The 72,089-nt window shown below is 36.6% G+C and overlaps 1 protein-coding gene across 2 annotated transcripts; it reads left to right on the top strand.

Moving 5' to 3' along the window:
* Nucleotides 1-537: 537 nt before the first annotated feature.
* On the top strand, nt 538-30,648 carry LOC141433152 (synaptic vesicle glycoprotein 2B-like). 2 transcript variants are annotated; one of them, XM_074095046.1, is made up of 10 exons: nt 538-583; nt 22,216-22,340; nt 22,544-22,706; nt 23,174-23,295; nt 23,893-24,140; nt 24,355-24,506; nt 25,161-25,287; nt 25,474-25,757; nt 29,693-29,820; nt 30,539-30,648. In XM_074095046.1, exons 1-10 carry the CDS (start codon nt 549-551, stop codon nt 30,628-30,630), a joined length of 1,476 nt encoding a protein of 491 aa, XP_073951147.1. In that variant the 5' UTR covers nt 538-548; the 3' UTR covers nt 30,631-30,648. The 2 variants fall into 2 exon arrangements, with proteins under 2 accessions (XP_073951147.1, XP_073951146.1); XM_074095045.1 differs by lacking the exon at nt 538-583 and adding an exon at nt 20,067-20,358 and having other exon boundaries at nt 22,179-22,340.
* Nucleotides 30,649-72,089: the final 41,441 nt, after the last annotated feature.

Here is a 72,089-nt window from a genome sequence, read left to right on the forward strand (position 1 = left end):
GATTACACAACAGCTAAAAAAAAATTGATTGCAGAAAAGGAGAACGAATTAAATGGATGAGTAAATGTCAAAATCCTGCTTTTATTTGGTACACGACATGTTGTAGCTGTGTGTGTGATTATTCACTTCAACTGTGGTGCACTTACTTATTAAAGCTGAATCTCGAGATATATTCATACTTTATTTTCATTCCGATAATTAATACTTTACTTATAGATACGAGTATGTCCAGAGACTTGAAATTTTGCACGTGATTTTTCTATACATTACAAATGTATATTTCGAGAATTTTGATGGAAGTTAAGTGAGATTTCAAATCAACAGCTTCAGTCAGATCTAACTGTTTTCACGAGCGAAACCACCGGTAAAAGCTAGTAGGTACGGGTAATATCTTCAAAATTAAATCTGGCTACACTCAATAACTCAGACGCAAAAAAAATTACAGAGTCGATTCAGTTTAGTCTCATGTTTATTTAATGTATCCCCCTGTTAACATTTACCTATCTACTCCGCACGGCGCTTGGAGGTGGACTTATGTTAAATTTTTAATGCAAGAAACGCGACTCCGAGGCCACAGTAATGGGTGAGTAAATATCACAGTGCTCCTTATGAATGAATAATACATATCGAGCGCTAGAATGCTGCAAATATAACCCTTGGGAATTTCACCGTCTCTGCATCTTTGCTTGTATTTTTGGCGAATTGAAAATACTTTATGAGATGACCACCGCTCGGTTCATAAATAAATTGAAATCTATTGTGGCTCGCCGAGATCGAGTTTTAGTGATTTCGTCTCTCTCAGCTAAATAAAATCCATTCTGGATATGATGGCCTAGAAGTAGGCAATTGCTGGCTGAGTATGAGTATTAAACGGACGAGCTTGCGAGTCCGTTTAACTAATACGAAGCCAGCAATTGCTATTCCAGCCGAGACAAATATAAATCTTTTCTCAAAAATGGTGAATAATTCTGAAATAGAATAAACGTTTTCTCAAAATATATTGTAAAATTTAATTTTATTCCAATATTTTTCTTATGCTTTCCCGCCTTTTTTCATTAAAAATAAACTGCAGGTGTATTTTTCCACCGAAAACACCACAAGCTATTTCAGACCCAATAGAAAAAGTCCGGAGTTCCATCAAAATATCTGATACCGGCCATTAGACTTGGCTGTATACGACTTGTGCCAACATTTCCATGGCCTTTTTAACTTTAAAAAAAAATGTGACTGATTGTAGGCGCGCTAATTCATTATTGTCGAGCTAGCGCGTTTTTTGGCATACCTAGTAAGGCTAGGCGTGTTTAAACAAAACAGCACGCTGTCACCTTCAGGCTATTTCGTGCAGTCAAATTCAAAGGCAGTAACTGAATTTTGTCGATTTCGCTCATTCACGTAATTTTACAGAACTGATTTAACAGTTTACGTTATAATATTTTGAGCTTTCGTGATTTTAACTGATAGTTAAATGCCATAAACCAGACTTATCTTAGTCCTTAAGCCGAGTTTACACTTGCAAGAAAAATCGTGCAAGTTGCATTACATTGCGGCGCTCGATTGACCACTACAAACTCATTGGCTTTACGGCCTCGCAATGTAATGCAACTTGCACGATTTTTTTTTTTGAAGTGCGAAAAGTGCAAATAAGAGCCACTTTCGGCATGATGCCACGGGAAGCCGCAGAGCTGATATTCAGAATGGCTCATTTACTTAAAATTAGTACTGACGTGACGCTATCATACTTTCTTGTATATTTTTTTAGTAATTTTTATTATACTTTTAATAATGTTGTAAAACACGAGAAGATAACCAGTAAATATTTTAAATAAGCTCATTTCGCTAATTGCTAGAGCACGTATGAGAGAAATTGTTTAATTACGGATCCTACACGCATTTGATGGAGTTTTTCTAGCCACGCCTGGCCAGTGTGTGTCGTTGTTTGCCGGTGGACAGAGCTAAATAAAGCGGACATTGTTTTCAACGGCTCACTGCTCCACGTTAATTACGTAGAAGTGTTTAATGGACACATGCCGCGTTTCTGCTCTACTATTCAACAATTACTTTCAAAATATTGGTTTATTTTCGTTCTATGAGTTTACTCGTCTAAATGAATGAGAGTTAAACTCATACACTCATCTTTAGTGAAAAATAGGCACGGGAAACGGTAGTTTGAACGAAGAAGGGTATACGTGGAATCATTCACGATGACGCGTTTTTAACAAAATCACGCGTCTTCGTGGATGGCACTTGGTATACAAATAATAAGTAGGTATGTCACGGTATCCTATGTTCTCGTACAGTAGTTACTCACGAAGCAAATATTTAAGTATCAAAATATCACGCTATTTTCTATTTTGAATTATAAATTGATGACAAAAGCTACGATTCGGAACTACTACGCTTATGTCAGAAAAACAGAATTGCAGATTTCTTGTTATACAAATAAACAACAGTTCCGCAGTATTGGGCAGTCGTGCTTTATCACGATATCTCTTTGATAACTGCCTTCAAGTTACCGTACAGTACAAAATTAAATATTTATTTCAATATAAAATCTTTATTGGGCAGATAAAATCATAACATCTAAATCAAAGAACTGTTAATAAATATCCTGCTGAACTGCTTCTTGTTCAAATCGTTGCTTTGTGGTTAACACGATTAAATAATTATGTAGGTAACAAAATATGTACATAATTATTTTTATTTATTTGTTTTACTAGCCTGGTACAGTGTCCCACCGCTGAGCAAAGGCCTTTCCTCTTGACCTCCACACCTCCCGTTCTGGTGCAACGGCAGGCCAATCCCTTACATACGCATCCAAAGCCTCCCTTCATCTCCACCACCAAGTGACAGTGTGCGCCCACTACAGTGGATGCATGCGACAGACGTGTCCAGCGTCGGCTAAGAGTACAGCGTGATGTTCCGGATTCTAAGTATCTATCCTTTTTACACCGGAGTAATATGCTGCGCTTGCAACATGGCAAAACTCCGCGGTGCGCAACTGGCCGCATACAGAAAACCAAATTCAAAATTCGAAACTATTGATGCTTTTTTGTTTTTTTTCTGTCATTCGCTCTACTGTTTTTGGTAAGGCATACGCCGAAATTTGGTTCCAACTAGAAATAAATAATGCTTATTTACTCGGTGATAGCCAACTATTACACTGAGCTGCCTGTGGTGCTGTCACTATTGCAGGTACTGTAAATATGATTTGTTCTACTTTTACCGTTTATTTTCTTTTTTATGTTTAGTAAAATATAATCCAAATCTCTTTTAGTTTTCTTTCGCTGGCATAAAGATACATGATATGTGAGATGGATGACTGCATCAAACAAGCAAGTATTTACTTCCAGTCCTTGCTTTTCCTGCTTCAATCCAACCCTTCTTCTCCACCTTCCCTCCGCTCTGCTGCCTCGGAGTAGGAGGGCTACTACAAAATTCGAAAATCGAAGTTCGTATCGTACCTTCCCTCTCATACTCGTATTAAATAATATTAGCGTCAGCGGGACGGCAAGATACGAAATTCGAATTTTGCTCTTCTAAACCACAAACCGTTTCAAAAAGAAAATTGTTGGTATCTGCTGGACATGTCCGGGATGTAGAGGAACTAAGAATAAAATAGGGACAGTGTTCAATAATTCAAGCTCGCATCATAAGACTAACATCTATTACTTACTAAAATTAGGTACTTAGTTAAGTCTAAAGTCTAAACAAATGGGTTTGTTTATGACAGATGACAGCCTACATTATTTCTACTTTGGGCCACTATGAGCGCTGCGATAGATTTCATTACCCCCACCTAGTACTTCGCACCCGAATATCCACAGCGAATATCTACAGTTACTAGGTAGCTGTTATAATATTGAGATGCTATCAACATAAATGAATATTTGATAGATTAAAGGGGAAGGTTGTCGGAACGGAATCAGCATTCACTCAACATGGAAAGAGAAATGACAAGTGTAAGATTAATGGTAATAAAAGCGGTCTCAAGTATTAATCGAAACTAAACAATCCCTCAAATATTATAAATGTAAAAGTTTTGTAAAACTGTTTGTTTGTTTGATACTTTTTCGCATCTAAACCGTGGGGCCGATTTTGATGAAATTGAGTAGGTACAGATAGTTTTTATCCCGGGAAACTGCATAGTTCCCACAACACACACACACAAACATCACGCCTGTATTCTCAAATGGGGTAGGCAGAGCACACGAAACTTTACCGCTTCGGAGCCACTATTAGCAAAAACGGTACAATAGTGACAGGTTGCTAGCCAGTCGCCTTCGGTATACCTTAACCTATTATCCTCAGTCGCATCTTACGACATCCACGGAAGAAATGGAGAGGTGTAATTCTAACCCGACACCACACGGGTAACCACGAGATAGGTATAAACGAATTCTACGTGGACGGAATCGCGGACAATGACCAGTACCTGTAAAAATAATACTAGTAAAGTTAATTAAAATATATTTAAGCGGCAAATAGCTTAGTTTATTTATTCATGAAATATAGTACATCATAAATTACAAAAATGTCAGTTACAGTATCTACATAGTTAGTGAAGAACATCCAAAGAATTTATTTGAATATCCAAAGAGAAGAAAAATCGGATATTTGTGTATATTTTTTGTAAATAAAAAAATGATTTGTTTTAGTAGGCAACAGTTTTTAATCTGCTAAGTAAACACGAAATTTGTACAATATTTTCGTGAGCTTTATAAATTACAAAGCCTATGTTATTTTTAAACGTATCATGGATACAAGTCGATGTTCGCCGTCTAACCATCCGTTGTTGTTGGGGCAAGAAAACGATCCCTTTGTTAGCTCAGTGAGGGCTGCGGCTTGTCTCCAAACTACTTACTGTAACGTATACCCTACAGACGAGAGGTTTTAAAGGACCATGTACGTGTTATTTTTGGTTTTCTTAAAGTTTAAATGGAACATGCAACAGGCTGGTGGTCTTATTGTTTAAAGATAATCAAGAGGGAAAACAGCGTAGTTTCTTAATTTATGACGTTTTTAGAAGTTTACAGACTTTACTTCTTTAACCCCCGACGTAAAAATAGGGGCGTTATAACTTGCACGCTAACGTTTGTTTGCCTATCTGTGCCACCGTAGCTCTCAACATAATGTGTCTAAATATCAAAACTACCAGATGAGGCAACTGCCTTGTAAGACTAATGCTCGCAATCAAAATTAAGCGAACTGATGTTCTGATCTTCACATAATGTGTCTAAGTATCAAAATTACCAGATGAAGCAACTGCCTTGTAAGACTAATGTTCGCAATCAAAATGAATCAAAAAATTGAGGGGACTGATGTTCTGATCTTCACATAATGTGTCTAAGTATTAAAATTACCACATGAAGCAACTGCCTAATAAGATTAACGCTCACAATCAAAATGAAGCGAAAAATTAAGGTAACTAGAGTTTTGATCTTCACATGATGTGTCTAAATCAAAATTTCCAGATGAAGCAACTGCCTTGTCTGTCCACGCCAGCTGCGGTTGGAGAGCCAACCATGTTTATTTAGGACCGAGCCACGTCTTCCCGACGTCAAATATTTGAAACTGTTGATGACAAAACGGTCGTGTGTCGTTCGAGTGTTGGCGTCGATTCCGAGCCTCGCATCATTTGAGAAACCCATGTACAGTATAATTTTATTTCTTCGATCGTGGGTAGGAAATTTTAATCGAATTGCGGCGTGGCTACTGCTTTGAGTTTAACATGGGGAAAGCTTGTACTCGTATATTACCGCAATGCGTATTTTTATGACGTCGACATTAACATTTGATTGTGAGAAGCTTTTGTTTAACTTGCTGTATTAGTCAGAATGGAAGTCAAATTTAACTCATTTCCAGTGATTGAACGTCTTGGTACACCTACATAATATGTAGGTTCGATCACTATGCAACTACAATCAAAGTATCAAAGTGCATTGAGCAAAAATGCTTGTAAAAAAATGAAATATTTAACAAAAACTTTTTGAGCATTAACGTCGCCTGAAAACTTATCTTAAGAGAAAATATCATAAAGTGTTCAAATTGTAATCAAAATGACTTAACGTTTAACGTTACGTAATACTTAACTAACTAATGGATGGAAGTAACTAATGATATAATATCACGATATCAGTAATGCTATATTGTTTAGAATGTAATTCTAGCTTACATTAAAAATTAAAAAATAGTCCGTCGTATTCTTAGTCCGTCGTATTCTAGGGCTGCGGCTTCACTGAGGCGGAGACCAGGAGCGGAGCGGAGAGGAGACGTGTAGGAATCGACCAATCATATTAGTTGTTGTGGAATCTCGTCTCCGTCTCATTACCACGTCTGATGATAATGAGGCGAAGACAAGATGTGGATTCGACTAATATGATTGGTCGATCCCCACACGTCTCCTCTCCGCTCCGCTCGTCTCCACCTCAGTGGAGCCGCAGCCTAAGACCGGGCACGGCACCGGGTAAATGTGTTATTCACATTAATTGTTACATTTTATTTAACTTCACTCGCTTAGAATTTGCTTTCGGCCGGATCCACGAATACTTACCATTATTGCGCACATTTTATTTTCTGTTTTGATAGGTTTTACTAAACACCATTTGCAAAAGATATGTAATCCTTTTTAAAGCACGAATTGCACCTTCTACAATGACTCATGTTATGAGAAATCAGAAGGCGGCGGTGTTTCGTTATAAACTGAGCCGAGAAAACAAATAAGTAAGTATCTGACTTAAGCCAGAGGCTTTATCGTCTTCTACCGTACTTAGAATCATAATCGCTTTTACTAATTCTTTCTGAGAAACGGTTTACGCTAAGGTTATAGAGAAAGATGTGAATACGACCGCGAGCGAGCGGGCGTTAGACCAGTGTTCTGCAAAGTGTGAACCGCGGCACACTGGCGGTGCCACATTTTCGTTTTTCTAGATGTACCGTGAACACAAAAAAATTTGCAGAACACTGCGTTAGACAATGCAATCTCTGATAGGTGCCACGCGATTTTAACTCGAGGGGCATTTCTGTTTGTATTAGTTCTGTGGCTGGATCGTAGGCAAGCAAGTTAGGGTAGGCACCGTGTAGGATACCACTGTATTAAGTGTATTTTGGCCTCAGCCCGAGCCTTGTAAAGTCTCATAGACAGGGGGTTACTACGAAATTCGAAGTTGGTATCGTACCGTCCCTCTCACTCTCGTATTAAATAATATTAGAATCAGCGGGATGGCAAGATACGAAGATCGAATTAGGAACTTCGTAGTAGGTAGGTATACGGCCAGTTTTGCTGTCTCATCTCATGTGTTTCAAACTAGAACCCGGCTAAAATAAACACGATATCGTCTTAACGTGAATATTATTATGTAAATGTGCTGACTAACATTATCTTCAAGTTGCTGTCGACTTAAAGTTTCGTCATTGTAATCCTTAGGTACCTACTAAAATTATTAATACAAATTTAACTCCATCTGTCTCTTTTTTTTCTCTTTATCTGGCTCTTCTTGCAACATAAATGAAGTCCACGGTGTAATTTTTACGAATTCCCATGGAGATTTTGGTGACCTGGAGTTTGAATTCAACAGCCGAATCTAACGAATCACAAGGAAAGCCGCGGGTAAAGGATAGTGTCAAATAAAATGGGAGTTCTCGCGTTTCGAGCACCCTCTTCTGCCACTCAATATTTCATAGACCTTCATTGAACTCGGAGATCTAAAATTGCTATTATGAATATCGCAGGCACCTCTGTTACGTTGCGACAGCCTCAGCTTTGAGATGCAAATTATAGGTATCGTTTGAGAAGTCGTAGATCAAATGGGGGTGTTTCGTTGTATCCCACTTAGATATATCCGTTTCTATATTTTTAGATACTTCAATCCGATCTTTTCGTATCCATTCGTCGTGAAAAATTATAAATTAATACATTAAGTCAATACAATACAATTGTACTGTGCAATCTGCAACTGTACCTTTTAGATATAAAATGAAAATCAAATATTTATTCAATAAATATAATGTGCCATCGTATTTTGTCATTTATCTCAATTGACAAGATTTCATATTTCTAAGACTATAATTTGATTCATTCTCTGTATTCTGTTTGGAAAGAACAGTCACAGAACACAGCACAACACAGTAACAGAACTCTTGTCTGGGTAAGCGGTTAGTACCGTAAGAATGTAACGTCTCTCGATGAGAGCGAAACATAGATGTCGCTAGTGCTGCTGCTTAAGTAGCGTAGTAGAAATAAGCAACGTGAGATATGTGTGCATAGGAGAAATTCGTGTCTGTACTGTGCATCCATGTCTCAGTTTGTATTTTCGATGAGATTAAGGCGTCACTTACCTCAAAGCATTACTGTTATTCACAACTAAAATATTTACAAAATTTCAATTTGAATGGCGTAGCATCTCCTGAGGGTTTGAGTAGCTGATTTACATGACAAAGCTTCTATGTACCGCTGAAGGATTTTGGTGATGCGTCTATACAAAATTCGTTGGTTTTACGGCGAGAATCGAATGCTAATAAAAAACGGAACTTTTTATTCATTGTCTGTATCTCCTGTCTCCCTATTTTATGCCCTACATATTATATGTTATTGAATAATATCAACTACGGGCCATTAGGGACCAGAGGCCGTATTGTCTGACGTTTCTGACGCACACGATCGCAATCAAATGACAGTGTTTATTAAGCATTCGTTTGTTTCTATCCGTCACTTTGACGTCACCTTTGCATAACAGATTATGTTGCCTGCAACTCTCACAGTATCGTCAGTCCATCTAGTGCAAGGCCAGCTGCATAAGGGGGTTCATCTTCATATCAGCCGTAGGAATGTTCATTGCTGGACATAGGCCTCCCCCATATAGCACCAGTTACTTCGGTTGGAAGCGGCCTGCATCCATTGTGAACCCGCGGCTTTAACCAAGTCATCCGTCTATCTCGTTAGTGGACGTCCTACGCTGCTGAACCGCGGTTTCCATTCGAGAACTTTTCAGCCCCAACGACCAATATGGTCCGCCCGTCTTTCAACGGATAAAAGAGTTATTAAGTATTTGGCATTATTTTTTCACAAATGTTTAGTATTTCAAGCACAAATTAGCTTGGTAAAAGCTAACTGTACATTGACATTTTACGGCACTCAAAATATCAAAGACGAGCGAGCGAACAAATTGGACAAATTTTCCGGCTATTAAGGATTCGTCGACTACGGGTGTTGCTAACAGCGAAACTGGAGAAAATGTCGGCTTTCTGTACCTACTAGGAAGTATGCCGTACATACTTAAGAAAGTGTGTACGGCATACTTCCTTGATAGGGTTCCGTACGTCCGAATGCAAAGATGGCACCTTTTTAAGATCACTTTTGCATCTGTCTATGAGTCCACCTGGCTGTCACAGAAAATATGCTCGGCAGCTACTGGATTTATTATATGAAATCGGGAGGTAATTTTATGAGGAAAATCAGTAAACGATAAAAGTCTTACAAGCTCTACCGTGTGACAGTCAAAAATATTGTTGACTCTTGGATCTCAATTGCCACAATTGGCAGAACAGCTACTGCTAGAAAAACAATAAGTAAAATGATCGTCGATAAACAACAAGTTTGTTTCAGTTTGTGGGTACCCAATAATTTAAAATTCATCTTAATTTAGTTCAGTTGATTCGGAAACTAATGAAGCAATAATAATTCCCAAACGACTGTTGTGTGACCATGATTAAGGATTTTATATTTTGGCCCACTATGACAGAAAGAAAATATATAAATTGCAATATCTTATGTGGTGTACTATCGAACCAACTGAATCCACTGTGGAACCTTTTCGTAGAAGTCATAGTGACATCGCATTGCTTGACAAGGGAATTCATTAGGAGGCTTACTATGAGAACGTTTTACGGTGGGTCAGGAATCAAATGGTTCGACTATACGATAAAGAATCATTGTATTGTATTGTATCTTTCGCAAACCATTGCAAAATAAGGGAGCGATGTGTATTAATTTAAATATTATATTTAATTCATCTTTTATTAACAAACTAAGTAACGAATATGTTTACAATCGCACTGAAAACTCAAGTCCCTTTTAAAAAAAAGTTTTCTCAGATACAAAGTCGAACACAGTAGGAGATTGTACAACAAGTGCATAAAACATACCATTTTACCCGATCCAGAGCCGTGGACGAGGGTGAAGTGAATTTTACGAACAAGTCTTTACACTTAGGTACATTTACTTTTCTCTACAATTGAGGAGAAAATAAATGATTATTATTATTATTATTATTAATTGCGAGGAAATCAAACAGTGTCATTGCAAATATTTATATATTATTTTCTAAGCTTTTATTGTTCGTGCGTTTTTTATACCTATATGTATTGTATTGCCTGTTGTATTCATTTAGTAGCTAATATAGATTACAAAAAAAAGTATTCTGATGTAACCGATTTTTTGCAGCTGTTTGCCTGATTTTAGACGAATATTTCATTTTTACACTAGTTATAATATAAAAAATAATTTTATACAGCCTACCTCTAGCATAAATACGAACTTTATGAGCATGAGAAGTGATAAGTATTTTTTATGTGTGTTTATTGATCGACCCTATTTATTATTTTTCTATCAAAATAACTATACTATAATTCCATGCAGTTGCAATTAAAAATCCTTTAATATTTTAAATTCAGGGGCACAGTAGTAGTATTATTATGTCCGCTTGGATCGGTGAGCAGAATGAAAACGCGAGCCGCCGGCGAGCATGCATGTTTGTGGTCGTTCGGTCATGTTGCCCGTTACTGGACCGAAAGCATTAAATTTTGTTAATAGACACGAAATACGCTGATCAGGCGGCACGGTAGTGCCGACGCCAAGTTGATGCCATCTTTTCTTAGATTATATTAAACAATACAATAATAACATTAACTTTTAACTTTTTTTTTTTATTGTTTTGATTAGTCGAAAGTTTTGATAGCGCCATGCCATTGAAAAATAAATTATAAAGGAATGTGATATTTGCACAAATTTAAGTCGGGAATCGGTCTGAGCCAACTAATTTTTTTTTTCTAATATACATTATAAGTTCAGACGCGAAAAAAAATCGAACTAACGACATAGCGAAACTATAATATGGGTATAACATCCTAACATGTAGATATTTACGTTAGGGTTCCCACCGTCATTTGTGTGCTGCTAGCTCCCTTCATAAGTACTATTTGCGTGCCTTGATCGCATTTTTGCTCATCCATGTTATACAATAGGAAACAGCATTGCCAGCATTGGAAGCCAAATGTGGAGCAGGCGCCAGCTCGCTCGGACGGATTCCACAAATGTATCATTATAATGCCCTAATAAATGTATAGATACAGATCGTGGCTGTACACCGCAAGCTCTAGGTGTGCCGCACGAGTTCGAAACAAGACATTCAAAAATTTTAAGACATTTCTCTTTAATTTATTGCTTTAGTAGAGATAATTGACAATACAATGCAATGACTCTTTATTGAACGCCAACACGTGTTAAGGAGTATAGAAAACACAGGTATGTAAAGGTTTTTCAAGGTAAGCAAAAGGCGGCCTTATTTTTTAGGGTTCCGTAGTCAACTAGGAACCCTTATAGCTTCGCCATGTCTCTCCGTCTGTCGGCGGCTAAGCTCAGAGACGGCTTGTACTAGAAAACTGTAATTTGGCATGAATATACTTATAGTCACGACCAATTCGTAAAATACAAAATATAAAAAAAAAAATTTTTGGTACCTTCCACAGACGTAAAGTGGGGTGTTTTTTTTATTAACCCTATAGGTAGGTAGTGTAGTCGTTGGATAAGGTCTTTTAAAATCATTGGGGGATTTCTAGAGACGATTTTTCGATTTAGTGATCTATTTGCGAAACTTTAAAAAGCAAATTTTCATTAAAATATAGGTTCCCCCTCCCCTCTTCCCCTCTAAAATCTAAACTGTTGGATGGAAAAAATTTAAAATATCAAATTTAGAAGGAAAATTATAACGGGCAAGATTGCTTGAGAATTATTAGTAAGTATGTTAAGAGTAAATAGCAGCTAAAGGTATAAAATATACCTAAACTTGGAAGATTCCGTATACAATACAAAATCCGTAGAAAAATATTGCTTGATTTTTTGTAATGGCTATGGAACCCTATCTTGGACGTGTCTGATACGCTCTTGGACGGCTTTTTATGGGACGTATCTGAATATCGAAAATTAATATAATATCTAATGTTAAAAACTTTTAAATAAAAAGTCGACGGTCAAAATATCGCAAGTAGGTTAGGTTAGGTTCGATATTTTAGCTATAGATATTTTAATTTTCGATATTCAGATATTTGCCCTTTTTTATACCTATTATAAAAATTGCCCCGGAGCTAATTGAGAGAACACGATAAATACAAACTTTTCAGATAAAATACGATATAAAACCATTATTTAGTTACTACTATTTATTATGTACACTTTTAATATAACCATCAGTGCGAGTAATGTAAGCTTATAGTATCCCCTCAACGTAACACATCAGCCTACGGCACCTGGTGCGCGGTGCAGCAGAACAGGCTAAGCCTTTGCTTGTGATATGTTGGTATACTACATACAGAATTATTATAATATACTTGTACCCTACTTAGTATGAAAACTACTAGCTGGAATGGGGCGATGAAAAAGTAAATAATTTAAGCCAGTCTTATAGGGGTTCCATCTCGGAATGAAAGATAATACCTCTCTCTTCGTGACCTCTTTATTCCTTATCCCGTGGGAATTTAGGAAAATTTGTGAAATGCTGCCAAACTACACAGCAATTTGTTGGCAAAGAGTACAGAACTCACATTTACTATATAATTTTTATTAGCTTAAACAAGTGACCAGATGTTCTCATATTTGCCATGGATTTATTACAATTTCCAGGTCAATACATTTATTTTGAAACGAATCAGTGTAACAATAGCTTAGTAATTATGTACCATACAAACAACGGAAATAATTCAGACAGAAAAAATAACAATATATTTTTATGGTCTCTTAATAACGGGTCTAGTGATATTTTTACGATAACACCCTTCCAGGGCTCACGTTTGATTTTATACTTAACCACTGAAATAGGTAGAAATTTTACAATTCAGGACACTGATCCTAACTAATATTGTAAATTCGAAAAGTGACTTTATTAAAATACACAGTTCCTATTTCAATTTAAATTACAATTAACATATTTCATACTTATAATAAGAAAAAACAAAAAGAACTAACCTAGGATAACTTAACTAAATAATTTACCTACTAGCAATAAAATTATAAAAATAATAAATTAAAAAAAAGTTAATTGGTAAAGAGTCTTGTTTCGTTTCACTTTCACGTTCGGGGTAATCTATCTAGAATATCTAACATCTAAGGCCCGGCAGGAACACTCATGGAAACCACAAAAGGAACAATAGTTCCATTCGCGCAATACGTTAGTCTTTTCATGAACACAAAAGAATATTCAAATTTCTTTCAGCTTTTTTGACAGGTATCTATTACATTTTTAATTCGACATCAAAGTCACAATAAAAATTCTAGCTAATGGGCAAACTACAGTGCTTTCATTCTAGCATGGTGCGGGTGACACTTGATGCACGTTTCGTTTTACTCAAACAAAGTTGCTGCGGTCTAAATATATGGAAGTATATTTCAGTTGTAGGCTGAATATGACTGGCGTAAAATATATGAATATAAAGAACTATGTTATACGAACTAAATTTAAGCTATCAGATTTTTATTATCAACTAGCTGGCCCCGCAAACTTCGTTCTGCCTTAAAATCAATTTATATTGTGTTACCTTATTAGCCATGTACTTTTTTTTATAGTGAGGAATCAATGCGAGCACGCAAGCGAGGGAGCAAGCATGCATGCAAGCCAGTATGCAAGTAACCATGCACGCAAGCGAGCATGCAAGCAAGCATGCAACCAAGTATGCAAGCAAGTATGTATGCAAGTAACAATGCATGCAAGCGAGCACGCAAGGAAGCATGTATTCAAGCAAGCATGCAAGCAAGCATGCAAGCAAGCATGCAAGCAAGCATGCAAGCAAGCATGCAAGCAAGCATGCAAGCAAGCATGCAAGCAAGCATGCAAGCAAGCATGCACGCTAGCGAACATGGAGGCATGTTACCAAGCATGCATGCAAGCAAGCATGCAAGCAAGCATGCACGCTAGCGAACATGGAAGCATGTAACCAATCATGCAAGCAGGCATGCAAGAATGCAAGCAAGCCTGCAAGCATGCACGCTAGCGAACATGGAGGCATGTTACCAAGCATGCATGCAAGCAAGCATGCAAGCAAGCATGCACGCTAGCGAACATGGAAGCATGTAACCAATCATGCAAGCAGGCATGCAAGAATGCAAGCATGCAAGCATGCACGCTAGCGAACATGGAGGCATGTTACCAAGCATGCATGCAAGCAAGCATGCAAGCAAGCATGCACGCTAGCGAACATGGAGGCATGTTACCAAGCATGCATGCAAGCAAGCTTGGAAGCAGGCATGCAAGCATGCAAGCAAGCATGCAAGAAAGCATGCACGCTAGCGAACATGGAAGCATGTAACCAAGCATGCATGCAAGCAAGCATGCACGCTAGCGAACATGGAAGCATGTAACCAATCATGCAAGCAGGCATGCAAGAATGCAAGCAAGCATGCACGCTAGCGAACATGGAGGCATGTTACCAAGCATGCATGCAAGCAAGCATGCAAGCAAGCATGCACGCTAGCGAACATGGAGGCATGTTACCAAGCATGCATGCAAGCAAGCTTGGAAGCAGGCATGCAAGCATGCAAGCAAGCATGCAAGAAAGCATGCACGCTAGCGAACATGGAAGCATGTAACCAAGCATGCATGCAAGCAAGCATGCACGCTAGCGAACATGGAAGCATGTAACCAATCATGCAAGCAGGCATGCAAGAATGCAAGCAAGCATGCAAGCATGCACGCTAGCGAACATGGAGGCATGTTACCAAGCATGCATGCAAGCAAGCATGCAAGAAAGCATGCACGCTAGCAAACATGGAAGCATGTAACCAAGCATGCAAGCAGGCATGCAAGAATGCAAGCAAGCATGCACGCTAGCGAACATGGAAGCGTGTTACCAAGCTTGCATGCTAGCAAGCATGCAAGCCAGCATGCAAGAAAGCAAGCAAGCGAGTATGCAAGCAAGCAAGCAAGCATGCAAGCTGGCATGCAAGCAAGCATGCAAGAAAGCAAGCAAGCGAGTATGCAAGCAAGCAAGCAAGCATGCAAGCTAGCATGGAAGCAAGCAAGTCTACAGAAATCTAGGCTATCTACACTAAATATAATGATGTAGAAACTTATCTGTTATAATTAAATTCTGGTGATGATGCCGCATATGATGAAATTATTAATTTTCACCAATGGTATTAATTTCACTTTGCCATTTGCGCAACAGAATCCAGCGGCTTCATTTTTGTACTTCAATGCCTTACAATATGGGCAAACTGAGTTCATAGATCCAATAGCAACGCGTTGGTAGGCACTGTCGTCAATTGTAACATTGTAATTGAAAGCAGCTCGATTGAAACTTACAACATTATTAGCTGCATTCAGCTCACGCACGCGCTCTGCACGGGTTTGTGCTATCCGAATCCTTTCAATTTCATTTCGCTCTTGACGTTGCTGGGCTGTTCGATTACTCTGATAATTAGCTTGGTTTGTAGCATTTCGAGTTCTTCGACCCAAATTGCTTCGCCCTCGTCTTATAGGTGGCATGAGTATAAATAGATTAAATCAAAACACAAAATAAATCAACCAGTCAATGTAAATTGAGGAACGTAAACAAATTTGTTTTTAAATAATTTATTGAATCAGGCGTTACTTTGCGGAGGTCCATATCAATGAACTAAAATAATTTCCTTGCTCACCCGCGACCTTACGATAGCTAAGCTTATGCAAAATATGCGTGTTCATGCAGTTCCTCCACCTCCACACTGTAAGAACACACACAAATCACACAAACCCATCCATCACCACCACCACACTACACTCGTTAGGTCGCGGGTGAGCAAGGAAATTATTTTAGTTCATTTAAATTTGTTTTTGTTATTATTTAGTAGGTAGTATTAAGGTACTCATGTCATAAAACTCATTTACTCGGCAATCTTCGTTCCACTTTAAACGAAAAAAGTAGTGTACGAAAAAAAATTGAAGAAAACGTCCCTATTTCAGACACTATAGGTCCAAACATCTTCTTCCAGCCAAGCAAGCAAGCATGCAAATGCAAAATAAGGGGGATTAATAAAACAAAACGCCTAAATAAAATTGAGTAGCAAACATTCGCATCACTCCGCATTTTACTAAAACCCACAGGTGATGCATTAATTACCGCACTTCCATACTCGCATTTTCTTTTTCCCAGCAATTTTTCCAGTTTTTCTCTTCATAAAAACCTTCCCTAGACTTTAAAGATGATATGAAAAAAAAAAATAGCTGAATTGGTCCAGCCGTTCTCGAGTTTTGCGCTTAGCAACACATTTTACGATTCATTTTTATTTATATAGATTAATTCAATTCAAAGCAAAATTAAGTAAAGAAACGTAATATGCATGTAATGTAATACCAGAGACTCCTTTAGTGATGGGACGTAATTGATCTTGAATTATATCGGTACTTATTCATTGGCAAGTAACGAATATTCTTGCAAGTAAAACTCCGTTTAGCCATACTTAAGTGGCAACCTAGAATTTCACTAATATTCTCATCAAAATTAGCGTAATAATCGGATTAACGATGACATTAATTATGATAAAGATTTTAAATTATTCGTTTTATCGACTCAAGTGTCGACACTTTGACTCTCTAGTCTTGTGATGTTGACAGGTGTCACCCGCACCATAATATAATAAAAGTACTGTAATAGGAACCAATTAAACAAATACCACTGTCTAATTTGGGCTGATGGGCTGATTAAAATTTGCAGTACCTACTTATCTACATGTCACTAGTGTATACTTATATACATACTTATGTACATACTCGTATGTAAACAGAAGAAAAATTTACGGAACAAATGGAACGTATTTGTTTAATAAAGGAATCGCGTGAGAAAGTACTGGCCTGAGCTACTTAATTTGTGTAAATATATTCTATAGTACAGTAGTAGTTACAATATTTATCATACAATACAATACAATACAATACAATACATTGACTCTTTATTGTACACCAGAAATAGTAAGCGATACAGAAAACAGATACACAGGGAGAAAAACAAAACATACAAAACATCAAAAATCTTCATATTCAAAACGTAGTAGTTATATTTGCATGTACTTACCTATTATTTATTTTATTATAATTATTGGTCAGGATTTCTTTGAACTTTTATTTTGTTTTTGATCCGCAATTACTTAAAAGCTACAAATAAACATAAACCAATGGTGCTAATAGTTGCATATTTCAAAAACACGCTTTGGACTCGATTTATTCAACAGAATAAGCAATTAAGTAGGTACAACCGTGCGATTCATTGAATGGAATTGGAAATTTGATGTAGCATATATTCAACTCAGTCTCATTAATCTCCTAATACAATTTTGCCGAGGTTTTTTAAATATCCATTATTGATTCGATGTACAAACTAAAATTTGTATCACAATCTAGCGCGAAAATGCGACCGATCACATTGGCATTTTCCATGGCGAATCAATTTTAAGATTTTACTTGTGATACCTAAGAAAAAAATCAAGCTTGAAGCTTTCCTATTATTTCAATATTTAAAATTACGTAACTAAATACTTTCCAAGTGGGATCAATGTAAAAATACCATTCCAAAGATATGAAAGTATTTATTGTTATACACATTAATATAATATAAATACATACTATAAATACTGTAACAGTCAGTTCATAATGACTCTTTATTGAACACCATAACACAGCAGGTACAGAAGACAGAGGTAGTAAAAAAAACAGAAATAAACATAAGTTTAGAAGTGAAGTCTATAAACTTAGGTGTCACATAAACTAAAACTGGTAATTTAACTAGGAATGTAAATAACACAAATAAATACTAATAAATAATATAAATACAGCTAGGATCGAAGTTTTAAAAAATCGGTACATGTACACTCTTATCCAGTTTTCTACTTAGGTAGGTACTTCCTAATCAACTCTCTGGTTAACTTTAAGTAGTCAGTCCTTCACTGAGCAAAGTTAATTATTTTTGACAAATAATTTGACACAAGAAACAGTATTTACTCGACTACGGCAAAGCCTAAGGAAGAGTAATGATTTTAGCAGTCTTTGTATGTTTGTATTTACGTATGTTCCACCGTAGCATCTAGACTACTCGTCCGATTTTAATAAATAATGTGTCAATCGATTCGTTATTATGCTCCGGGTGACATAGGATACCTTTTTATATAATTTGCTTTAAATGATTTCATTTTTAGGGTTCTGGAGCCAAAATGGCAAAAACGGAACCCTTATAGTTTCGCCATGTCTGTTTGTCTGTCTATCTGTCCGTCCGTCCGCGGCTTTGCTCACGGACTATCAATGCTAGAAAGCTGTAATTTTGCACGGATATATATGTAAAGTATGCCGACAAAATGGTACAATGAAAAATTAAAAAAAAATTTAGGGTACCTCCCATAGACGTAAAGTGGGAGTGATTTTTTTTTCTCATCTAACCCTATAGTGTGGGGTATTGTTGGATAGGTCTTTAATAACCAAGAAAAAGAAGGGTTTGCTGAGACGATTTTTCGATTTAGTGATTAGTTTACGAAATATTCAACTTTAAAGAGCAAATTACATAAAAATCGGGAGTCCCCCCGGTTCTAAAATCTAAACCGGTGGGTGGATTTTTTTTTTAAATTCTGGATGGTAGTAAGTATATCAAACTTTCAAGGAAAACTATAACGGCTAAGTTTGCTTGAGAATTATTAGTAGTCTAAGAGTAAATAGCAGCCTAAGGTATAAAATATACCTAAACTTGGAAAATTCCGTATAAAATACGAAATCCTTAAAAAACTACTACTTAATTTTTTCGTAATGGCTACGGAGCCGGTTTTTGTAAATGTAAGTTCGAAACACTAGAGATATAATTAATTCCAGATTTTAAATGTTGGGCTAATAGCTTATGAAACCGAATTACGTTTTGCCTTCTCTACTTCTCACGAAATTAATGTTGTTTAACTTTCAGTTTGTTTAATAATTATTTTCTTATTCTGTGTTTGTGTCTTACTACTTACTGGGCAAAGGATTGTCCTTCATGACCTCCACTCCACATCTCCCTATCCAGAGCTATATTCAGCTATTCAGTTTGTTAACAATTTAAAATGCTCTGGCATTGATATTCATGATGTAATCGCTTTGGTACATAGTACACTGTTAAGTCAGATATTACCAGATTTCAGTAGATAGAGAGATATTTTAATAATGTTAGTTGGTAATGAGAAATCCGCATAACTACACATATAGGTCCATTATCACACATTGCACAATCATTAGGAGTAAATTACATTTTACTTACTCAAGCTATATGAATGTCAACTGACAAGAGATACAGAAAATTGAAGACCAAAACCATTACATGGGTTGCGAGCTAAGTATCTTGATAAGGCTGAAACAGTTAGCGAATATTATTAGTTACGACATAAAAAATCATATCGACTGTTTACATAGGTGCCAACTCTTTGTTTTCCCACGAACTGCTAGTTATTTGCACACAGCTTAATACTTCTCAAGGTATTTAGTTTGCATTTGTATTCATTGTGGCTATCTTACATGACATTAGTAATTTACTTCTAGACAAATTTGGGCAGTTTTATCATTTTACTATTATTGTTCCTATTAGGTATTATCAGAATTCTTCCTAATTTATTCTGTTCAATATAGAACATTGTATTGAATTGTATTATTTTAATAATGACGAACGCATTGTACACAATAAATACAGCCACATTATTTTCTTATCTGGGCACATACGATTAACTATACAAAATCACAAAAAAAAATGCTATCACCAATAACACTAGTACGATGGACCCAAACACGGGAGTAAAAACAAGTGTAATTGTTAATTTTTGATACCAGTTGATTTATTGTTTCAATGTTTAACATGCCAGTCGAGTAAACATGACAGTATAATAAAATATCTCCACTCGTATAGTTAAGTTAATATGGGACTGAATCCAGAAGTGTAATGTTGCGTTTAACTAATTTAATTAAATTCAATAAGTAATTATGGCGGAAAATAATAAAATGGACAAAAATGGGACAGTGTGCTGTGAAATAAACAATGAAATTATAGAAATAAAGAACAATGTTCAAAAAGAAAAACCGGAAGCAATGGTTTTTGAAGACGCTCTAATACTAACAGGTAAGCAATTAAACTTTATCGAGATATTTTAAAACTTTTACTGTCAATGTTATTTAAAAAAAAATAGCCAAGAGCGTGTCGGATACGCCCAAAATAGGGTTCCGTAGCCATTACGAAAAAATTTAGTAATATTTTTCTAAATATTTCGTATTTTATGAGTTTAGGTATATTTTATACCTTAGGCTGTTATTTTTTTTTTTTTATTATAATTATTATTTTTTTAAATTTTATTGATCCTTTATTTACTCTTACTCTACTAATAATTCTCAAGCAAACTTAGCCGTTATAGTTTTCCTTGAAACTTTGATATAATTACTACCATCCTGAATTTTTTTTAAAATTTCCACCCACCGATTTAGATTTAAGAGAGGGGGGGACGCTCTATTTTATGAAAATTTAGATAGATAGATTATATAGATAAAAACGTTAATTTGCACTTTAAATTTGAATATTTCGCAAACAAATCTCTGAATCGAAAAATCGTCTTAGCAAACCTATCCAACGATACCCCACACACTAGGGTTGGATGAGAAAAAAAAATCACTCCCACTTTACGTCTATAGGGTTCCAGTTTATGCCATTTTGGAACCCTAAAAACCGTGGAGAATCTCATGGTTTGACATTATGGCTTCTCAAGCAGTGAATGGTTAGTTCGAGTCAGCCGGGCCTGGCTCGCAATTCTTAGTTTTTCGGAATTTACGAGTATTTGCGAAACAACCTTTAAAGTCTACCATGGCCTTTTCGATGAAACAAACTTCGTTATGAAACCTGGAACATCTGCGATGCAATTCAATGGCGTACGTAAAGTTGCCAAATCGCACCGATCCCGTCCTGAGAGGAAAAGTGAGTCGTACATAGGCTCACAGAACTGATGACTTACATGTACAATAGGAAGCTGAATCGAGCAAAATTGCGCAACAGAAATGTCACGGTTTTGAGGACATGTGATAAAATTATAATGTAAACATTACGTCGTTAGAATGGTAGTTGGTGGTGACGTGACTGATCGTATAATTTTATGCATAGGTACATAAAATATATTTGAAAGATAAAGATATCCATGCGTATGGCAATGTTTTGTCGCGTCAGTTTTGCTACCATCACTTTTACGTATATATTTTTTTCTATTTCAAATCACAGAATTCAATACTTTTACCATAGGTATATCAGTACAATTAGTCGGTGCCCTTACATTAGTATCCATTTTTTTTAGTCAATTCCGTTCAACTGTCGTAATCCGAGTTACCTCAAAAAATCCCTCCCCGCGATGAACCGCAAACAAAAGTTCTCCTTATGCTCGTAGCGTTGCCCCTTTTAAATGGCTAAGATCTGCTGAACAAGCCTAGCAAAACTGGAACTTAAGTCTGGAGAGTCTGAGAGAAAAAATATGCGTAAAAGTGTAGTACTGATGGAATATACGGACAATGTGTTTGGCAATGGCAGCCACATATCGGAAGACACAGCGTGGGTACCCCCACGAGATGATCGATGAGTTGGTAAAGGTCCATAGGAGTGCGATGTATGCGGCTAATTCTTTCTTGGACCTCTAACCACAGAGAAAATCAGTGAAGTATGATACAGTATCCTGTCCTAAGTCCAAGCGTACCAAATTTTACATACATCAAAACCAATGTTAACTTTTCTGGATTGATTATTAACTTTCAAATTCTGATATAAAAAAATGACGTAGGCCTTTCGAGGTTTTATTATTATTTTATTTGAGCACAATCACACTATAGTGATATAGTGGTTTAACAGCATACATTACTGACAAATGCCCATTCGCCTTTAACACAATAATGCCAATCTTCAAATTCTAGGTTTTGGAAAGTACAACTACCGATTGTTGATCCTCAGCATCTACACACTATTGGCAGCCATCGCGGAGGTTTTTAGTGTGGGTATCATCGTGACTTCGAGTCAATGCGACTTGGAGCTCGGCGTCTTCGAAAAGGGAATCATCAGCTCAGTACCCATATTAGGTACGGAACTCTTGCATTACTTAGTTTAAGACACGTAAGATATCAAAACTTTGCCACTCAAAGGGGAAGGGGAATAAACGGGATGATCGGAGTTACTCTGCGAGATCGAATCAGGAATGAGTAGGTCCGTAGTAGAATGACGACCAAGATTGTTCGATCCATTGGAGCCTAAGTCCCAAAATTTACCGATGAATGTTTTGCAGGTGTAATAGCTAGTGCCCACTTCTGGGGCTACCTGGCGGACACTCGGGGGCGATTGTACACGTTAAATGTTACCATCCTCGGAACGGTAGCAGGCGCTTTCCTGGCCAGTTTTGCCAACCACTGGGCCTTTCTCACGTTTGCTAAATTTATGTCTTCGATATTGTAAGTACAATTTTTCTTTTTCACAAATATACTTAGTTATGTACATATTGGCACAATCCATAATCTCACTTTTCAATGTAGACCAAGTCACAAGACTTTTAAGAATATATCAGCCGGGGGTTAAGTACGTCTGAAGAGCATTGCATTTTTTTCTATTATATTGTATTATTTTGGTTCTCTCATTCATCATAACAATACCGTAGGTTTGCAGCCTAGCTGTGTCCACTGCCACTATTTTTTACGGCTTCCCCTTTTCTTTTACTTACTAAGTAACGGCTTCTAATTTTATCTGAGCATCCTATTGCCGCTCCCTTCCCCCGTCCTCCAAGGGGGCAATATCGCCCACGTTGAGAATTTAGGTATACGCAGAAGTTATTTGAAAATTCCATTATTTTTTTATATGATCTGAAGGTTATTCTGCATATTTTAGTCTGGAGAAAACGATAATGTAGTTGTTAATGTTTCAGCGCGTGTGGTTCGAACTCTGTCATCTACACGCTGCTTGGAGAGAGCACCCAGCAGACGCGTCGATCGCGCTTCCTCCTATTTGCCACCACAGGAGTCATGTTCAGTCAAGGCATTATTTGCGGTACGTCGCATATTCAGCCAGCATTTTTAGAATGATAATCATTTTATCAATGACGTTACACAGTACTTTATTGCCTGGGTCTGGAAGTAGGCAATTACTTACTGACAAAGAACTGGTTTCAACTATTGCATAAACTGGCTAAGGTTTTCAATAGTGGCTAATAGAATGTAAAACACGTGGGGGAAAAAAAGAACAAAAACAGTTATACTCAACTTGTAGCCCGCCAAGTTTCTATGAGTGACCGGCTTGGCTTAAAAATTATACTTATTTTGACTTTTAATACTGTTAATATCAATACTACAACACATTTGCGGCGCATATAAAAAAAAGTTTGAGCGAACTGGTTTAAATGAACGAGTTCGCGAGTCCGCTTAACAATACGAAGCCAGCAATTGTAGTTCTGTCTGAGGCGAAGAGGCGAACATAGTGCTTTTTTCAAACATCGAAAAAGAAACAACAATAAATAAATAATGTATCATTATGTTTGAGAGTGATCATTTAAGGATTCTATTTTTGTCCTTTTGTAGTATGGAGCCCTAATAAGCGTTGAATGATAACTACTATATTTATTTTACTTTGGTCTTATATTGTTTCCAGCGGTGGCGTACCCGGCTCTAAAATTGAACTTTGCGTACTACATACCCTTCCTTGGGTTTTACTACCGGCCCTGGCGACTCCTGAACCAAATCATTGCTCTGCTGAGTTTAATCAATTTTATTCTCATCAAGTGCTACATATTCGAGAGCCCCAAATTTTATATCTCTAAAGGCGAACACGATATGGGCTTGGGGATGCTAAGGAGAATTTACAGTGTGAATTCTAGTAAAAACGTTGAGGATTATACGGTAAGTTAGAACGAGTTCAGAGTTTAAGCTTGCTAATGAACAACCTATTAAAAAAATATTCCTGTAAAATAATAATAATGAAACAAAGCTTGCAACAGGATAATCTTGAAATTTTGTCAAACATAATGACATTATTTTCAACCTCAAAATTACAAAAAAAAATACTATTTTCAAGTCTGTAACAAATCCACTATTCACTTAGTTCTCCTTTTAGGTAAAACACGTCATTTTAAATGAAGATGAAAACAAATCCAAAAGCTCGAATTTTTTCCAATCTGTATGGAACCAAACAGTTCCGTTGTTTCACAAGACGCACATCAAGAATACTTTGCTAATATTTGGTATCAGTATTCCTACTTATTGTATGTGAGTATTTATTATATATAATGTGTAATAAAATGTATCTACGAATATTTTTACTAAGAAATATATATGAAAGTAATAACGGGGAAATAATATTCCAACATAATATACGACGATAAGAACATGCCTTACGAACCTATTTCAATTACAACTTTACTGGCATTTAACCACCGCTTTGTACACGTAGGGCAGTTTCAGGCTAAAATTTTTTCTGTGCGTATAAGTTCGTTTTTCGAAGCGCGTGTACGCGCATACAGGTGCGGTTTTATTTTTATGCGAACATGTTCATATAAGCGTAATTAAGAAAATGTCCTTTCAGACCGCGTTTTATACGCGCGTATAATCTCGTTTTTGGAAGCACGCGTGTAGGCGCGTATAGTTGCGCCTTTTGCCACACGATATAATGTAGCGCGCGTGTAAGTGCGTATGTCGAAACTACCATATACGCTCAGAATAAACCGCTAGTTTGAAACCTTCCACATTTCGCGCAAATTACGCAGAAATAAGCGCGTACACACGCGTTCAGTTCAACATAGCGCGCGTGTAAGCGCGTGTGCCAAAAACAACCGTATATGCGCAGAAAAAATGCTAGTTTGAAATCACCCTAAACCAGGTTTAGCAGATAGATTTAACTAAAATTGCCTTTTTTACTTACAGAACCCCGCCATTCTCCGTTTGGTTACCTTACATTTTTAATAGCTACGTTTCTTCGACGGATCCGGACATAAGTTTTTGCCAAATATTTCAAACAAATTTGACAAACAACAATACACCTGCAACGACGGTTAGTATCCGGTTGGTTACGTAATAAAAACACGTATAGCTTTTAAGAGAACACGAAAAATACAAACTTTCCGATAACTATTATGCACTACATTCTGTAATTAATATTCTATAACTCCTGTTTACCGATTAAATTATTATGCAAACAAAATTTATAAAAATATTCACATAAGTTATATCTTTTCAGGGCACAGCATGTAATGACTCCATAGCCGATTTTACGTTTATCGGGATCACCGGTTTCTCAACTTTCATCACCCTTGTGTCAGTTTTTTGCGTTATCACTATAAAGTACACAGGCAAGAAGTGGACTTATGTTGGTATACATTTGCTGTCAGCGGCACTAGCAGTAATCATCGATTATGCCAGCCTTGGACTCGGTGTCACGGCTTTCGTAGGGATGCTGTGTAATACAGTTTGTATGGGAATCACAACGAGCTACGCGGTCGAGTTGTTCCCGACGTATATGAGGTGAGAATGCTATTTACTTAGGCGCCGCAAATCCAGTTGCAACCTCGTAGCAATGTTAAGCTGGCGCCATTAATTAAACAAGTTTAATGCATTCAGCATTGGCTTTCGATTAAATATCAATATTAATACCGTAGTACCCATCAGAAGGTCATGGGCTTGTATCTGTGATATTTTCGGAATATAAGCAAAGGAGTGTAAGTGAGAGTGGGTCACAGTGGAGTCGATTTTTTTCAAACTGATTTAATCGCACTAGTGTCTCTTCAAAAAGCTCAGTTTTTTCTTAAAACATACGTCTTTACTATCCATGTTTGAAAAATTAAGACAAAGGAAGGACTTGGGAAGTTCAGTAGTAAAATATATTAGTACTAACATTTAAAAAAATTAGCACGTGATCCACTGTAACCCATGCCTGGGTTACATTGAATCAGGAATCTGAGGTACAACGGATCGTACGAGTACGATTCGTACGGGATTCACTAAATTATAACAGATGGTTTTACTTTAACTAAATGTTTTTTTATTAAACAATAGAAACTCATCTTCGCATTGTGGCGGTTGCATGTAGAACATAGAAAATTTAATTTACGTTCTCTCTCTAAAGCTTGTACGTGTGTATTTCATGATTTTTTTAATACAAAAACAAAAATTTAAAAAAATCTCACCTATAATTACCGGTTGCATATAGTGGATTGTGATCCACTGTGACCCAATTTAAATTGATCCGCCGTTTCCTAATGACAGAAATTGTAAAAATAAAAACACATAAAATATTACATTCGACGCGAGACTGAAAGATTGTAATAAAATTCCACTTTATAAATCAAAGAATCAGAAAAAATAATTAAATCATGTAATGGCCACACAAACAGAAGCGAAAAATGTTTGAAAATGGCGTAAAATATACTTTTGTACTTACTAGGTGCCCGATGCACTGCAACGTTACCTCTAGTTCCTATACTGAGACGATGGCTAGTTTGGCAAGTGGGGGGATGTAAGAGCAACAATGCGTGCGTGTAATACACATAAAACTATACCGAATGATCCACTGTAACCCACCTTCCCCTATATACGAAAATAAATTTTAAGTTCACCATGAATGTTTACACCTGTGGAGCAATTTAGTGGTATGTATGAAATTCCTAATCCACACTGGGCTCGCGTGGGTACTACAGTCCAATCATTCCTACTGTGTAGTCTCTATCTGAGAGTAGTTTAGGCCTAGCAACAACAACAACTCTGCCTGCCTGATCAAATCCCAAACGCTGATATAATCGCTAGCATCATAAAACACAACAGAAGTCAGTCAGTCATTGCCTGTTTGGTGATATTCTTTAGGTATGTTTGCTGTTTTAACAATAACATTTAATTTTTTATTACGATCAAATTAAGAAAAGCATTGACAAATTACATTATTGTAGGCAAAAAGCCTTTCAAAGACTATACACATTCAGCACAGTCATTAAGTGAGAAATTTTAATACAAAGTAAGTTTCATTAAAGGCAATAAAATTGTACTTGCAATACCCAGATGGTGACATAAAGTTACTATGTACGATACCACAGTCAAGTATTCCGAAAGGCATTAAAAGCACTGGTTGAATCCTTTGTGCTGTGGCAGTCTACTAAGAAATTACACATAACTCACTCGACCGGAAAGTTTGGAGAACAAACACTTCATCATCCAGTCCGTGGGATCATAAAAAAGTCTTTCGAGTTTCGTCGGCAAACATCAGATATATAATCTAACATCTTAACGTGTAAGCAAGATTACTTGTACCTACATACATACATTATGATATGTATGATGTAGCCGGCATGTTTCCGACAAAAACCAAGGACTTTTTAATTATGAGCCCATGACTATAAATGTTACTACTAGCGTTTCATATTTTAAAGAAATGAGTTTGATTCTTACTCTAAAATTATCAAATTTCAACAAATCAAAATTGTAACGCAAGTGACGTCGCATTGTTTCGCATCGCTGTTAATAACACGCATTTTTTAGTAAATTACTGTAGGTACTTAACAATAAAATGTAATCCTGTTTGAAACATCGTCTGCAATAACCCATTTGTTGAGCAATTAACGTTGCTATAGGCTGAGATGGGATCATGAGAAATAAACAGTGCTAACAAATTAGGTACCAATATTTTCACAGCTGATAGTACTCGTCTCTAGGAGTAGACTTAAGTAATGAACTAAAAGAATTTAACACCACAGTTAGGTTAGGTTGGGTTAGGTCTAACAACTGGTAGCAAGGTGTACGGTTGTGTTACTCTGAAGATGAGCTCTGGTTGAGTTCGAAACGCGTCAGTGTAGTGTGGTGGTGGTGATAGATGGGTTTGTGTGATTTGTGTGTGATGTGTGGAGAAACTGCATGAACGAACACGCATATTTTGCATAAGCTTGGCTATCATAAGGTCGCGGGTGAGCAAGGAAATTCTTTTAGTTCTATATGGATATGGACCTCCGCAAGGTAACGCCTGATTCAATAAATTATGTAGACTTAAGTATAAAATATTTAAAAGTTTATGTTACGTTTTGGAAATAATTAGAGAATCAACTTTGCTGCGTAAAAACATCCTATTTAAAATTAATAGTCAGTGATTAAAACTTCTTTGACCGTCTTGACTGTCACGAGTAACTGGCCAATTCACTTAGATAAATAAATTTCAAAGTCACATAATGGCAACGTTCCACCTAAAGTCCGCAAAACCCACGATCACGACTGGTAAAATTGCCGTTCCACTAACGAAAAAAGGCCGCGGGCGTAGTGGGCGAACTTTATTAGTGCAACACATCTTGCGCGTTGTATACACGCAATATGGCGGCATGGTGAAATCGTTGTGTTAGAGTAAATATTTCGCATCTACATTGGAGTAAATTTTAATTCAACATGGTCCCGTGAATTTATGGTTGCGTTTATGACAAAACGAATGAGAAACGACTCGGAAAGTTCACCAAGTTCTTACGACATCTCGCTCATCTGTCATCTGTCGTGGTGAAAGCCCACTCTGACCCACCCATATTCTGTGGGCATTGTGGGCGCGACGCCGTCGCCAGCAATGACGTCATCTATGACTATGACGTCGAACGATCGCTCGCGACGACCACGGGCTTTAAGTGGAACGATATTGAGGGCGTCACGGTCGTTGCGAACGTTTAGTGGAACTAACCCAATGCTAAACTATAAATATATAAGTAGTTTTCCCGCCAACCGTTGACGTTTATGACAAGCTACGACGGGTTCACTTGACAGAAAGTGTTAAATATCTTGTCACTCAAATGCACAGGCTGATTATGTTTGGGCGGGATGACAATTTATTTATTTTGTTCAGGAAATTAAAACAAAAATATCGTATAAAAAGTTTTCTTAATTCATATTTAAAGCTAATTTTTTGGATCTAATTTAACATCTCTTAAAATATTGCAAATGTGACTTAATTTGATAGCACATTGTATGCGTGGTATATTGTTCTAAAGCTCGCCTGACATTTCTATTAATAAGCTTAATTAAAGCTGAAATTTTTCCACACTAATGTAATGAAAGATTGTGCTGAATACGAAATACGAGTACGATCAAATTTAGCACAAGTTTTCACCACATTTTCAAATGACCGTTTCGATTGATATGATTTAAAAAATCTGTATCTAAATCTTGTTATTTTACCAACACAAACTGAAATTCTAAAAGACCATACTTATTACGCGCGCGCGCGCTTACTGAGCGACGACTTGGTTAAGATCGCGGGATCGTGGTGGATGCGGAAAGCACAAGACCGGTCTGAGTGGAGAGCCTTGGGGGCCTATGTCCAGCAGTGGACGTATTTCGGCTGACATGATGATGATAATGATGATACTTATTACCAGATAACATAGAAATCATACGTAACTAAGGAAAACTGTTCCAATAAAAAATATTATTCCAATTTTCAGGGCGATGGCGGTCGGCTTGTCCATGATGGTCGGGAGAGCGGTATCGTTTATATTCTTCAACATCATTGGCGTCCAATTGTTGACCAATTGCAGTAATTTCCTACTGTATCTCGCAATATTTATATTTTGTAAGTATTCGTATGAAACTCATTGCAACTACGTATAAGTTCTTACTACAAAAACTTGGACATACCTTAGACAAACCTAAAATGACACTATATGAAACTGCTTAAAATTAAATACACGTCTAAATAAGTGGTAGTACAGTAGGTAAGAGTATAATGAGTGTTATTCGCTGAAGTAGTAGTTAGAGGAATGTAAATGTGACACAAGATAAAAACGTGACATTATTGGGTATCTATGACTAAAAGAAGGAGAAAGCTGAAGGAGGGCCTACACCAAATTGGTTGAGAGAGGCTTGAGATGATAATGAAAAAAAAAACAACCACAATACACATTATGGTTCGTCTACGGTCGAGATCAAAGATATGTTTACACTTTACTACCTTGTTGCTGTCATTTAGTATTTGAACTTTTGCTTTAAACTGTCAGAAGGCATACATTGACAAAGTACTAAAGTGTAAAGATATCTTTGACGTAGCATCCATCTACTAAAACCTCGAGGACATGAAAAACATGTGCGTACTATAGTACACTGAGCGGCAAAAATCTGGCCCTCAAAATGTATGTAATAATAATTATAGGTAATTTTGTATATAGAGTGCGCAAATTTTGTGCCGCTGAGTATACATATTTGTATTCCTAATATCATTAGTTCTGTAGTATAATTTGTAATGTAGGGGCATAGTAATAATGAGCTAAGTATAATATTCACTTGTGTTACAGCTGGCGCAGTATTAGGAATATTCCTGCCATCGGACCCCAAGTCTACATCAGATTTAAAACAGCCCGACAATAACTCTGAGCAACAAACGTAAACAATAAATTATTCTATAATATTCTGGTTTAAACTTATTTCATATTGCTTATTGCCTATCCATAAAAATATGTAAACCGACAGGGTTTTCAAAAACATATGTACATCAAGTTACCAAGACGTCAATAATATCTGTCCTGTAAACTTTTATGACACTAACAATAAGGTATATCAATATTTATGACCTGAATTGTAACTACTTATAATATAAAACCTGCTTTCAAATAAAAAACCGCATTCAAATCGGTTCAGCCGTTTAAGAGCTACGGTGCCACAGACAGACACACGGACACATAGCGGTCAAACTTATAACAACCCTGTTTTTGCGTCGAGGATTAAAAATAAGCCCAAAGCCAATACGCCCAAAGCAAATAAGCCAAAACGGCCCACGCCCTCTCATTCCGAGAGGAGGCCTGTGCCCAGTCTTGGGACGTATATAGACTGGGATGATGATGATGTTCATCCCCAGAACTCAAAATATTTGTGTACCGAATTTAATCTAAATCAGTTCAGCGGTTTAGTCGTGATTGAGTAACAAACATCCAAACATTATTCACAAACTTTCCCATTATAATATTAAATAGGGAGTAGGATATCTTAGTCGGTACACAAATGTTCATTTGACAAAAAAACTTTTTATTACTATCATTTTGAACTTTATGTCTTTCTATGAAATTCAATGAAACATCTGTCAAGAACAAGTCTTCTATATAAATTAATGAAAAATGTGTTAAACTGGAACCTATTTACTATTATATAGTTATTGTCAGGAGTAGATTTTTATGGAAGAAAATTTAGAAAAATTACAACGGGGGCGAAGCCGCGGGCAACAGCTAGTTTAATAATAAAGTTAAACATATTTCTAACATTATTTAGATTAAACTGCTAGTTATGACCACAGAGAACATATTTATGACTAAAACACGATTAAGTGACATTAATATCATTCAGCTACATCACGGCAGTAATAACATACAAAAAAAAATATATAGATAGACTAAAGCTCGCCGTCATAAAACTAGCTCCTAGCTACACCTCCTGTTCAAAAACCACCTTAAAATACTTAATAAACGCAATAAACAAAGTAAGTATAAAACCCGTCTGTTACTACGCTTTAGTTCTTTGTTCCGTCGACCGTAATAATAAATAGCTGTTACTGCGTACCTGATAATGGATACTTAACCGCGAATACCTGCGCTCAATTGTGCTAACTAATTCCACTAATTGATAACGCTGAGGAAGCTTTCAATGCCTAACTATCAGAACAAACGTCTAATCAAGGTAAACACCGTGTATTCATGTTTAAACTACCAGCTACAGAGTTGAATTATTTGAAATGCTGTCGTGTTCGTATCGAACACCCAGTCTGCCATCGAGTTTTGCTTTTGAACTATTTCTTTAAAGTTTAATTTAGTTTATTCAGTGTTGATCTGTTTTTATTAAGAGTAAGTAGGTATCTCTGTAAATCTTAATCGGCTGTTAAATTTTAATGACTTTACAGGATCTTTATATCTCATATTTTGCAAAGAAGTGTACTTACAAAATAATCTTTTAATTTACAGTACAAATACTGCTGCTTGTAAAACTTAGAAATTAAACTGGACATCAACTGTGTGTGTGTTGTGTGTGTGTGTGTTATATATGCTGTTTGTTCCCAAATAAATAAATAATACTTGTTAGCTATACGCATCTAGTTTTTTTTCTATCATACAGTATTATCTTTACATTTAGTCTACTTAAGCCATGTACCGTTAGAGTTGTTCCCGAGGTCCCGATAAAAATAAATATAATGAATGAATAAATAAATGTCGTTTAAAGATTTCGTTTCATATTACTATGTAGAGCTTAGACGTTGTTAAGTCAAAATCATTTTTATTTAACAACCAGCTGTTGCCCGCGGCTTCGCCCCCGTTGTAATTTTTCTTAGTTTTTCTTCCATAAAAACTTTCTCCCGACAATAACAAATACAACAAAAAAAAAATGCGAAATTGATCCAGCCATTCCCAAATTTTGCGCTTAGCAACACATTTTACGATTATTTTTTATTTATATAGATAGATAGATAATATAATGTATGTGCATCAACAGCAATGTCTGCTTGTTCGTGTGGCTATCGCGTGCACATTTAACCGTAGTCAAACGGACGGACCACAAGACTGGCCGAACGACGTCGGAGCCCCGAGCAACTGCTTGTGTTACTTGTTTACGAGCGAGTTAAACCCGCAAACATTCTGTTACACGACGTTTCAGACTGGCCATACCCACTATACTGCCCTCCTTAGCCAAAAGGCGCTATCTCAAAAAAAAACACTTTTGAGTTATTATTACTATAATAGCTAGCTAATGTGTAGCTTAAGACATTCTGCATCACATGGTATAAATAACAGTGTTTTTTTTAGGTAGCGCCTTTTGGTTTAGAAATCTCTTCCTCGTGCAAAAAAGTCGTGTCGGGAAATTTCGTACGACTTTATAATAAAATTCCAAAAAATATTACCGATGATACAGATACAAAATTGAAAGGCCTTTTATAAAAGTAATGATTATGTATATCATGAAAAGGGATATTTGGAAATAATTCCAACTGCATTGGCGATCCCTAACTCCATATAGCGACTGTGTTAAAAATGTAGTTGTGTACAATACTTGTGTACATATCATTAAATAACATTGTAAATCTGTTAAAAAAATATACCTCGTTGAGTGTCTATTTCTATCCGGATTGTTCTCAACAGAGGTTTTTCCGAACAGGTGGTAAATGTTTTTTTTTATATTCATTTTTTTTTATTTTTTTTTATTCGACTGGATGGCAAACGAGCAAGTGGGTCTCCTGATGGTAAGAGATCACCACCGCCCATAAACATCTGCAACACCAGGGGTATTGCAGATGCGGTGCCAACCTAGAGGCCTAAGATGGGATACCTCTAGTGCCAGTAATTCCACCGGCTCTCTTACTCTCCACGCCGAAACACAACAGTGCAAGCACTGCTGCTTCACGGCAGGATTAGCGAGCAAGATGGTGGTAGCAATCCGGGCGGACCTTGCACAAGGTCCTACCACCTGCTGCTGTTATAAATGCTTGTAGCCGAAATTAAATGAAAATATTATTTTAACTTTGACGTTTGCAACGCAGACACAAACTTTTCAAAGACACGATTATTCTTTTGCAAACTTCGCCTACAGTCGATTTCAAAACATCTGAATGCTGTGTTGGTTAGATTGCGAGTATTGTTGTGCAGTTTTCATTTACTTCCGGTGCTGGTATTTCCATGCAACTGTTATGACTTTTCGCGAGTTTGCTGCGTCTAAGTTGAAATAAGTAAGACTTCTTTTAGAAAATTAATTTAAATGGAAGTGAACAAGTTGCTTACTTTTAAACACATTTATGCAAGGTAATTCTGGGTGTGTCTGGGTATATTTGAAAATGTTCAGCGTGTCGGAAAGAAGACTTGTATTAATAAAATTGCGATACAAATTGTACACACGCCTAATTATGTTTCCTCTTGAGGCGTTTAATTTTAATGTGGTGTTGTTATGAGTTTCACGCCAATGACTATCTGTCTGTCTGTGGCTGTAGCGCTCAAATGGTCGCACCGATTTCGATGCGGTTTTTTACGTTACAGCTAGTTTTCTTACGGTGGTTCTTACTTACCTATGTTTCATTAATATCGGTTAAGCTGTTTTTGCGATATTGAACACCAAAATGACTATGTCGGGGCTTTTTCAACTTCTCTAGGTTCCAGGTTTAAGAAATGTGATAAAATATTAAATACTTACCTACATTGACAACCGGATTGCTAAGCGGTTAGAGAACCTGACTACGAAGCTTGAGGTCCCGGGTTCGATTCCCGGCCAGGGCAGATATTTGTATGAATAATACGAATGTGTGTTCTCGGGTCTTGGATGATTAATATGAATTTAAGTATGTATTTATCTATACAAGTATGTTTATCCGTTGCCTAGTATCCATAATACAAGCTTTGCTTAGTTTGGGACTAGGTCAATTGGTGTCAAGTGTCCCATGATATTTGTTTATTTTATTATAACATTCGGTAGACACTTCCATCCCATTAGCCGAATTCAGACGCAATAAACAAACAAATAAATAAATTCCAGGACAAAATTGTATTAGCTGTAGTTTTTCTAATGCTCAGCTCTAATTAAACTTAAAGTTAGAAAAGTCAATTAATATACCAATAGAAATAGAAACAGCTTGAGCTTGTGAAGTCTCATCAAACCAAGTGATCGGAACGGGGCTTAATCCGTCGCTAGCTTAAGGGCGCTCCAGTAACCAGACGGCTAACCTGCCCTAATTCAATCCATCCCATTATATTATGTATAGATTCCTGTACATACAGGTGAATTTGAATATTTTCTACGTTATCTGTGTATCTAGGCGTATCTATACAATTTATATATCCAGTATGCAATACAATACATCAGTGACTCTTTATTGAACAGCAAAACATAGTAAGGATTACAGAAAACACAGGTATATAGAGATTTTCCAAGGTAAGCAAGAGGCGGCTTTATCGCGTCAGAGCGATCTCTTCCAGGCAACCTTTACACTAGATAGAAGTAAGAAGATTTTAGCAGGTGGTGCAATTTACAGTAAGCTATTTGTTCAAAGTATTTACTTTTAAACGCCGACACAGTCACAGACAGACGTACCTATGCAATAATACATAAAGTAACGACGCAGTAGGCACCTCTAATAATAAGAGGGCTTGAACCATATTTCCCATGTGGGCCCAGTAAGAATTGGGAACTTCACATACACCATTGAGTTTTGCAAGTTTGTTTTCGTTCACCGTGAAGATTGTGGCAGAACATACATTAGCATTTTGCTACTATTTCAATGAAACATATTGTTTTACGAAGTTTTATAGGTGCTTATTTCAATAAAATTACTTGCACTCCATGAAACCCACCCATATTTCACTCTAACCATGATATAGGTATTATTTGCACCGTCTCGTGCCCTAAAGCATCACCAACGTAAGGAAATTGAAATGTTTTGCAATCTTGCCTCGAAACCCTTCTTTTGATCGAGTTTTTACCATCATCATAACTTTTCGTTCATCCTATATCAATATTTCCATAATCTTCTTTGTCATATAATTTAATTTATTCATACCCTGTCTACCCGCTCAAAAGTATGGAACTTTTAATAGGTATGAACTCGCATTTGTACTCCAAATAAATCTCGACTCAATTTAAATAGCGGTTTTACCACATAGTAATAAATCAAACCTCCCTATCTATTGGATTACACAAGTCATTTATTAAAGAAATAACTTTAAAAGTGGATTGGAATAAGCCTATTTAAACTTTACTCGTTTATTTTAAAACTTTATTTCGAACAATCGAATTGAAGTAAAAGTGACAAGTTTTAGCGTTAATAGACGCAAATATTCTACCAACTGTAACTTTTACAAATAATATTCTAACAAGAAAAGTTGAATCAAGCACGAATATTATTTCTTATTCAACACACTTCAATAAATAATTTATTTATATTCTTACCAGTGATCGACGCGAACGGTACAACACTACGGGACGCTGAGTAGAAATCTTAATATGGACATGATTATAATCCCCGATCTTGTTTAAAACAAAACCATATTTTTTTCGAATGTTGCAAATTTATTGACATATGATTTAATGCTATTTTATCAATGTCTAGTAACAAATATGTTTTTTTATGTTTTGCGATTCCTTGAGTTCGGACATTGTGATTTAAATTTTACTAAAATCAGAAACTTTTATTTCCTTCGACAAGTCAGTCCCAGAATCCCTGGACATATCTATATGTCTAATATGTATTAGCTTAATGATTGAAGTCATTAACCCCACGTTGCACCCTCCTCCTCACACATGTAGATCCTCACACATAGGTACTCGTTAGTAATCTCAGTTATGTTTACACAACAATATGTGATATAGGACATTTTCTTGTCTACGACAGCACCAAAATACACGATTGACTCCAACGGTGCCTATAGTATCAATAATACTTAATATCCAAGTGAAAGTACAACATTGCACAACGTCACTTTGAAAAGGAATAGCGTATTGCAAAGTGATGATAATAACGATTCCCGAAGCAAGCCGACATGCCCGATTAGTCCCGATTAATGAAAATCTAAATGTCCCCATCCCAACAATACTGGAAACACAATACGCTCATACATATGTATTTGTTGGAGCTGGGATCGCAATATTCAATATCGTCCACGTGAATTTCAATGGAGTATCTTCCAAGAGAAAATTGGAGGGAAATCTGAATATTCTTCGGCAATTTTGAAAAAATATGTTAATCTATTCCCCGAGAGACGGCGACTGTTTTCATAAATTGATTGCTTTGAGCCAATATCAAAAGAATTGTCAATATCGAATAATTGACTTTATAATGACTCTAATAAGCAAGAGAATCCATCCATGCAAACGGCTTAATTCGCTCAACGCCGTATTAATTTTTAATTTCGTAGCTTTAATAGCAGAGCTCCTCTTTGAGCTTTCTAATAAACTATCAAGCGACCAGGAGTTTTTCTCCTCTCCTCCATCCATCGTCACTCCACTCATCACTCCTCCATCGCGATCGTCATGGACGTTGCATAAAGAACACCCGTGTTAAATATCATATCCCACGACGAAGCGGTTGACGCTTTAGGATTTTGCATGCGTATATCCTGATTCCTGATTCCGTGGCAATATAGGAGTAAATATATCGGACACGCCCAGAATAGGGTTCCGTAGCCATTACAAAAAAATCAGTAATATTTTTCAAAGGATTTCGTATCGTGTGCGGAATCTTTCAAGTTTAGGTACCTATGTTTTATACCTTAGGCTGCTATTTACTCATACGCTCGACTTTAATGAAATTTGCACTTTAAAGTTTAATATGGCAAACAGAACACTGAATCGAATAATCTTCTAACCAACCCCCCTATGGTTTAAAAGATCTATCCATCGATACCCCACAAGTGTCGAGTCAGTTAGTCGAGAAAAAAAATCACCCCCACTACGTATACGAGAGGCACCAAAAAAATTTTTTTGTATATTATTTTACCACTGTCGGAGTGACTGATATGCATATTCATGCCAAATTACAGCTTTCTAGTACTAACGGTCTCTGAGCTTAGCCGCGGACGGACAGACAGACAGACAGATAGAGGACAGACATGGCGAAACTATAAGGGTTCCTAATTGACTACGGAACCCTAAATAGAGTAGTGCGTATTATTCTCGAGCCGACATGTAGCTGGCTACATACATACCAAAATTCGAACTATGCAATTTTCCGGGATGAAAACTATTCCATGTCCATCTCCGGGACTCCAACTATCTGTTTACCGATTTTCATCTTAATCGGTTCGTTAGTTTAGACGTGACGAAGTAACAAACGAACAAACATACTTACAAACTTTTGCATTTGAGAGAGAGAGAGAGAGAAACATTTATTTACACATACTCGATACACATAAAAATACATTAGATGGAAAGAATAAAAATAACATCGAATAGTATAAAGTGGGCCCCACTCAGCATAATGCTACGGCAAGCCGCAACGCTGTTTTTCAGTGGGACCCATTTAAAAACTAAATCATATAAAGAACATACAACACACTATGACGACACGAACGCCAGCGGAAAGAAGTTCGCATTTATAATATTAGTGGGATTAGAATTCGCTCTGACTACCAAGTAAAGTAACTCCACAAAACTGGCCACATGTAAACAACTTATTCTTAATTTCGTTTACGTCTCACGGTAATAGAATATTATGCCGCAGTAGCCACCTTCATATACGAACTCGGAGGAACAACTTCAATTAAGGAACAATATACAGAAGTCTTAACAGCGTTTTCTTGTTCGCTGCAGTATGAAAGAGAAGCAATTAGCCAGTAAAGTGAGTGCCGGGAGACAATAGCGCCCGCTTAAGGTTCCCGCACACCAAGTTTATACGCCCTCCGTAGTGTGTAGACACCCTAATTGGCTGGTAAAGGGGAAATACATTAACAATAGACTTATTTCTTGGATACGCGAATCATCTTTTAATAATGAGAGTGGAAGAGGATTTAATTATATTTTGAAAGGCTTTGCTCAAGACGGAGACACTTAAGGCAAAGCCTTTTTCGGGAACAAATGATTTGCTTACAACGAACTTTTGATACTGCTGTATACTACCTGTACACATCCGACCGTCCACGGGAAAACCACGGTGTTGACTCGACTTTATAAAATCCATAATTTTGTGCACAGGTACCTAGGTAGTATCAAATATAAAAAGAATTAATGAATAAAATGGATGAAATCATTTGTTTCGGTCATGATAATAATAATAAAATGCACCGGTTAGTTACCTAATTTATATAAAAAAAAACAAAATGTAAATATAAACTAAACTTAATCGGAAAGCACATTAAGCTGTTAACGTATAATGTCGCTGTGTTACATTTTTATACAAAACAAAAAAAACTTTTCAATTTCTATCTATTCTAAACTTCCGAGGAGCTCTTTTATGCGAAAACTGCACGATAAATGACAGGGTAATGAGCTCACGTGAGCTGTCCCTGCCGCTTCTACAACAATTTCCGGAATGCACGAAACACATTATCTTGTATTTATCATCATTTTACTGTAATTATGTACTTTCTGATAAAATGATAAATCTACTTCTTACAAAGAGTCTTGTGAAAACTTGAGAAAATATTCGTGCTATTTACAGTGTATTTCGACACCTCCTACGTATACTGGTACAAGTGCAGAATCATAAATTTACAGGAGAGCTGTTCAAAGGTTCCAAAACTTGTAACTTTCTCATTTGATGATATAACTTTTCAAAATTTTGCATTGGTTCCAAAGAAAATATTTGCTTTCTACCTGTATTCATGGAATTTTGAAATTTCTTATAGTTTTTGAGAAAATTGCAGATACACTACTATACGCGTATTTTACATCTTGTAGTTGTGCGGTATACTGAGCTAATTACCACTTGCTCCAGTATACGGCGTAATGCGTAGATTACTGATCTAACGATATTTTTATATTGTATATGAATTTTTAGATGAAATACTTATATGGCTTGCAATGAACAATAAAACAGATGCTCTTTTACCTTCATCTATTGATTTATAAACGTTTTTATCACTTGCATCAATATACGCTAACATTAGCATGCCACTTGTACCAATATACCGCTAGTAATGTTTTAAACGTGCTAAACAAAATACAGAAATATACCTTTATAAAAAACCTCACTTGAAATATAAATGGTTTTATTAAGAAAAGTAATTGTATTAAGTGCTTTAAATTAATGGAAGCACATTCAATGGATTCGTATTCCTGTTCAAATGTGTACTCCTATTTTATTGTGAAAGGTTCCTCATGTGATACATATATCGCATCGCACCCATTTGTACATAACGGTTTAGCTTTTTGTGCCTCTTCAGGGTTCCGTACCCAAAGGGTATAAACGGAAACCCTACTTCTATATACTACTTCGCTGTCCGTCCGTCTGTCACCAGGCTGTATCTCATGAACCATGATAGTTAGACAGTTGAAATTTTCACAGATTATGTATAACTGTAGTCGATATAATATATATATAACAAAATAGAACAGAATAAATATTTAAGGGGGCCCCATACAACAAATGTATTTTTTTGCCATTTTTTTGCTAATCCTAATGAAGTTGTATAGATGGTATGAACCTTTGTGCGCGAGTCTGATTAGCACTTTGCTTAAGCCAAGCTTTGACATGAAATATTGAGTCAAAGTCAAAATATCTTTATTCAATTAGATTGTAACAAGCACTTATGAATGTCAAAAAAATCTACCACCGGTTCGAAAAACCTCTGTTGAGAAGAGTCTGGCAATAAACCTAGGTATATTTTGAAAACAGATTTACAATCATATTTTAGTGATATCTATACATCACAAGTATTTAGCACAACTACATATTTAAAACAGTTCTCAATTCGCTATTTGGAGTAAGCACTCGCCAATGCGGATCGGAATTATTTCGAAATTTCCCTATCCATGATATAATCATTAATTTTAATAATACGCCTTATATATTAATGTCTTCTTGACAATAGATTTAAATTTTGTGTCTGTTTGTGAGTCTTGGAAACTTCTATAACTTCATACGGTTTACCCGTTTTCGCCATATACATAGCCAGGTACCATTTCTTAGGTGTGTATAAAAAAATGTGTATAGGGGGTTATTCAAAACCTGTACTATACTTTAAACCACATTAGGGCTACTAATTACTAATATGATCCAGTAGAAAAATACTGTGATTCGAAAAAAAAAGTTTTGCATGGAAGTGGAGTCGCAAGAAGACTTTTCTAATTTCGATGTTTTCCCACTTATATCGTATTAGTAATCAGTAGCCCTAATATGGGTTACAGTATAGTACAGGATTTTTTTTATCAACCTGTAGGTATATTGAAATTTACTGTTCTCATTTTAATTAAAGCATGCATGCCTTCGCCTTCTTTTTGGGGATGCTCAACTACCAGAATGCAATGTAATACTGCAATGTTATATTTATAGCACGCGTACATGTAGGTATAGCCGAGGAAACTGAATCACGTACTGGTACTGGGTGGAACCGTTGTACTACCAATGTTATGTTGACATCCCATACATTTGCCAAAGAAATCATAGCGAAATAGATCACGAAAAGGTTTCACATTGGATTTAGTTTCCATGACTGTCTATGAGAAATACGGCAATTGTGGTCTTGCCCTCCGCAATTGTCAGACCAAAACATGTTTTTTTTATATATACTATCAAATTATGTGTTCGTAGAACAGTTTAAACGGTCCGCACGCAGCGACGGCTAGCGCGTACACTGAGGCAACTGCCAGTTACACTGGACTTCCCCGGCCCCGTGACAATATCGGTGCCGCGTATAGTGGTGTATGTCGGTTGCCTCAGTATACGTTGTACCGATTAGCAAAACGGTTTAGATGCATTCATATACGTCACTTTATTTCCAAAACTAATAGGATATCCGTGCAAATTTTTTGTGGTAGGTAAATAAGGAAATATTAATCACAAAATTGCAAAAAACTAAAATCAGAATTTGTCACTTGTACCAGTATACGTAGGAGTGTCGATTTTATTAACTAATATAAGTCGTTACGTTGTAGAATAGTTTTTTTTTAGAATACCTACTTTTGTTTTCTTTACTTTTGTTTCCACCATTCCATTTTATCTACCCTTCAATAGGTTCACATTTCATAATACATATAATGTTATGCTAAACTAACTAAGATATTATACCAACATTTTTCTTGAAAGTTTTAAAAAAAGAGTTAAATTCAATCATTTTGTTCATCTACGAATTCCCTCGAAAGCATCAAGATTCATTTATGAGTGACCTTAAATTCTAATAACTTTCACTGGACGGACATTATTCGGTCGCAAATCATAAGCAATACTTCTTTGGGCCATGTAAAACAAATGACGAGGCAGTGTTTGTACACAAGTTGTGACCGATATCAAGATAGAGCCGTCCATTCTCCAAATGGTCAAAGTTTGCAAGTTTACCCGACTGCGGCGTGAATGACGACATCCGGGGCAATTAAAGAGATAATACTCCAACTTGCAATCTCAATAGTAGTTAATAGCCAATCGTGTATTTATGGGACGTTTGTTATCGTATCAGTCTCAACCAAGTACCTAATAGCTAAATGCCTGGTAGGAGGTAGTTCGATCGTCTATTTCTCACACCTCTTTGCCATGGCTACGTCCCCTCGACAACTCTGTAAAACGATGATTTTCTATACATTTTCTATGATTAACATTTATCAAATGGACTTTTAAGTCCATTATTTCGTGGACCTTTGCCTAAGCATATTTAGTTTAATTCAACTTCATACTAGCTTTTAACCCTATAGCTTCGCTCGTGTGAACCATTCAATCAGAATCCGGTATTTTACTAAATACCCGTGGAAATTCATAAAAATTACATTTAATTTGAATGACTATTTGTTGTTTAATTATGTTAGTGGAAATTTTAAAACATGTTATTTTCTTGTGCCATAGTTTTACACAGCAAAATACATCCCTAATTAATTAACAGCTGCCCATTAATAGTGCGAATGGGGAGATTTATGTGGTGCCTAGTACGGACCCTCTGGACCGCCCCGCCGCTTCGGTTCGCTAAGCCGCCTACTCTGTACTTATTCGACAAATTGATTCCTTTTTCTTTCCTATTCCAGTCGCAGCTTTCCCTCTAACATTATAATAGCCACATTCACATTGTACGAGTACCTACATCCCGATAATTCCGTACTTCTATGCTACAATAAACAAAGAATGCCTTTGTAACATGAAATGTCGCGACAAAGACGACGTTATCAAATTTCAATTTTATTACGGAACGATAGCTATACAAAAATGGAATCTAAACGTTCTTCGCGTGGCTTCAGTTTTTGCTTTAAAATGTGTTATTTTTCCATTTTCCGGTGTTTGTTCGCGATATTCTACGCACTGGTACAAGAACGTACATGTATGCACGACCACTTTATAGGCTGTTTGCGCTCAATTTAATGTGATGTACGAGTATCTCATAAGACTTTTTTTTGATAACGTTTAGATAACTGCTTACCTGTTCTGCGTCTACAATCACAAAAATTTCATACAAATTTTGCAAATTTTTACTGTTAGAAATTAGTAAAATCCCATCAAAAACATTGTCATGTAATATGCCAAGACTAGACCATTTGACTCGCACTGTCAAAAAGTTATCAGATCTCATGTAGAGCTACGGCCATTTCGCTACATTCACATAGGCGTAAGTAAAGTGAAAAATGTATCCACTGCTCATTACTTTTCTGTTATACAATAGTTCTAACTCAAAATAAAATCTAAAGTATAAGAGCTATGCAATTAAAACTTTGTATGTTTAATAAGTCAGCTACTGACAGCATATCCCGACTCAAGTTCCAAACCCAAGTTATAAGGGTTTAAAAAAACGACGAAGCGTTTCGAGAAAAGGTAGGTAGGTATAGTGCCCTTGCGCTTCGCTTGGCTCCCCAGATAAAAAGGACTAAAAAGTTAAAAGTCCGGAAAAGCAAGACATGGGTTGTGTAGGTACCTGCTAAAAATAATTATATCTCTACTACTCCATTCGTATTTCAAATTCAGTACAATTTTTCACCACTTTTCAATAGTACTTACGAGTGATGCGATTCGAAAATCGCTCCCCAACTCCGCAGCGATGCAAATAGCATCGGAATATCGCCTTTCATTTTGAATTCACTTTGCGCTTTGTGTCTTAAAGTCACAAACCATTATTTATAAGGAAGCTTCAGGTATCAGATACTCGCTGCGACGACGGCTGAATCTAAAAGGACACTCGGCTCGATCCGGTCTATAAACTGTGTAAAGGACGTGCATGTTGGGGTCATAACTATATCCGCACTCGGGCTTCTCTTAGGAGTGGGATCCGGCTTCGCACTCACACCTTACATGTCGGAAACTTTACATTACCTTGGTACAGGGATCCGCAACCTGCGGCTCGCTAGCCACATGCGGCTCTTTGGATGTGAAGCTGCGGCTCCTTTGTTCGAAACTTCATTTATGCAAGTACTATTGTTGGCAAGAAAAAAATTGTGGCTCTTTAAAAATTTTGAAATTTTTTAAATGTTAATTTTTGACTATAAGGTTGCCGACCGCAGCCTTAGTAGTGTAGCGTGCTGTGTATGTTTGTGACTGTATGGGATACGTTCGGCTTTATGCATCTGTTTTTCATGTACAGTAAAGTGTTATATATACATACGTAACTGCTTGACAGACAGATTAAATCTAGTAAATTGAGAAGAATAATTAACCATATTGTAAGCTACGAATTAATAAACCATAAAATTTGCTAGAGATAATCTAAGTATTTAAATTCTAAAGTATAAGAATCGAAAGAATAAATCGAAATCATCAATGAAATCTTTGAACAAAGTTTTTATTTTTCTCCTTCAAGTGATAAATTCGCCTTGTATATGTATCTTAATCTGTTAAAAACTGTTTATTTATTTTTGTACAACTGTATAGGCAAAGAAAACTAAATCACATACCAGGATGGAATCATTGTCCTGCTTATGTTATGTTGACATACCATATGTGCCAAAGAAATCATAGAGAAATTTATTATGAAAAGGATTCACCTGTCAACTGTACCTACATACTTAAATACAAACAAATGTTATGTTATGTATTATTTTTTTTGTGTTTTTATATAATTAACTACTTTTATGTTATTTAAATAAATTAAATGTGAATCTTATAGGAACAAATGTTGGATTTCATTACCGTTGCATATAAAACACCCGCACCAAATTTCATGCCAACTAATCCTAGCGGTTGAAATCTTGGTATTTTATTTGAAACTCGTGGAAATATCAGCATAAAAAGTAAGTATAACAGGGTGGCTCATTTAGATCGGTCAGTATGGGAAAGTCTGAAACTATAAGACATACGAATATCTGTTTTTAGGAACCATGTCATTGATTTTAATAACAAGAAAAACTGCATTCATACATTTTTTAAATCATGTACCCAGCTCGGGAATCGAACCCGGACGGTTTGAAAATAAAACTTACATTAGGTACAATTAGTACTTTTTTATTCAATCTATGAATGCAATTTTTCTTGTAAATAAAATCGATGACATGGTTCCTAAGAACAGAACATAAAAGTTCACCTTTCCCATACTGACCGATCTAAATGAGCCACCCCGTACATAGCCTTTATGTTATTCTTAATGTCCAGCCGTTTTAGCGTGAAGGAGTAACCAACATACACACAGACACCCACAAACTTTCGCAATTATATTATCAGTAGGATTAGAATGAGCAGAATGAGCTCGCATTTATTTGATAAACGACATGTTAATCCTGTCATCCCAGCGCTTATAAATAACTACTTAGTCAGGTATGCAGTGTGTCGAACATTGGCACAGAATTACGGGGCCCGGTGGCATTACGTTTTCATGTCCCGGAAAGCACGCGACTACACTCCCAAGTTGAAGCGAAGGTCATTGACCTCGACTACTTTATTTCCATTATCAAACTATAGTAAGACATTTGGCCGGCCGGGGCGGTAGTGACTCTTTATTGCGCATTTTGATCACTGCATTGTTATGGCTGAGGTAGAGAATAAATTGTACGTGAATATAATTCTATACTTGACTAGCCAGTTATCCGCGACTCCATGCGCGTAGAATTCGTTTATCGCTATCCTGCGGGAATTATGCAATTTCCCGGGATAAAAACTCGTTGGATGTATTTAAAAAATGTATTAGATATGATTCCTATACATGATTACTTTAGTGTAGGTATGTACAGTCATCAGCATTAATATCTGCCACAGCGGAGCCTGCAAAAATATCTGACACGTCCTTCCGGCCCTAGAAATAGAGTCGTATCAAATATTTATGCACGCTTGTTGTGTCAGATATTGGTGCTGGTGACTGTACCATCAGCCAAATATGTGTTCTACCACCCTAAAGTTAATAATCGTTTGCATGCCATAAAACAATAATGCCAATACATAGACGTGTCTGTTAACTTGAAATTTCGACTTTAGCGACATATTCATTTCATAGGAACTTGTTTAAAAATTGATAGACCACTTATTTGGCTGATGGTACGTATTATTATAGTAATTGATGTTATTTTGTCTACTCCTATTGATCTTATCATACTGTTATAAGAGATTAATTCTTGAAACTAAGTACCTATATTTTAAAATTTATTATATGTAATCCAAAATGCTCTATCGCATGGATGAGTTAGTTTGACTGAAATGCAATATAATACATGACCACGTAAAAGCCGCGGTACACTTTGACATCGATCAATGAAATGATCAATGAAACATTTATCACTCGCAATTAAAAAAGGGCAAGTGCGAGTCGGACTCGCCCACCAAGGATTCTTTGTACATTATTACAACATTAATATCAAAGCGTAATTTTTGACCCAATGCTGACACCATGAACAGATCTGAGGCAATATTCTACAAGTGCTGACGTTCATGATCGTATTCATCACCTTTTTCTCTACCTACGTCTTAAACCGTACGTGACAGAAAAAAAGTGGTGAAAATTATGTGATTCCCACTATGTTAGACAAATAAGGCCTCAGGACCTCATTAAAGATAATCAACACCGTCGACATCAGAACCGTTAATTAATCAATAATAGTAGATTGTTAAACAAGGGACTAAAGCAAGCCATAATGACACGAGATGTTTATAGCTCGAGTGTCATTACAGTTGTTTACACACTCTACTTTTCACTTTGAATAAGAGGAAAAAAACAACGTTCTGTTCAAAATTACAATTACTTTTTAAAAACGTATGCTCGACTAATGGACATCTGTTCAGAATTCAAATAGCAAAAAAATGGTTACGCGGTTTTTTTCTTTTCTTTTATTGGTTTTGAAGTGAAGCTTTAAAATGCTTGCATATATAGCCAACAGTTTCAAAATTGAGAACTATTTTAAAACTGATTGGATTATGCATAATAAAATGATTTACCCCTTAATATAATTGAATAGATTGAGAGAGAGAAATTAAATCGTGTTTTTTTATATTTTTGCACAGTTATCATTTTAGGTTATTTCCACGCCCAAAAAATCATCTATTCACAAACACCGTGATTGCCTGTTTAGGGTTTTCCAACGTAAATTAAAAAAAAAATACTATAGTCCCTAGAGATTAATGAGGAGCTTTAGTCCCGATATATGCAGAGACTAAAGTGTGTGTGTGTGTGTGTATGTTTAAGAGCATATGAAGTGAAAAAACTTTTAATGCTACAAAAGTTGGAACGTTAACACATCACAGTTACAAGTATATAATATTCTCTAATAAATATTCTCTAGTGTAAAACGACGAAATATAACAAGAAATACTTAAGCAGTATTAAATGTATCACACAACTTACTTACCGGCTTAGTAAGCGTAATAAAATAAATAATGGTCCACCCGGCCGACCATTGTTTTAGGGAAACCCGCTCTTCTCACGGAACAAGTATACGAACTTATATCGAGTGGCTAAGGATAAGACAGGTTACATTTTCCGAGTTTTTATAATACAAGATAGAATGCCTCCACAGCTCAAAGGAAATTGTGAGAAAAGGCCAAGAAATCCGTTTAGTTGAAACTTCTTTCCTTTTTTCTTGACTTATATTTTTATTATCTTATTAAACTGTCAGAAAGTTAAAGATTTTCGCTTTTCCTTTTCAAATTCTCTGGTTAGAAAGATTTACGAGAGCAGGATAATCTTTATTTTAATTAACCTCCGCTTTGTTGTTACACATTTTTAGACTTAATTATTTTACAAGTCTTAAATGATTGACAGCTTTATAATGTTCGTAATGATAGGTGCAGTATTTTTTAGTTTTACTTTGATATACTGTACCTACACAAAGTAAAACCAATTACTTACTGTTTTCCTTTAAATTTGGAAAAAAAAAATTAGTTCATGAGTTCATGAGGTTATCGAAGTTCGTATCGCACTGTCCCTTTCACTCGCGTATTAAATGACATAAGTTTCAGCGGGACGGCAACATACGAAGTTCGAGTTTTGCATTTCCTGGTATAGGGCCAGGAGTGGTGGGCCCGTACCGTCACGCCGTGATAAAAAGTCTTGCACGGTGGGACGTCACGAGAAACTTTAACTGGCTATTACAGGTGTCCAATATTTTCTAGCCTATTCTCTCCAAGTGTACAATACAATTATTTATTTATTTATTTATCAATAAAAAATTACAGCATTACAGTTAGAAAACTAATATACACAAAAATACAAAAACACATAAGAAAACATACAGTGAAAAACTTAAAAAAATAACAAATTAGGGATTTTTGAACGTCTTCGTCGCTACCCTAAAACGATGGAACACCACACCCTCCGACCAGAAGTCTAAATGAGCTGAAATTGCTAGCCCTTTGAGACTCGAGCGAGATGATGGACAGCTCTAGCTGGGCTCCCTGTAACCGGCGCTGTACCGCCTCGCGGACATGCTCGAACACGTTCTCCGTGTCCACCCTCGGTACTGCAGCTTGAATGCAGGACGACTCTGCAGGAACGGTCCCACGCTGATCGCGAGCGACGGCGTTTCCGATTCACTGCCAGAGTGAAGCATCAACACAATACCCTTCTGACAATACACTTCTGACGAACTTTTCGAATTGCTGCCTGCGGCTAAATTCCACTACCGCACTTCGAGGAACCGTCTGTCTTTCCATCCTCACCATCTTGATGATTGGCAGTCTAGTACCGTGCGTTTTAAGCGAAACTTCTTTCCTCGCACGACGAAGATCTGGAATCGGCTTTCAGCGGCAACATTCCCGGAGCGTTACAAATTAGGGATCTTTAAAAAACGAGCCTACCAATTCCTTAAAGGGTCGGCAACGCACCTGTGATTCCCCTCGTGTTGCGGGTGTCCATGGACGACGGTGATCGCTCTCCATCAGGTGACCCGTCTGCTCGTTTGCCCCATCGTTTCATAAAAAAAAAACAATAACTCTTTGTACACCACACTAGTAGTAGTATTTTACCGCTGTTGCAGTTCTTAAAATCAGTTCAGTTGCTTAATTAAAAGTCTGGCTGCGTGTATAACTGTTCCCGCTTCCCCATCAGTTACCGCCAAGTGAGTGCTGGCAGTAAAGCACCGCGGAGGAGGTACTCCGCATCCAATTTCATTTTAAAGCCTTTGTATTTTAATCTTCTGGTCATCAAACCGTTTTTATTGCGGCACGAATATCCAATTAAACGTTAGAGGTAGTCGTAAATTTGGAAAAGTAAACCTACGGGACCCTTCGATTCCCCTTTCATTAAATCGATTAGGGCGCCGTTATTTGTTCTGCCTTTTATAGAGGTGAGGGCTTTGATCACAAAATTGCTAAAAACAACAGAACGATCTTGTTCAGCGTTTTTAATTTGTGTACTTTACTTTTTATTCGCACCTTTAATAGGACCCTATGTTCTCGTGTTACACAGGTAGGCAGCAGTCTTTCCCTTTGCCCTTTGCGCGCGTTCATTGTGCGTTATAACATCACTTGGTAATACATCACATTTTCTATTTTATGCTGAAGCTATATTATAATGTTTTGTTGTAACGTTGCCCTAATATTTTGGAAGTAATCTTAGCAATATTTCAACGTGTTTAACTCCTGGGTGAGGTATTAATTATGAAACGCTATTATTGGCTAGTCAGTGTACTATTATACAGAGTGGAATTGTTAACTTTACTTAAAAACTTTCTTTTTAGAGTTCCGTAGTCATAGAAGGACCCCTTAAAGTTTCGCTATGTACGCAACTTAGCTTAGAGAGAAAAAAATTGGCATGAGTAAATACAATTTAGAAAAAAACTTATATTTTTTTTTTCTAAATCTGCAGTATGCAGTATCAGTGAATAGGTCCTTAAAACTATTTAGACCATTTTTGATTTAGATCTTGAAATATTAATATTTAACCTCCTGAGACCCCGTGTCAAATGTTTAATGCAAGAATTTCAAACTTAATGGCAATCAAGAAAAATTTACATTTGATAAGACATTATGTTCAACATTTTGTACGCCATTTTTGTTATTCAAAAGTCAAGTGTCGTCGCCTCATCGTCATCGTCCCCTTTACAAGCAAGTCAGTAGGCTGAAAAAAAAACACAAATGTAGAACTAAACTAAACTCTCAGCTAGTTATTTTAAGTTAACGAGTAATAATCAATCAAAATTTTATATGGAATATTTGCCGCAAAATACGGAACCCTACACTCTACGCGTGGCCCGATACGCACATGGCCGTTTTCCTTTAAAAAACTTGTAAACTCAGTTCACGATTATTTTTTAACGGAAAAGAAAATCACCCCTGACTCCTTGACACATCAATGGGGAGTCATTTATAAAGATAGACGTTAGGTAGCCGATGTCTTAATTATTTTAACGTCTCAATTTGGTAAATTACTTCCTGTCAGTCTTTTAAAGGGACTATTATGGAACAGCACAAAAGATCCCGAGTCGTTCCTGCTGGTCCTGGCGGCACCATCGGTTTCCTATTGTACCGATTCATTTATTAACAAGTATTATGTTTTGAAGGCGTTTTATGTCACTACGGTGTGATTAGCTAAGAGAGTTACTATTCTAAGTGGACTTTTAGTATTTTTAATTCGATGTTTCTTAACATTTTTCAACAATTTAACTTACCTGTATGTGTTTGGGTAGACTGTTAAAAGTCGAATTAAAGCCACTTCCAGTGGCTAGATTGACTTTAAATTTGGTATGCAAATTTAGATAACATGATATTGCAAGTATAGAACAAACAGTACATTCAAGTAATAAAGCTAAGGTGTATTAAGGTTTTTTTTTTTACCAAAATACGTAAACAAATATGTATCGTTCACAATCATATTTAAGTCAAACTCCCACTTTTAATAACAAACTAAACAAAAAATATCTACGATTAATAATTAATAGATTAGTTGCAAATTTAGACTACAGGCTTAATATTTACTTGCTCAATATTTATTTACTTTACTTTTAATTGCGAGTGACCATGCACTTAGGTACTTATGTAATACTTTTTGATAACAACATTAATAAAAAGACGTTAATCTCACTAATACTGGTTCAATATATTGTTGTAACTTAATCAATTGGTGTTTGTTCGTGCTCACATCTTACCGAATCTACCTGGTTTGTATCATACATAATAAGCAAGCAAAGACTTCTAGTTAATGATTAATCTTTACTTTTAGTACAGAAGAAATTCTTTAAAAAGCCACGGTGAAATTTAAATAGCATTTCCGTAATCAAGGCATTATTCTGTGAAAACATCCTTATTCTTTAGAAGTACCTCACAATGTGATAATCCACAAGAATATTGTTAGATGGAGAGGATGTTGAATATGAAGCCACTCAATTCTTGTGTACGTTTTTCGTATCTGCAAAATAATAAATTGATTTATTGTTAACATTTAAAAAATGTATTAGTTGTTTTAAAAAATATATCCATACACCATATAATTCCACACGAAGATATATAAAGAATGAACGTAAGTTAGTACCTAATGTTTAAAATAATAGAATTTAAAAAACCGTTGAATAGAGTTTCGTCCTAACATGCGACAATATGTATAATATTTTAAATTTTTACGTATCTGACTAACTCTCAGGTCTTAATCACGTCTAATATTTACTAAAACTTAACTCGACGTATCGACCACATTGCAAAGGCCTTGTTCACGAGTAGACTAAAGTTTTGGGTATTGTATTACATTCTTCTATAGATACTCCGTTTAATTTGAGGTTTGAATTAATAGTCAAATTGTTACTCACGTTTCTCGGTATTTCGAACACAAATGGACTAAAAATACCTATATGTACTTTTATTGGCGGTTTTTGTTATGTTTTCACTATAGAAATTAACACAGTTTTAAATAGTTTCGTTGTTTCATTTAAAAACGTATGCAAATTTTACCGTTAAGTTTCAAATGTTAAAATAAATGGAGTATAGCCGCGTCTACTCGAACTACCCGCACTTGATTTTTAGGGTTCCGGAGCCAAAATGGCAAAAACGGAACCCTTATAGATTCGCCATGTCTGTCTGTCTGTCCGTCTGTCCGCGGCTTTGCTCAGGGACTATCAATGCTAGAAAGCTGTAATTTTGCACGGATATATATGTAAACTAAGCCAACAAAATAGTACAATAAAAAACTGAAAAAAAAATTTTTTTTAGGGTACCTCCACAGACGTAAATGATTTTTTTTCTCATCCAACCCTATAGTATGGGGTATCGTTGGATAGGTCTTTTAAAACCATTAGGGGTTTGCTGAGACGATTTTTCGATTCCGTGATTTGTTTGCCTTTTCATTAAAATCGAGCGTCTTCCCCCCCTCTAAAATCTAAACCGGTGGGTGGAAAAATTTGAAAAAATTCAGGATGGTAGTAAGTATATCAAACTTTCAAGGAAAACTATAACGGTTAAGTTTGCTTGAGAATTATTAGTAGTTTAAGAGTAAATAGCAGCCTAAGGTATAAAATATACCTAAACTATGGAATATTCCGTATAAAATGCGAAATTCTTAGAAAAATATTACTTAATATTGTCGTAATGGCTACGGAACCCTATTTTGGGCGTGTCCGACACGCTCTTGCCCGGTTTTTTTCTGCTGTACCTACGGCCCATTATCACCTCGATATTTAACACTTGGATTATTCCGCGATTTATTCGAAGATACATCCCGACGCCCACATTCGCCTATCACCGGATTCCACGAAGGAGATCGCTTTATTCACAATTCCGGTGGAAATTCCTGTACTTTTATTATTGCAACCGCTACACGCACCTATCTAGCGTAGTAATGAAGTACAATGAAGAGGATTACCGGAAGCTCAATCAAATGGTTTTGTACAAACTCAACAATCATAGAAAGATCTAGAGACATCGCTAATACGTTGCGACGGGATTATATTTTAACTTTTAACTAGAATAGAGGTTGGTGTCCAAGAGCTGAAGTAAGGCGTTGTCCGAGCGAAGGTTGTGATTTAAAAATGTCAACTTAACCTTTTTTTTAATTAGTCTTATTCAAAGTAAATAATTTAGCTCGTTACTCGTGAAGTGGCAATGGGCTGGCCATATAGCAGATTGCCGTTGGGGGCGAAAGGTTACGGCTGGTGTAATGAAACTTTTTCAGGCCAAATTTAAGAATTTTAAATGTTTCTCGAAGATATAAAGCTAGTATGACACAAAGCCAGCGACAATAAATAACAGCCTTCAAATAATCTGATAATTAATTTCGGTTCCTTAATTAGTATAAATAAGGCTCATTATTCTTGGTGAAGGTGCCAGGCGTGAAAGGGTTCCGACAGACACCTGGCCGCGTGAAATATAGCGCGACCAAGGTCGACCGTCCTCGTTGAATCTGGTGAAGAACTACGTCGTTTTAAACCTTGACGCAAAAAGAGGGGTGATATAAGTAAAATAAAATAAAAATATCATGGGACAATTGACATCCATTGACCTAGTCCCAGACTAAGCAAAGTTTGTACTATGGGTTTTAAGCAACGGATAAATAGATAAATAGATGTATAGTTAAATACATACCTTTTTTTTATTTTTATTTTATATTTAATTTTATCGTCTTGACATTGTACCTAATTTTAACTTTTTGTCCATGTTTTACCCAGGATTATTATTATTACTATTTTTAAATTTAATTCTAATTTTATTTTGGCTGACAATATATTTTAATTTACCACTACCTATTATTATTATTATTATTTTGTATACAATTTGACGATCCTTTTGTGAATTTCTTATAATTACCTGACATGTATTTAAAATGTATTTTTTCATTAGGTAATAAATAAATCTAATCTAATCTAATCTAATCATATTCAATCCAAAGACTCGAGAACGAACATTCGTATTATTCATACAAATATCTGCCCCGGCCGGTGATCGAACTCGGGACCTTAAGCTTCATAGTCAGGTTCTCTAACCACTTGGCTATCTGGCCGTCAAGCTTGATGCCAATGTTAGTCTGTCTATCTGTTTGTATGTGACATCGTAGCTCTTAAATGGTTGGACCGATTTCAATTCGGTTTTTATGTGAAAGTGAGATTTCTTGCCGTGGTTCTTACTATATTTCATTAAAATCGGTTCAGTTGTTTTTGAGATTATAAAATTTAAAAGGCCAATTTCGGGGGTTCAACTTTTCTAAGTCTGCACTGTTGCCACACTATAACAACCTAACCAAGGTTATATTAGAGAGAGTGGCGACAGTGAAGCCGCAGAATGGTGCTGTATAATCAACCGTTTAAATTCAGTTTATAGATTTAAGTATGCACCTAGTTTACAATTTCCTATCCCTTAAAAAATTAACAAAATCCCACCTTATTTCTTATCTACGTCATAAGACCTTAACGCCAAATTTCAACGTGTGAGATCCGGATTTGGGATGGACGTCGATGAGTCAGTCAGGACTTTTATTATTTAGGTTAGAAATGGTTATCAAACGCACGCTAGAACATAAGCTTTTTCTTTGTTCTTATATTTTTATATAAAATTTTATACAATAAATATAGTTAGGGTCGCCGTCATCGAAACCGATGTGGAGGACTAATATATATATATATATATATATACACCTATTTGACAATTGCTACCTTTTAGTTTTCTCTCTTTGTACCTGTTTTCTGTATCGCTTACTAGTGTAGTGTACCTACATTAAAGAGTCATTGTATTACTAACACGGACAGAAACACAGCCTAAAGCTAGCAATTTCATATACAAATTTAATTAATTGGGAAATGATGAAATAGTTTTGGTCAATCGGTTAACAGTCAATAGTACAGAATTGCATGAACTTTAATTATATAATAATTAACGATATACCCAAATAAATGCATGAAATAAAAATTAATACGTTACCTGGTAAATATAAACCGCGGTATACAAAATACACTGATTCATATTACATATAAACTGACCGGTAACATCCATAAAATAACGCTCGGTATAAGGATCAAATTGTGGTGTCCTTCATATTATCCGCTACCGAAGAAAAGCTCACAAGTTTGTATCCCTCGCCGGAACAAATATTTGTCAGACAAGAAAGTATTTGTCTTGGGACTGAAATGGACTCTGATTCGAGAGAGGTAGACACACCCTTATCTATAGAATGTCCGTTACGCATAGGATGTATTGTGTCAAAATAAAGACTAGATTTATCAAGCTCGTGAGGGTTTGACGATACTGTTTTTACGAACCGATAATTGTGGAATTAATATCGGAAAGCACTTAAAAATCAATATTCAGTTATGAATATTCCGATACTTTCCTCCGAATTTCAACTCAATAATGAATAACGTCAAATATTCAAAGTGATCTGAGCGGTACCTATCACCACCGGCAAAAGTGGATAGGTAACAAAAGAAGAAATTCGCGGCGTTTAAAACATGCAGTTACAAACGTAGATATTTCGTGGCGCTTCCATTATTCGTGGTACATTATTCATGAAGTCGGTGTCTCTGTAGAGTCGGTTTGAGAGCTAAACCTACTGCCGATAATGAACTAAAGTTTCTTTTTATTCGTAAGGTATCTGCCAATTGGAATTTATATTTTATAGATATTCCACGGACGCTAACTAGCGCTACAAAGGAGCTAAGCTAATAAACAGTAACGAAGCTCCGGCTATAAAAACTATGTAAAAACGTAGTTAGAGTATCCTGATGAACAAATTTATTTCACATGCGGATTTCCTATGTATCTATTGCTTAAATAACAACGTGAAATTTTATTTTTAGCCACATGAATAAACAAACGCATTTTCTTATTAAAATTACTAAAACAACGTAACTAAAAACAAATGCTCAAAATAGCGTATTATGGTGTCCCTGCCAAACAAAGGCTCAGCAACCCGCAACTAATTAATTACATACACAATACACCAAAGGCAAATCTTTATGAGGAAAATCTTAACGTTCGGGGAACACAATCTTAAGAAGCTTTGCTACCTTTCAGACTAGGCCCAAATAATTCAAAGGGTTTGGGCGAACAGCCTAATTAATCAGATTCTCGCAGGTCCAACCTCGGGCGGAAGTTTGCGACGCCGCGGCATCTGCGACGGCGCCAAACTATGTTAATGAGGATTTATGCGAACACCAACTATTCATTTTAAACGGCGAGTGTGTATTTTGTAATTTTATTTGCTTTTAGCCTCCATCAGCGCATAACACACGCATTGTTACCGAAACTCGATACCAGAAACAATGAGGGACGGGCTCTAATACCCAGTTTAATTGGGATGATTTGGGCCGGGTTTGGAATCAATTCAACTTTAGGTCGTTAGGTGCTCAATGAATGCTCGCGTGGTTGCTAGGGATTCCTACCTCCGGTATTACTGCCATTCAAAACATTGTATGTAAAGATTATAGTTCGATGGTTGTGAAGCTTCTTTCTGATAATTAAATATTTTACGGGTACCATTAATTTGATGTTACAAATTATATCTAGCAGGTAGCAGGTTACGTGGTAGTTACATTGAAACTAAGTTTACTACGACGTTAAGATAGGTAGGAGTTAAAGCAAAGTGAAAAGTTTCGGAAGAGTTGCACGAGCCCAATAAAGTACTTCGTGTTTTAATTAAAAACTTACTTACTACATGTTCCTAACAGAATAAATTCTAATTAAATTCTACTAAATAGACATTTTAAATTTTAGTTTCTGTTCTCGTTAGGTAAAAATAGGTCATTTACGGTCACGAATATTGTGTAAGTAGTGCAAGTAGCTGTGACAAAAATGGCTACCTTTTGCCGCTTGGCTTGGCTTTTAACGTTGAGTGATAATAAAATTAGAAATAAAATATTATTTTTTTTAACTTTAAGCCGAGGATGGCAGGATGACATAGGTACACAGATATAACTGCAGACAGGTCTAGTTGGAAATCCAGGGGAAAAGCCATTGCCCAGCAGGGCAACTTTACTATAAGCTAACAAAATGTCATTTAACTACCTCACTCGGCAAACGTCGTTCTGCCATATAAATTATTAAATCGAATTTAATTATTATATTGTTCATACAAAAATACTAAAATCGCAACAAAAGTAGTTCGGTATGAGGTTTCTACCCCGCGTTTGTGGGGGGGAGGGGTGGAAAATGCTTTTTTACGCCTTATTCTAATACCTACCTAGGTATGAGAATAAGTAAAATAAAAATTAAAAATCGCTCGTGCCGTTTGGAACGAACCAAATACACTGTGAGACGAGATTTTTATTATAAATCAATATATTACAATTATTATTTAATTAAAACGAATACATTGCGATTACAAATTAATAACAGCAAAGCAAACACATTATTTAAACATGAACCGAATTTTAATGTAGCTATATAATTCTTTCGGGTAGACGTTCGATTATTTCACAATGAATAGCCCCCTTCCTTTGCGGGAATCCTTTTATTGAAATTAATGAGGGCGCTACCATAGATCGAGACGATCCGACAAAGTAACGACTCTGTTTACGGCACACTTAATTCGTAATTAAAGTCAAATGACGGCTTCAGAGCTCGCCCATGACGATTTAGTAGGAGTTGATTTGTGATACTCGGTCACTTTTTATTTTATTAAAAAAATTACGCGTGGTAATGAAAGTTAATTATATATTTTGGTAGGTACCTATCACGTAGATACAGCCTAAGCTATACAAATAAATACATACAGTGTGATTAATTAAAAAAACAATATATTTTTTTTCTTAAAAATAACACAAATTAAATACAACTATTCACGTTTCTAGGTCACGCAAGAACGTTAATTAGTAAAGTCAAAGTCAAAATATCTTTATTCAATTTAGGCTATAACAAGCACTTACGAATTTAAAAAATTCTACCATTGGTTCGGAAAAATCTCTGTTGAGAATAATCCGGCAAGAAACTCAACGAGGTATATTTTTTTTGTAATTATGCTTATTCAACTATATTTAATTATTCTAACTCATAAATGTGCGTTTCTTTTATTTATTTATCTTTTCATTGTAGTGTCTACTCTTGTGTCTGATATCCTATCAATCATTCATAGGTTAACTCGAAGAGATTCCTTTAAAGGAAAATTTCGCTTTTCTACTTCTTATTCTCTTGTTATCTGTTAATTTCACGTGTTTTTTATGTACAATAAAGAGTTATACAATACAATATAAAATGTACCCTCGTTCTTGCAGAACAGTCAGGTATACTAAATAATTTAAATCTTTTAACGCATTCACTGCCGGCATTGTTTTTCGAACTTTCGCTAGGTGCCGCAAACGCACATAATATGCGATCAAAATGTGTGCAGAATCCTGACACCGGCACTGGGTGAAAGTTGGGTGAACGCATATATGCGTTGCCGGCAGCGAATTCGTTCAAAAGCTATATCTATATACGACACAACACCTATTCTACTTAGCCGCAGTGTTCATAACTTCCTTATCGAGTGTACTCAGTGTATATTTTTAAGCCTTAATTTATCCAACTTCCTCACAGACTTGCCTGAGCTGTATTTCGGTCTAGATAAAAATGTGGTATGAATTTTAATAAACTACTTTCGGACTAAAAGAGTGCTGACAAATTTATTTTTCTCACACAAACTTTTGTGCTTACTATGTTTTATTGCGTCTTACGTGCCTTTATTTCCAACCCGGGTTCGCATCTCTGAGTATTTCAAAATTCATGTGTGAAATTACATTTAAAATTTACCACGAGCTTTACGGTGAAGGAAAACATTGCGATCAAGCCTTCACGTTTGCGAAGCAATTCAATGGTGTGCGTGAAGTTCTCATTCCGCACTGGGCTTGCGCGGGAACTACAGCCTAAGCTTTTTAATTCTGAGAGGAGGTACCCAGCCAGGACGTATATAGGCTGGAATGGATGAAAAGCGCCGTTATTAACTTAATGACAGTTTATTTACGTCCTACGTAACTATAGGATACCTACTATATAGGACTCTAGAAACTTAAACTCTGTCAGATAACTTTAACAATTCAGAAAATATCTGAGCAGGCAAGTACTTACAGAGTGTTACGTAAGCCATTTCATCTCGTTACAATATTAATCATCTGTTACAGCAAGAGACTTTTAATTAACCGTCTGTATAAAAGAATTAAAACTTTTTTTAAACGATTTAGAGTTGTTGTAGATAGATGACAAAGAAACTCTAACCGTTTAAAAACTAACCCCGATTCCGCTGGACCATGAAGCCGACAAGATTAAATTGTCTCACCCAAGTCGTGTCTCTTCGTCCACTTTAAACTTGCTATAGGAAACTTCGGATGCGATTATCTTGTTATCTTTCTAGTTTATTTCTCCAACAACTCTCTCTCTGTACTGGGTAAAGGCCGTTGCGTCAGTCGCAATTATTTTGAAATGCATAATAAAACCGGCCAAGTGCGAGTCAAATTCGTACACCGAGGATTCCGTACATCTATGATTAAGAATGACAGTTCAATTATCGTTCATCCTAGTCGGAGGCCTACCGACGCTATCTCTTCAGCGGGGCCACTACGAAACTCGAAGTTCGTGTCGTGCGGTCCCTCTCGCTCTCGTATTAAATAGTATAAGTGTCAGAGGGAGGTATTAGTAGGTATAAGTGTCGTAGTAGCCCTGCTGGTTCGTAGTTGCAACTCGAGGACCTTTATTCATAAATGGTTAAGGTTTGCATAATTATTAAAACGGGACTCCACGCTACGTCGTCCGATGCATGTTTTTATCTGCACCTGAGCATAATTAAATATCGTCACTACTTTGGGTCTCTGCGCCCTGATAATAAGCAAGTGGGTAACTACTTAAAAAAAAACAATTACAAATCAAAATATCAACCAAAATAAACCTTTAAATAATTTGCATAAAGTTTACTCAGGATAACTATCCATTTAGAGGCACAAGTTTTTTTTAAAGTAGTGACGATACATGGAATTAATTATTACTAACACGCGTCGGGTGGCGTGTCGCGAGTATGCCGTGGCGTCGCGTTTTAATAGTAGATCAGCATCTTTACTCTTATTCGAGCGAACTAGCCAATGGCGGATGGGTCGGATGGGTAGCAATTGCCACTTCAACTTATTATTATTATTGTTAGCCTATTGAATAGGCCCTTTTCTGTCCCACTGCTGAGCAAAGCCTCCCCCCGATGGTTCCAATGCTTCCAATGTCCAATGAACGACAATGTCCAGTGAATGTACAATAAATTAGAAAGAAAGAAAGAAAATACATTTATTCACAACACAAGACACAACAATAGTATTAAGTACAAATAGACAACACGTAGGAAAGTATGTCTCATTGCGGTTGTGAATCGGACCAGTGTCCGACAGTGCTCAGCATAGGTAATGCTGAAAACACCCCAGCGCTGATTTTCAGCCAGCACCGTTGGTGACCCTCGGACCGCTACAAAGATATACTACATAGTTTTATTACTATACATAAAACTACATAAATAGATAATTTGTAAACTATTTATTTTGTGGCTTTAAAAGACATTAATATTAGTACATAAACATAATTATTATAACTTTTATATACTTACTTGCCAAGTATACAACACCAAAAAAGCGGGCTAAAAGGAAACATGAAATTAAGAACCGAAACAAAAAGAAGTTTTGTGTAATAGTGCGGGAAGGGAGAGGAATTATAGCGTTTAAATTGATATGCCAACAAATAGCCTTTAAGCTTTCGCCCAAAGGTGTACCTGCTAGTCACTTCGAGGATAGGAGGAGAGATGTCATTCCAGCACTTAGACGCCGCAAACCTGAAACTACCTCGAAACGCCGCTGTCCTATGCGCAGGCACAGTAGCCTTAAATCTGCGCACACATTTTGACCATGTGATTTTTTCAAAAAGGTACGAAGGCGTCTTGTGCCGCACTACACCGAACAAAAGGGTCGCAAGGTGCAAGCGCCTGCGAGCGTGCATTTTTAGCAGATCAGCAGCGTTCAAGTACGGAGTGACATGGGACCGAGGAGGGACTTTAAAACAAAAACGAGCACATGCGTTCTAAGAGATTGATTCACAATCTTCTAGAACTACCAAATTAATACTCGCTTTCAAAAAAAACAAGGTTCACTTATTAGTTTCCTTGCGTGTTAAAAAGCATGCCGCTAATAAGCAACAGTTCCAAACGAACAAAATTCGAGCTTAACAAAGTTTCGCCCGCCGTGACATCGCCATGGAAAAAAACGGAACGGAAGCTACCGGAGCCTAGCAAATTCGCTATTATTAACTATACGGTTCGGCCGCACAAAAAGCTGGCAACTTTGTTTTATGCGCTGCGAAAGGTCTCTAGCGTTATTTATTAGGAATCGGGGTAGTCGGCGCGATCACTCCGTGTCCCCGAACCGCCGGCCAACCCATAAATCGTGTCGAGGCAGACTGCACTGCAGTCTACTTCCCTCATGCACCCGTGGACAGTTTAATAAATAAACGATGATTTTCAAACGGGTTGAAGCCTGCTGGTCGCTGTCGGTAAGTGTTAAGACATGAAAAATTGTTATTTTGCCAATAAAGCATGGATGTAAGCGAAGTATGTGAAATAGTCGAACCATTTGATTCCTGATCTACCGTAGAACGTTCTCACAGTAAGCGTCATAATGAATTCCCATGTCAAGCAATGCGATCTCACTATGACTTTTTCTACGAAAAGATTCCACATTGGGCATTTTTCTTAGTATGTACATTCTAGCGCAGTGATACTTATGTACTTACTGTAGCTATGGTGCAGCGTCGAAAATCTGCACTACTATACTATGTCAAGGTAGGCTATTCTTAGATGCATGGGCCATAGGTTAAGTATAGGTATTGTAGGTTAAGGTTGATTTTTTGGAGTCTTTTTGTATTTTTTATTTCAACTCCAAATTTTGTTACTTTTACGGTCATCCTGTAAAATCCATATCGAAAATACAAACTGACACACAGATGCACAGTAAAACCAGAAAAAGAGACCAGAGCTGGTAATCGAACTCAGGTCCTCAGCACTCCGTGCTATACCGCTACACCACCACTGGACAGTAGTGGTGTAGCGGTATAGCATGCAGCACGCAATATTGTTTAATACGAGTGATAGGGACGGTACGATACGAACTTCAATTTACAAATTTGGTAGTAGCCCGTCAGTAATCGCGGCGCTGCAGACTAATCACAGCCAATATGAATGCGTCAATACTGGCACATTACTGACGCGCTGCTGGATAGATTATCTCGAATAGACAGCCTCGTCGTATAATCAGCTTCAGAATTGGAGCCGATTCACGTACAGTACAACTAGAATGTTAATGTCGCTCGGGAAATTTAAACTGCCAAGAAGAATGCGCTGCAAGAAACTTGACAGAAGGGCATTTTTTGAATTACAAATAAAATACTTATAGGTAAACTATAAAAAAAAATACATGAAAATTACATCTTCAGTGTATCACACACACCCTACTGCAGAGCTTGGCACAGGTTTCCTCTCAGACAAAAAAGGTTTGCCCTATAATTCTCACACGGGTTTGGTCGGATTGCGAACACACATCACATACAAATCTCATGATAATTTCAAGCCTTTTTCAGCCTACTATACAGAACGTAAATCGAATCGTATCTTTCGTTTTTCGGGTTCCGGAGCCAAAATGGCAAAAACGGAACCCTTATAGTTTCACCATGTCTGTCTGTCTGTCTGTCCGTCCGCGGCTTTGCTCAGGGATTATCAATGCTAAATAGCTGTAATTTTGCACGAATATGTATATAAACTATGCCGACAAAATGGTTATATTAAAATTTTCAAAAAAAAAATTTTTTAGTTTACGTCCCATAGACGTAAAGTGGGGGTGATTTTTTTTTTCTCATCCAACCTTGTAGTGTGGGGTATCGTTAGATAGGTCTTTTAAAATAATTACAGAGTTTTTACAACGATTTTTCGATTCAGTGATTTGTTTGCAAAATATTCAACTTTTAAGTGCAAATTTTCATTAAAATCGAGCGTCCCCCCCCCTCTAAAATCTAAACCGTGTAACGTAGTTGTTTATTTTTTTCCATTTTTGAAATTTTTGAATTTGTTAAGAGTCACCGCCTCTCGCGCGTTCTAACATAGGAGTAACCCTCTCTTCCTGTGTTTTGTCTTTGGCATCGAATGAATGATAATGTTCTTCGTTCGTTCCCGCGGCGCGCTCCGATCTGTGGATTATTATAAGCACCGGCGCGGCCGGTCGGCGCCTGATTACCTCTCAGAACTCAGCGCGAGAGCACGCTCGTCCTTCGCTTCACACGGCGAGACGTCTGTCACGTAAGGACCAGATAGTGCTTTCCTAGTGTAGAATCAGTGCTAATTCCCGAATCCGGGGGCTACGCTCGGGGTACCGGTACCGCGAAAGACCTCGGGGGGACGGCGCGTTTCGACCGCCGGTGCTACAACACCACGACGGGCGTCGCAGCATCAGGGGAGTACTGCGCGAAAGGGAAAGCAACCACATTTAAATTAGTTTGCGACTTAATTCGTGACGGGCACCTTTTGGCCGTTACGGTTTTATATTTTTTTAAATTGTGTAACGAGCTTTAACGGTCACCCTTTTTGACCGTTGGGGCGTTTGAGCAAATTTCCCTACCTTCTTAAAACAAGGAACCAGACGGGCATCGAACCCTGACCCTAATTTTGTAAGATTTACTTTGTTTTCTTATATTCAGTTCAGTTTTAAATTTAACATAATTTATTATTGTTTACTGTAATAAATGATACTTTAAATTGTTCATCTTGGTTTTATTAAGTCTAACCACGTAAAGGTGACAACTGGTGGGTGGAAAAAATTGAAAAAAATCAGAATGGTAGTCAATATATCAAACTTTCTAAGAAAACTATAACGGCTGTTTGCTTGAGAATTATTAGTAGTTTAAGAGTAAATAGCAGCCTAAGGTATAAAATATACCTAAACTTGGAAGATTCCGTATAAAATACGAAATCCTTAGAAAAATATTACTTATTTTTTCGTTATAACTATGGAACCCTATCTTGTTCGTGTCTGACACGCTCTTGGCCGGTTTTTGTAAATATGTTTCTTCTTTTTTTTTGTCATGTTGTGTTGGCTGAATAAACATATTTCTGCTCTATTTTATCGGGTAGTAGCATACTCAATACTTTATTGCCCTTTATTGCATTTTATTATATTATAATATAAGAAAGAAAGAAAGAATAAATTTATTTGCCTAAATTCGGCACATCACAAAAAATTACAATTCAAATAAGACAACCTTATACATCGAACCTTACATAGAATCAGAAATGATGTTAATCATTGTTAATTGATTGTTAATTGGCAACTTTGTTGGTTAATGTTTGATGTTATTGTTTACAATGTAAGTTTTATTGTACCGTTTGTGCCCAAATACATAAATAAATAAATAAATAAATATGTTATCTGCAGTAGAACTAAGGTTAGGTACCGACATAGCCCGAAGAATTGCGAAACTGAAGTAGCAGTGGGCGGGGCACATTGCTCGCAGGACTGATGGCCGATGGGGTCAGAAGGTTCTCGAATGGCGTCCGCGGACCGGGAGACGAGCTGTTGGTAGGCCTACAATAAGATGGAGCAACGACCTGGTTAAGATCGCGGGATCGCGTTGGATGCGGAAAGCACACGACCGGTCTGAATGGAGAGCCTTGGGGGAGGCCTATGTCCAGCAGTGGACGTCTTTCGGCTGACACGATGAAGATGATGAACCTTACATACTCTTATATACTAAATAAGAAGAATGAAACGAAACATTGTGCCGAAAGAAGCAAAAGGGCCATACACAACGTGTTGTCACGGCAAGCCGCAACGCTGGTTTTCACTTTAATTAAATTAATTAATTATTAATTAACGAATATTATAAATGCAAAAGTGCCTGTGTTTGTATGTTTGTATGATTGTGTGTATGTTTGTCCGTCTTTTACGTTGAAACGGAGCGACGGATCGACTTAATTTTTGGCATAGAGATAGTTTATGGGCCAGAGAGTGACATAGGCTACATTTTATCCCGGAAAAATGCACAGATCCCGAGGGAGGGAAACCGCGGGCAAAATCTAGTACTTAAATAAATATGGAGCCAGTATTGATCCGATTATGTACTTTCAGACCTCTTCTCTGTACCTATTACCTAAACATAGCACAGTCGGTAGGATACGATTAACAGGTAAACATTGCACTTCAATACCTTAGAATTCATGCGAAGAAAAACCTACTTTTATCCCATCCAATTCCTCCATATTCTCCACGATATAAACAAGACTATATTCAATATGAAATTCGCAAAATACTATCTGCATTTAGGTATATTTTGTACTGACGCTTTATAAACTCCAGTCTTAAAGGCGGCCGTTCGATAGGAGCTAAACAGCGAGGCAGCTGCATCGTTGCAATTTTAATCCCGCCATATAGCAACCGACAAGACGGCCGACGGCTTGGCGTGGAACACACGGCTAAAAAATACAATACAGTATAAAATAAATACTTTCATTACTGCAGCTAGGAAAATTAAACTAGAAAATTAAATATCTGGATGAACACTGTGTTGAAGTTGCGGACAGGCAGACAGACAGACAGGTCGCCCTATAATGCCATTTATCAAGTTAAGACGAATTAATTGAATCATGCGCAATAAGTGTAACGCACATTCACATCTGTTCTGACAATCTGCTACGCAGCTGCTACGAAAGCTACGAACCTACTAAGTTGCTAGTGCTACGAAAGATCGAGCTACGCTTGAGGCATAAGCTTGAGGTCTACGATCTAACAAGCTTTGTCCTATATAAAACGTGCACTCAGAGATGACAATTAAAATAGGTATTATTTTTATTAACTACAATTACAATACAATGACTCTTTATTGTACACCACAATAGTAAACGATACAGAAAACAGGTACACAGAGAGAAAATTACAAGGCCTTATCTGTTCCAGGCAACCTTTTCCAACAGAAAGAAGTAAGGACATCAGAAGATTAGAACAATTAAACAAAAATATAGTAAAAGTAACCGTACATATAATACGTATTCGTCTAAAACAAAATACCAACAGTTGGATACATAGCAACATATAATTAGACTAGGTATGTAATAGCTAGTTATACTACGAGCAGGTATAGGTTTGTATAATTATGAATTCTAATGTAACATTATTACTATAACGTGACTTAAGTATCAAAACAATCTAAATATGTTTTAACCGTGTTGAAATTCAAAGTGGCTTATTACTTTTCAGTATTAGATATTTCTGTAAAAAACTCTCATAGCAAGTAAGTAACTAAATTAACTCACTTTACTCAATCTCAAGACTTGACTAGCCCCTGCCATTAATTCAATTTAATCTCGCCGGAACGACTAGCTATAAACTTCTTTTGTTTTACACTGCGCTCACTAGTTTAATTCTGGTCCACTATTTCACGCGCGTCGACAAAATAAACGCCATGTTTTATGCGTTTACTTCGCCCTGCAGCGTAAATACTGGTTATTGAGTTAGGTTAGGGCAGGTGAGGTCTGACCTCCATTGATCCTGACTGCTGGCAACATCGGGTTTGCTATTAATAATTCTAAAAGCGACCGCGTCTCACCGTAAATCCTCTAACTGAGGAAATAACGATGAGTGCGATAAATATACTTGTATCGGTGCACTCTGATGAAACCCAGGGTCGAAGTGTCATAAATAGATATCAGAAGACAGTCCACACCGATTCACGAAGTAAACAAAGCTTGTGTTATGGGTACTAGGCATATAAAGAGCTAGGCAGATAAATGTCATCACCATCATTATTATGAGCCGTAGGACATAAACATAAACGTACCTAACAGATAAACGTAAGTTCATGTTAAATACAAAAGATTGGAGAAGAAATATGCGTATTTTTCATGTAATATAATTTCTGCCCCGACTGTGGATCAAATCCAGTACCTCGAAAGGTTCTCTAACAACTAAAGTCAGCCATAAAAGAACTGGCCAAGAGCGTGTCGGACACGCCCGAAATAGGGTTCCATTGCCATTACGAAAAAATTAAGTAATATTTTTCTAAGGATTTCGTAATTTGTACGGAATCTTCCAATCTATGAACTGAAATAATTTCCTTGCTCACCCGCGACCTTACGATAGCTAAGCTTATGCAAAATATGCGTGTTCATGCAGTCTTCCTCCACCTTCGACACACGAAGAACGACACAAATCACACAAATCTAAAAAGAAACAAATACAGTGACGCGTTCGAACTCAACCAGAGCTATCTTCAGAACGCAAAACAGACAAAAGACACGTGCACAAGAATAAATTATAAACATCACAGTAAAGCAAGTGACGACACACCACTCATGAAGATGAGCTCTGGTTGACAATCGAACTGTCAGTGTAGTGTGGTGGTGGTGATAGAATGTCAGTGTCACTGAACAGACTGGCTACTGTTTAGATACCTGCTGTGCTTGACTAACCTTAACTAATATTTTAAAACAAAGACAATGTAAATATTCAACAATTGAAATGGACTCAGCCGCATAAGTAACGCCTAAGATTCCAATAAATCTTCCAATCTTCCAAGTTTAGGTATATTTTATACCTTAGGCTGCTATTTACTCTTAAACTACTAATAATTCTCAAGAAAACTTAACCGTTATAGTTTTCCTTGTAAGTTTGTTATACTTACTACCTACCCTCCTAAATTTTTCCAAATTTTTTCACTCACGGTTTAGTTTTTAGAGGGGCGGGGGACGCTCGATTTTAATTCACCCCCTTTACGTCTATGGCTCTAAAAAAAAAAATTTTTATTTTTTTATTCTACTATTTTGTCGGCATAGTTTACATATTACAGCTTTCTAGCATTGATAGATAGTCCCTAAGCAAAGCCGCGGACGGACGTCTGTCTGTCTGTCTAGACAGACAGACAGACATGGGGATTCCTTTTTTGCCATTTTGGCTACGGAACCCTAATAAAGTACTGTTTACACCAAAAAAATAAGTTTTAATTCACGCTATCAAAAGAGATATCCTTTCCAAAGTGTATTATTTTAATACAATACTCTGAGAATCAAAATCTGCATTTGGGGTACGTTCCGTTGCCGTTTATGAAAAAAATGTGGCTAACGTTAGCTAAGGTCTCACGGTACGAGTACAGGAAAGATCTTAAATCGTCGATTAGCAAAAAATATATTCTTTAAGTTACTGTAGAAATACTCGGAAACACAAACTGTTTTTTTGCTTGCTTTTAAATTTATACCGATGCCTTAGTATCCGAGCCCAACTCCTCGAGCCGGTTGTTTGAGTCTATTAATCAAAAGACCTATATGAAACTAATAATAATTGTCTACAACAAATAGCCGAAATGGTAAAAAATACTGAAATCATAGAACCGATTGGTTCGCTCCGATACGTACCAGTAGATGTGTGTGAACGCAGCGATAATTTATTCATCGGCCGGTATCTCGGTCCAGAGGCTGCGCGTTCAACGCGAATTTACTGCAAGGACCGGTTTTAAATTTTCAAGAATAGCCACGAGAACAAAGGACTGTCGGACTTTATCAGACGGTAAAGAGAGTAAAATGTGTCCATTGCACAAGCGCATAGAACACAGGGAAACAGTTTATAGCTGCAAGGACACCGCAGCCACCTGTTCCGTTGCGGCCGACGCCTTTACAATGCAGCCCGGACCGCCCCGCTACTTTAAACATACACTATCGGAAAATTAACGGCACATTATAAATTTAACTAAAATTATACTTTAACTCTTATAAGTTCGTCTATTTGCATAGCTTCTATTTTGTTAGCCTTATAGTAATATTCTGGAAGGTTAGATGTTGGAAAATCGTTAGAATTTTACAATCTTATATTAGAAAAGTCGAGCAACAATCGTTTTGTTCTGGTTGCCGCGCTGTTTGACGTAATACGTTCGGTAACAGTTTGCTCTCGACAGCGCCCCACTTACCCACTACAATCAAAAACTACAGTAAAGAAAGTTGTAATCTACCAAAACATAGTTAAGGCCATAGAAAAGCGCTCGTAGTTGCGAACTACTTTCGTTGGGTTATCTAACTTTTTCTGAAGTCTCGCTCTTTGAACGAGTCCTAAGCAGAGTTCGAACACACGGCACGGGCTTGGCCGTTATAAAATCAATGCGGCGCTTAACAACTTTGTGCTAGTTAAAACGTCGGAAGTTTGCGTGCTACATTTTCTTGATCGTATATAGGTGCTAGCGCAACAACCAACTTCACCTGCTCCTATACTCTTAAATACGTTTTTGGTTTGAAAATATTTAAGTTCCCTTTAAGCTTGCTTTTAACGTGTTAAAACAAAAACAGCGAAAACTGACTTCATGTGTGCTATCTATCTCCTATTCACTGTCCATCACGTAATATAAGAACAATATCGTATTAGTTTACTCACTCACTAAACGTTTCCTTTCCTTCTCTGTAATTATTAACAACAGCCGAAGAGGAATAATACATATTATTATATCAAGTATCAATCTAGAGGCTGATATAATATTTCAGTAAGGAAAAAGCGATACAAAAGAAATATAGCTGCATCATTATTTAGGAATTACAATTCAGCAGGGAACGATTTGTAACAGAGACATCGCGCAATTTATTAAAGAAGCCCGTGAATAATTTATTTTAATTAACTACGAACGACAGTTCCATTTTTCGCTTCCATCTAATTTTGCGGTTTCTTGATGCTGGCGTTCTTAAACTGAGACATTCATTCAAAAAGTTTGAAATCGAATTAAATTCGCCCCTTTAACTAAACTCAATTTTCTTTCACGACTTCATTAAGCGAAGCCATTCCGGTGAGCCTCAGTAATGACCTCAAAGGACGTTAAATCAAGATCGAAGGGAAAGATAAAAAGTAACTGAAATTTAATACTTTTATCAAATCGCTGTTGACGGCGGCTTTTGTGTTCTGTCCGTAAACATAAACATAGAGACATTCATTTACCTCTCATCAAGGAACTGGAACCCGAGGGCGTTAAGCATCGCCATGACATCCCGACTCTGGGTACCAATAGCCCCGAAAAGATACGCTTTCGTGTAAAACGAACACTAATAAATCAAAACAAGTATTTCCTTGTATCAAAATTTGTCAGATAATGAACAAATATATATATGCTGCATTGGCAAAAGCACTTTTCATGCTTTCATGCATAAATGCTTTCATGGCTGCAACTTGCAGCCTGCAAGGTACATTGTGTTGACACTAAACATCTGCTGACGATTTCAAGGTGAGGGTGACTGCTTTGTCGCCAGATTGTTCTTTGTATATTTGTTTTTGCTCACCCGGGTGAGCAAAGAAATTCTTTCAGTTCATTAAATTTTACTTACTAGATCTAAGACTATTTCATTCTTATATTATCTTACTTTATTATACGAATTTTATGAATAAATGAATTTGAATATGATTGCAATTAACAATTTAAAAACACTTTAACTTCAAGAACATAAAATAAGGACAAAAAATTAATAGATACCGAAATATCTTCTGTTAAATCAACTCAAAGAAAATATTTAAACTACTAGTTTAATGACCGCTACGGGTTATTCGTATTCGACTATCGATATTATTTTTACTGGAAAATGCCAAGGTTTAATTCTATAGAATTTTGTATTTTTACAAACAAAGCCAGTCTCTTGTCTCTGATAAAAAAATCTAAGAACAGTTTGTTTAAAGCTGTGTCTACGAGTAAGCCGTCATTTGTTGGGCTTTTTAGTTCCCATAGTTAATTTTCGGCAGAATGAAGGTTATGCCTCAGGGCGAAATTCCAGAGTCTGCCTGTCTGACTGTCAGTCACATCTTACTGTAAGCGCTGAAAATTAAATACATGTATTGAAATTTGAAACAAATTAAGAACTGGCTTGCAGAAAAGTTCTAATTGTATATTATCGCAGTTGTACTTATATTATCTTCTTAAAACCACTGCGCAAACGTCAATATAGCGTATGTACGATTAAGGTCATAAATATAATATGTACGTTACCAAAACGCCAAAAATATCTATAAACTTTTATCCCACTAACGGGAAGATGGTGAATACGAGAGTATGCCTAGTGCCATCTACGAAGACGCGTGATTTTGACAAAATTAGACATTAATGACATTGTAATAAGAACTACCGCACGCGTCATCGTGAATGACTCTACCTATACAATAGGTATACGATGGCTGTTTATGTATTTATGACCTCGGCTGTACCTATATTTTACAGTGAAGACTTTACCCACTCGTAAATACACTAACACGTGATGTTACATTCGAAGATATGGTATGGTCAAGGACTTTAATTCATGGGCCGCCATGAAACCTTTTCATAGTAAACAACGAAAATGGTTCCTTGTTATGATTTGTTTGTTGTTTTGTTTGGTGTAGGAGTTAGTTATAGCATGCAGCACGGATTGCTGAGGACCTGGGTTCGATGCCCAGCGCTGGTCTCTTTTTCTGGGTTTTCTGTGCATCCATGTCTCAGTTTGTATTTTCGATATGGTTTCACGGGATACCCGTAAAAGTAACAAATTTGGAGTTGAAATAAAAAATACAATAAGACTCCAAAAAACCAATCATAATTAATGCGATGTCACTATGACTTTTACTATGAAATGGGTCCATGGTGACTCATGAATAACAGTCCTTGGCCGTACCTGTCACTCACTCTGCTCTATCTCACTCTACCAGCTCAATTAAAGTGTGAAATTCCGATGCGAGGACGGCCGGCACGCACTTTCGTGCATATACCTAGGATATGGAGAAAAGAAATGCCAGTCCACAAAGACAAAAATCGAAATGGCAGTCTACAAAGCAGGCCCTATGCTACGAAGAGCAAAATTCGAACTTCGTATCTTGCCGTCCCTTTGACGTTAATAATATTTAATACGAGAGTGAGAGGGACGATACGAACTTCGATTTTCAAATTTCATAGTAGCCCCTCAGTAATCGCGGCGC

The sequence above is a fragment of the Choristoneura fumiferana genome, chromosome 12, assembly GCF_025370935.1.
Source record: "Choristoneura fumiferana chromosome 12, NRCan_CFum_1, whole genome shotgun sequence".
In the NCBI taxonomy this organism is placed as follows: domain Eukaryota; kingdom Metazoa; phylum Arthropoda; class Insecta; order Lepidoptera; family Tortricidae; genus Choristoneura; species Choristoneura fumiferana.

Coding starts and splice junctions, on each gene's coding strand:
- LOC141433152 (XM_074095045.1), top strand. CDS start 20,223: ATGGCGGAAAATAATAAAATGGACAAAAATGGGACAGTGTGCTGTGAA. Junction 20,359..22,178: donor AGACGCTCTAATACTAACAG/GTAAGCAATTAA, acceptor TTCAAATTCTAG/GTTTTGGAAAGTACAACTAC. Junction 29,821..30,538: donor TCTCGCAATATTTATATTTT/GTAAGTATTCGT, acceptor CTTGTGTTACAG/CTGGCGCAGTATTAGGAATA.